Genomic DNA, 72089 nt, shown 5'->3' with positions numbered 1-72089 from the left:
TTCTACTATCTTTGGTGGGAAAATTGTTGTTTTTCAGGTGAAACATGAGTTAAAGATGTTCTTGCTGGAAACAGTCTCTGAAATCTAAACGGACATAAACAAATTTCTAGAACAACACCTACGGGTAAATTTGGGGATTGTAGCAAACAAATCATTGGACTAAAGGGTAACTAAGGAATAATTACAATTTTGTTTACTGTGATAATGGCTTTAAGCTTATGTAAGAGAGTGTTCCCTTTTTTGAGAGGATATTGAATTAGTTAGCTGTGAAATGGTGTGAGAACTGGGATTGCTTTTTTAAAATTCAGCAAAATGAAACTGAATGAAATGTGTTAGCAAAAGGCAATGATTGTTGAAGAGATGATGGCTTCATAGAGGTTCCTTGGACTCTACTTTTGATTATATTTGGAAATTTTCGCTATGAAAAGGTTTTAAAATGCAGTCATTTAAAGTATTTAAAAAATTAACTAATTTTTGCTCAGGTGTTCACAAAGTAATTGTCAGCTACTTTGGTCAGAGAATATTTTAACAGTCTATTTCACTGTTTCCTTAGTTTTTGAGTTTGCAATAAAATGGTGTATATGTGTCTTCCTCCCAAAAGTTCATTACTGCTATTTTCTCCCCTAAAAGGAAGATTGGTGGGTTAGTGGGACTGATGAGAGGAAACCCTTGCTTTAATTGTTAATTAAGGTTGTAATTCACACAGGTTATTTTAGCTTCATATTATCTCCCTTTTAGATAAAGTTGTCGTTCTGGGATAGGTTCCTCTTTTTGTACTTTCTAGATTTTTACAGTAATAGCAATGTTTTCTTGACAGAGCAAGCCCTGTCACTTCTAAACGATGAGCCCCATGAATCTTCACAAGAGATGAATTGATCCAACAAGCCTCGGAACCCGAACAGTCTGCTAAAAGGGGGAGTGTACTCCAAAACAGACACCTGGCATTATTTAATGTTTCTTTTCCAAAATATTCAGAGAACAGACGTTAAAGCCCTATCAATTTACCTTTTACCAAGAGGAGCTAGCTGGACTGCACATTTTAAGAAAACCATTTCTTCAAAGTGAACATCAGTAGAAATGAGCCTCCAAGTTCATTGCTCTCTGCGAAATCTCCCGGTTAGCGGGCAATTTATCAAAAGCACAGATAGGCCAGTGTTGCCTTTAGGATGGAGCCTGAACTCCGACTGAAGCACATCATCTGGCTACTGCCTGCTCTTGGCTTCATTTCTTCCCACTCTCTGCTTGTCAAGTTTCCTTTCTGGTCATAGTTAATTACTTATGGTCCCTCCCAGCCACCTCCCAAAACAGCAGCAGCCACTGCAGCCACCAAACCCCTCCCACCCCTGCCCCAGGCCCCCTTCTGTCCCACGGGGTGGCCCCGCCTTGCAGGGGGGCTGTCCCAGCAATGCTTCTGCCACCTCCCATTCCCATGGGCCTCGACTGGCGAAATTTCCAGAGTCCCCATCATGACAAAACCTAAATAATCCAAACAAAGTTGCTTCTTATTTTTAGAGATAATTTAAAATCCAGTGATATTTCTCATGTCGTGGGATTTCATCATCAAGCCAAAGACACAGTTCTGTTCTCCTTCGTTCTTCACTTCTGAGACACACAATGTCCTTCTGTTCTCTGATGTCACCGGTACCTCAGCACCACGGTGACCTGAGGGTGCAGGTGTGCACTGGAGGGCCAGGCGATGGTGTGAGCTGCAGTGACAAGCCGATTGGCTCGGAACCCCCACAATGGCATGACAGGAATTGCGTTCCAATCCCTCCATCCCCTGGCCGGATTCGGGGGTCTCATGCATCTTTCCAAGACGTTCCTGTGGTCCCTCAGGCCTCGGTCTTGGGTTTGTGGTTTACCCTCCTGCCCTCTCCCTGGGGATGGGAGGCTGGCTCCCTGACAGTTGTTATCAAGATCCGAGGATAAACTCTTCCCATTTCTGACATTTCCCTGGAGGTCACACCAATTTTATTTAACTGGCTTCCGACTTTCTTGAGATTTTGCTAGAAGACCTTGGAACATCCATCCTGCGGCAGCTGGATGTGTCTGTGATACAAACCACCCCACGACACTGGGCTCTAATTTGCGCCTCGCTGCCCACAACCAGGCCAGGGTCGCCGAGCTGACCTTGAGCACTGCATTCTTCAGACCCTGGGTGTAGCCTAAGAGGCCGAGGGCGCTCCCCTCCATCTGCCCCTCCTCCCTCACTGTTGTGTCTCTAGTATTCTCTGTTCCAGAAGTTTTACTGTGTTCTCGTTCAGAGAGGTGTGTACGGTATGCTCCAGTTCCAGCAACAGGGTGGAGTTCTGCCCCCAGCATGGGAACTCAGACACGATAAATTCCAGGTTGCAGAGAACCTGGATCTGCCTCACGACAATGTTGCTCCTACCTAGGCCCATGCCTGGCACTCGATAAATACGTGCCAAGTTGGTGAAGGAAAGGATGGGTGATAGGTGCCCATGGGAAGGTAAAATGAACATCGAGTACTCGCGGCATCCTAACAGAGACAGGCAGCCTCGCGGGGGCAGCGAGGGCGGTGGGCGCCTGAAGCAGGGACGAGGCGGCAGGACTGGGCAGAAATCCTTTCCACCAGGGAGCCAAGCTGTGTGCCAGGAGGGTCGAGAAAGTATCTGTGGAGGAGAGAGCATTCCTGAGAAATTGTTAGACTTTTAGCCATGGAGAACAAATTCGCCAAATAACAGCATCTGTTTGCGTAGGCTTGCGACGTCCCAGGCACTGTTCTGAGCCCCGCGCAGACATTAACTCATTTAATTCCATGATTCTGTTATCCTCATCAGAGAAATGAAATAACCTGCCCTGGGTCACGCAGCAAGTGGTGGGCTGGAATCCGAACCTACGTAAGCCCACGTGCTTACCCAAACTTCAGTGGATTTGAAACCCAGGGCTTATGGTTTTAAAATGCACAGCCTGAACCACGGGGCTGGTGTATGATCCAAATATGTCAGGCAGAGATTTCCTCTGTGCTATAAAAATCTGCTATTAAGGCCATGTGAGATGTGTGTGTGTGTGTAAATATAAATTTTACGTATATTTTTCAGGTCGGATAGAGCCCTATCTGACGTTCTGATTTAACCTCAAATAACCTGTTTTCACACATCTGTGAACTAACAAGGCAACTTTTTTTCCTCTCCAGAACTTGTCTTCAAAAGTAGCCAATGCACCAAACCTGGTAAGAATGGCCTTGAGTCCTCCCTCCTCCTGTCTTTTATAAATCCCACCTCCACTCGCAGACCGACAGCTTCCACCTGTTTCCCGACTTTCAACCCACAAAGCCAGTTTCCCTCAGAGACCACGAGAGGGAGCTGTTGAACTTTAAATTAAATGTATTGGCCCCTCAACAATAAATCTTGGGCTAAACTGTTCAGATAACCTGGCCTGTAATATTTAACTTGCATTGTAATGAGCAGTAGTATAGTTTTTATTTCTATCAAAGCAAAAGTTATGCATGTAAGTAAGAGATACTGTAGTTAAAGCCAATGAATACTTTGAGCGCACTGTATTTACAAGACACTTTATTTTAAAAGGAGGTACAAAGATGAGTAATTCTAGTGGCTCATAAACACGTATGTATGTCTGTGTGTATGCACATTTGCATTACAACGTAGAACATAATCTATAGGAAAGAAAATAGTGGACTTTCCAAAGAGAAAGAGGCATCAGGAAAGTGTGGAGGGGGGAGTTGGCATTTAAGAAGGGCTAGAGGACTTCTCGGTTTGGGAAACCGAGAGAGGGAAACGTTCCAAGTACAGAGAACAGTTAAACAGAGAAACTTTGGAGAACCCTGAATGACCTGGTTTGCTTGAAGCATAGGTTGCACAGAGATGATTAAGACAATATGAGCGCTGGGCGTGGTGGCTCACGCCTGTAATCCTAGCTCTCTGGGAGGCCAAGGCGGGAGGATAGCTCAAGGTCAGGAGTTCGAGACCAGCCTGAGCAAGAGCGAGACCCTGTCTCTACTAAAAATAGAAAGAAATTAGCTGGACAACTAAAAATATATAGAAAAAATTATCCGGGCATTGTGGCGCATGTCTGTAGTCCCAGCTACTTGGGAGGCTGAGGCAGTAGGATTGCTTGAGCCCAGGAGTTTGAGGTTCCTGTGAGCTAGGCTGATGCCACAGCACTCACTCTAGCCTGGGCAACAGAGTGAGACTCTGTCAAAAAAAAAAAAAAAGAAGAAGAAGACAATAAATAGGAGGCAGGAAAGCTGGGTCAGGCTGCATTGTGATAGTGCATACGTGCCCAAGGACTTACTGGTCCCTAATTGTTCTGAATGTCAAAATTTGACCAAATGAACTCTCAAGCAGCACATGCACAAGTGTGAGTGGGAAGCAGGACCTCCACTACCTTTGGTTTCCCCTATTACTTCTGATAGGTTTGGGCCTCGAACCCATAAAACAGCCTAATAGCGTTTGCAGGTCAGTGGCTTTGATTTAGGTAAAATCCCAAAGTGTACTCTGTCCATTGGGCATTATTCACCAAATGTCAATTGAAGTCATACTATGTGTAGGTTCTTAGAAAATCTCAGTATTTTCTAATCACAGTATTCTGAACCTGATAAATCACTGGTAAAATTTTCAAAAATCATTGAAAGCCATCTTTTTTTTTTAGGATAGAAATGATTACTTCTTAGAGTGTTGGAGGTTGCTTTAAAAATTTAAAATAATGTTGTTTGATAAGTACAGATTTTTAGTATTGCAAGACAAAAAATTTCTGCGGGTCCACTGCACAACAATAGAATATACTTAACACTACTGAACTGTAAAATCGAAAATGATTAAGATGGTAAATTTTATGTTATGTGTTTTCCGTTACTATTTTTAAAAGACTAAAATAAGCAGTTTTTTTTTTAGAGCTAGAACAAAAAGAAACTATCTACAGGAAGTGGAATTAGTGTAGCTCTGTGTTTCTGGCAGCCCATGCAAGGAGGGGCGGGTGGGCAGCATTGTGGCCCACGTTGTTCTCATTTGTTGAGTACCTCTGCAGAAACGAGGTTTTCCTGGAACTAGACTCAAGCAAAATTTACAAGGTAGGCTCCTATAGAAAAAGGAACACTAAATAACGTGCTGGACAATAACTTCAATTCCTGATTTTTAAAAACTACTTAGAGGTTGTTCAAATATACTTGAATCCTCTGTAAAGGCTGTAGACATTAAATTAAGGCAAATCTCAGTAAATTCACTTCTCTGGAGTATGGAGATAACATGATTCTGATACTTTCCTTTTTTTTTTTTGGTCTAATTTAAAGAGAAAATTCGGGAATAATGAGGGACATTTCATAGTGCAATAAGCAGAGTAATGGTCCCCCCAAAGATGGCCACATCTTAATCGCTGGAACCTGTTGCTTTAGGTTGAAGTTGGAATTAAGATCATAATCAGCTGACCCTAAAATAAGGCGATGGGCCCAGTGTTATCAGGAGGACCCTTAGCAGTGGAAGAGGGAGGCAGGAGAGGCGCTCTGAGGACTCAGTGTGAGAACCCCATCTGACGTCGCTGGTTTGGAGGGGAGGAAAGAGCCCCCCGCCACGGAGTGTGGAGGCCCCAGGAGCTGGAAAAGCCAGTGAAATGGACCCTCCCGAGGAGAACTCAGCCCTGCCAGCACCTTGATTTGAACCCAGCCAGACCCCTGTGGGACTTCTGACCCCCGGAGCTGTGAGGTACTAATCTGCACTGGTTCAAGCCACCAGGTTTATGGTAATTTGTTACGGCCGCGATAGGAAACCACTCCACACAGACGCTCTCTAATATCACCGTCGGTTCATAATAAAATCCCCTGGTTCCACGTCCGGCAGATAGGCCGTGCTGGTGGCAAACGTGAGCGGTGAGCTTTCTGAGCAGAACTGAGGAGATCAGTTCAGTGTGCTGGAGAAGCTTGTTAGTCCTGTGCCGTGGGAGTTCGTGCGGCAGAGTTCTCATCTGGAGCAATCCAAGTCAACACAGACGGTGGTGGAGGGGCAGCTAAGGGACAGTGATCAGATACACCGTGTCTGTAATTTGCTGGCCCATGGTTACATGTGCCCAGAGAGTCTTCAAACTATAGGACTTTGAATGAAAATACAGTATGGACATGGCCAGGCCTTGGCAGGGACTGAAATATTTATTGAATGGATGGATGGATGGATGAGGAGGATGAAGGGATAAAGATGACTCAGGCTGCTGGCTGAGGAAGAGACACCCTTCATTCTCTGAGGCTGTCTAGTGACAAGTCCGGCCACATGCAAGAGAGTCCTGTCTGGTGAGTGTTAGAGACCCCAAGTCTCTGAGTCCCAAGCCCCTGGAGCCCTCCTGGTGGCCACACAGCACTGTTCCCACAGGGCAGCAGGCTCCGCAACTGTTATTCCTGCTGGGATGCAGCCAGTGCCTCCTAGGTATCACACAGTAAGTTCTTTCTAAACATTTTTCATGCTTTTATAAATATTTGATAACATTAAAAAGTTGTTAACATATATATAGCAAGACCTTCATCACTAAAATAAATAAATAAATAAATAAAAAATAATTGAAATTCAAATACATTTAGCTGGGTGCAGTGGCATGCCCCTGTACTCCCAGCTACTCAGGAAGCTGAGGGGGAAGGATCACTTGAGTCCAGGAGTTTGAGTCCAAACTGGGCAACATAGCAAGATCCTTGCCTTTAAAAGAATTCAAATTCAAATTATATTTATATATGTATAAACACAGGTGAAGCTTAATGATAAGGTGAACATTTCGATCCCCTTCCATACATCTTTAAAAAAGAACATTATGAAATTCTGAAGTTCCCTGCACATTAATGCCATGAGTGCATGGCTCTGTCTTCTCTCCAGAGGTAGCCAATATTCTCAATACTGTGTTTAATTCTCTTGCTTTTCTTTATTTTTTTGCTGCAAATGCTTATGTCCCTAAGAAATATTTTATTTTTGATTGTTTTTAAAAATTTTCACTAAAATGGTATCATAGTGTATGCACTCTCCTTTTGATTGCTTTTTTATTAGTCATACTGATGCTGGAGGTTAGAGTTTATCCATTTCCACTGCTTTGAAGTATTTCATTGCATTTATATACCAAAATATTACATATGTGTGTATATATGTGTATACTCCTATGGATGAACATTCATGTCCAGTTTTTTTTTTTTTTTTTTTTTTTTTGTTGAGACAGAGTCTCACTTTGTTGCCCAGGCTAGAGTGAGTGCCGTGGCGTCAGCTTAGCTCACAGCAACCTCAGACTCCTCAGCTTAAGCGATCCTACTGCCTCAGCCTCCCAAGTAGCTGGGACTACAGGCATGCGCCACTATGCCCGGCTAATTTTTTTATATAGATTTTTAGTTGTCCATATAATGTCTTTCTATTTTTTAGTAGAGATGGGGTCTCGCTCAGGCTGGTCTCGAACTCCTGACCTTGAGTGATCCACCCGCCTCGGCCTCCCAGAGTGCTAGGATTACAGGCGTGAGCCACCGCGCCCGGCCTCATGTCCAGTTTTAACTATTGCAAGAATGCTTTTCAATGAACACTCTACATGTCTCCCAGTACCCGTGTAAAAATTTGTTTAGAGCATATACTTAGGAGTTGCTGGGTCATAGTGTAATTGTATGTTAAGCTTTAAAAAATAATCCCAAACTATTTTCCAAATTGATCGTACCAATTTATACTTAAAACCAGTAGTATGTACAATTTCCCTTTGGTCTAAATTCTTTCCAGAATTTGTTTTCACATTTTTGCCATATAAAATGGTTCTCATTATGGTTTAAATTTCCCTTTTTGTGATTTCTAAAGAAGTTGAGCATCCTTTCATACAATTGCTAGGTATTCACACTTCTATAAAGTACCTGATCATATCTTTTGCCTATTTTTAATTGGGTTGCTAGTTCATGTACTTTGGCTGCTAGTTCTTTGTTGGTTACATGGGTTGAAAATATCTTCCCCTCCATTTGTGACTTGACTTTCTGTGGTACCGTGACGAACAGACGTTTTTATGGTATCGTGATGAACAGACGTTCTTTCCAATTTTTAATATCTGTGTTGCCAAAGTGAGCACCGAAGTTCTTAATGTATTCAATCTTTTTTCTTTTATGATTGCGATATTGTGAAGCACATATATTTGGTCTTCAACTCTGTTTTCTGACATACAATTCCTAAAACCTCATAATCTCCAAAGTGAGTTTTTGTGTACCAGTGATTGACTGGTGGCTGGCAGCCCCAGGGCAGCTTTCAGATGGAGGCTGGTCACGAGAAAGACCAAGGCAGGATTAGAGGGTGGGGACTTCCAGCTCCACCCCTCAACCTGCGGGGAGGCAAGAAGGGCTGAAAGTTAAGGTGATCGCAATGGCCAGTGATTTAATCAATCGTGCCTATGTAATGAAGCTTCCGCAAAAACCCAAAGGGCAGCGTTGGAGAGCTTCCAGACAGTGAGCCCGCGGCGGCTCCGGGGCTGGTGGCCCGGGGCGGGCACGAAAGCTCTGTGCCCCTTACCCCATGCCTCATTCCATGTGTCTCTTCATCTTCATCCTTTGTAATATGCTTTATAATAAACCGGGAAATGTAAGTAAATGTTTCTGTGAGTTCCGTGAGCTGCTCTAGCAAATTAATGGAGCCCAAAAAGGGGTCATGAAAGCCCCAACTTGAAGCCAGTGCATCAGAAGCTGCGGAGGCCCAGACTTGTGACTGGTGTGGGGGGGACAGTCTTGGAGACTGAGCTCTCAACGTGTGGGATCTGAGGCCGTTTGCAGGGTGACAGTGTCAGGATTGGATTGGAGAACACCCACCTGGTGTCCGCAGCAAAATCGATTGCTTGTTTGGTGTGTGGGGAGAAACCCACACACATTTGGTCACGGAAGTCTTCTGTGTTGATGCGGCTTGGTGTGAGAACAGAGGAAAAGCACAGTTTGAGTTGGTTTTTGCACTCAGAACGATTAATGCTTTTTGTGAGTTAAGAAAGCCTTTCCTATCCCAGGGTCACATAGATACCCTCCTATATTTTCTACTCAGAGTTTGAAGTTTTGTGGCCCTCACATTAAGGTCACACGAATTATTATTTATTTTTGGTGTGGGCCAGGGAGAGAAAGGTATGAGGGGAAGCAGAGATCCTCTCCTGTGTTCCAGATCAGTTTCAATATCAATTATTTACTAGCCTCATCGATGGGCAGTGTCTCCTCTTTTACTTGACTGAGTGTGGGTAAGATGGAATTATTTGACCCTTTCATGTTTAGTAGATATTGTTTATAAAACTATGAGTAGAAACTGGATACAAACTACTGTTCCTTTTATAGGAAGATTTTAAATGACTGATTCACTATCTTTAATGGTTGAGAGTATTCTGTTTCTTCTTAAGTCAATTTTCTATTATTTTTTCTAGGAATATGTACATTTTGTGTCTTCAAATATATAGTATATATGTAAAAGATTGATTATCTTACAGTTTTATCTTTGTTATACCACTGTCATATCACCTTTTCATTCCTGATGTTTTTTATTTAGCCTTTCTTTTTCTTTTTTGATAAATCTTGCCAGAGGTTTAGTAATGTCATTAATATTTTCAAAGAATCAACTTTGACTTTTTTCATCCCTGTGTTGTATCCTTGTTTTCTATTTCATTAATTTTGTTACTTTTGTCTACATTCTTGGGTTTATTGGGTTGCTTTTTTCTATCTTTATGTGTTGGTCCTTAGTTCATTAATATTCAGTTCTTCTTTTCTAATATATGCAATTAGGTTTCTTTTCTGGCTGTGTGACTTTGGCCAAGTAACTTACCTTCTCTGTGCCTTAGTTTCACATCCTTGATTTGGGGGTAATACCAGTGTCATAGTGTCGTTGTGAAGATTAAATGAGTTAGTATATGGAAGGGACTTAGAATAACACCTGCTGTACACACTACACAAGTGTTTTTCCTGCCTGATTCTTTATTCTTGTCCTCAAACATCTTCTTAAACATCATTTAGCCATTTAATTCCATAAAAATAATGATAGAAAGTATTTTTGTTATAATTCTGTTTGAATAGTTTCCAATTTCTATGATATCTTTCTTTGATTCATGAATTATTTAGATGTTTTCATGTTTTCCAAATATATGGAAGAGTTTTTTTTTGGTTGTTTTAAAAATTGCTCCATAAAATCAATTGATTTTATAAATTGATTATATTGTGGTCAGAAAACATGCTCTATTTGATATTAATTTTTCAAAATTTATGAGACCTGATTTATGGGCTAATTAATTTTTTTAAATCTTCATAAGTGAGACTATTATTATAATCTGATACTATTAATGTTTGTTTAGATATACACACATTATATAAACCATTTTCTTTGCTCATCATTCCTTTTCATATTGGGGCTAATTTATTTTCTTCTGTAGTAAATTCTCTGAGAAGTCTTTTCCAGAGGATCTCTTGTTGGTTTCCTGCTCCCAATTTACCTGAATGTACCTGTTTATCTGAAAATGTCTATATTTGGCCATCATTCTTGAAATATAGTGTTGCTGGGTACATAATTCTAAATTGATACTTCTGTTTCTCTTAGTACCTTGTAGAAAATATTCTTCCAACTCCTGTGGTTGCAGTTGTGGAGTCAGCTGAGTGTCTAATTAGATACAAGGTCAAATCTTTTTCCTTTGGTTGCTTTTAAATCTTTTCTTTGATTTTGGCATTCTCCAGTTTTTTAGTAGCATGTCTAAGAGTGACGTTGCTCCCTATTCTTCATGCTTCCTCATTCTGAGGATTGATGCCTACTATCAGTTCTGGAACATTCTAGTCACCTCTGCTTTATTCTCTTTACTGTCTCTAGAGCTGTGGTCCCCAACCCTCGGGGCAGAGGACTGGTCCTTCGGTACCTTCGTGTCCTGTTAGGGACCAGGCTGCAGAGCTCCGCGGCTCCCCACCCCCGCCACCCCCGCACCCTGCCCCAGTCTCATGGAAAAATCGTCTTCCCTGAAACCAGTGCCAGATGCCGAAAAGGTTGGGGACCGCTGCTTATAGAATTCCGATTGAATGTTTGTTGGTTCTTACGCTTCAGGCTTCAGTAGCCCTTAAACGTTCCCTCACTTTTTTTGTAATTTTGTTTCTCTGTACTGGATTTTAGCTTCTAGATCACGAATTCTTTTTTCAACTGTGTGTAATCTGCTCTTTAACAGTTGCTTTGAGTTTTTTTGTTTTAATAATTATTATATATTTCTCTATTTTAAAGGTCTGTTTTTTATGTTCTTGGTCATTTTCAAAAATCTCCTTGTTTATGGTTTCAATTTCCTCTATTTCCTTAAGCATGCAAACGTTTTATAATCTATGTCTGTTAATTCTAATATCTAAAGTCCTGGTGAGTCTGGTCCATTATTTATTTATTTATTTATTATGGCTCTTCTGTTTCCTTGTATTTTTTTTTTTTTATTGTAAGCTTATATTTGTTTGAAATCTGTCTGTGGAAATTGCTTAAGTCCTGGGGAAAAGATGCATTTTTACAGGAAGAATTTTTGTTTGTTTTTACCAAGTGATTGGAATAATACAAAGTTGGATCTATTTAATAAAAACATTTTAGTTTATAATTTTTCAGACATACAGTGTGAATTCAGGACTCAAATCCACTGGCTAATGGCCATGGACTCTCAGGAGTAGGGCTGCCATAAAAAATACAGAATGCCCAGTTAAATTTGAATTTGAAATAAGCAATGAATAATTTTTAAAAGCATGTTATTTACATACAATTCAAATTTAACCGGGCCCCTTGTATTTTTTTAATATATAGACTGTATTTTTCAGAGCAGCTTTGGATTCACAGCAAAATTGAGCAGAAAGTAAAGTTTCCATATACCTCCTACCTTCCCCTTACACACACACATACACACACACACAGCCTCCCCTATCACCATCCCTCACAGAGTGGTGCATTTGTTACAACCAGTGGACCTACACTGACACGTCATTATCACCCAGAGTCCAGAGTTGACACCGGGGCTCACTCTTGATGTTGTATGTTCACTGGGATTTGATAAGTGTGTGATGAAATGTATCCAGCATGATATTACAGTATCACACCAGGGAGTTTCACTGCCCTAAAAACCCCTGTACCTGGTATTTTTATTTGCTAAAACTGAAATCCCTACCCAGGGGAGACTTTTTTCCTTCCACTGCGAGTGGAGACCAAGATGTAAGTTTCCATGTCACCCGCTGGGGTAGGGTACTTACGTCCCCGCTGCTTAACGTTTCTCTAAGGGCAAAGCCTTTCGTGTGCCTTGTCTTTCTTGGGTGGTCTCTGGTTCTCCTCCCACCTAGTCTCATGCCCACTCATGTTTCCACTGAGACTAAAGCCCGAGGCCCTCAGAGTCTAGCGCTTAGGATGCCCCCGGCTTCCCTGGAGCTGGACGATGCCCTCAGACTACCTGAATGTTGGATGATCTCTCATTTCCCCAGAGTTACCCTGCATCTTCATTCTTGATTGCAGGAGAATTCTTTCGCTCTCTTGCTACCTCAGCCATACATTTTAAAAACGTATTGAATCTAACATTCTTCGGTACTGTGTAGTGGGGGAGTTTTAGGGTCCCTATTCTGCCGCACGGCAGCGCTGGGGAACAGAGATCTTTATGTAGATCATCTCACCCAATCCTTGCAGCCCCATGATGGATGCCGTGATCTCAATTTCACAGGGAAAACTGAGAGTTAGAAAGGTTAAATAATTTGCTCAAGTCTACAGTGAAACAACCCAAAGTCAGTCCTACTCTTCTGGTCTCCAGAGCCTACATTGTCACCCGGTTTGCCGCATTTCCTCCATTTCTCAATGACTTGTACCCTTCAGAGTAGCAAAGAGTTTGCAAGCTTATGTTTATTCATTTAGTTAGTTGTGATTGATTGGTTGGTTGATGGATTTAGCCCATAATTAGAACTGCCGCCTGTGGGGCAGCCCTTTCGTGGACACTAGTTCTGGGACTGGCCCGCAGCTTAGGCAGGGCCGCGGTCTGTGGCAGTCTCTCGGGGCATTTAGCACAGACCAAGATCTTTCATTAGCATAACTTGTTCAGAAACTCACTTGTATCAGTTTCCTTGGAGTTGCCTGGACCCCAGCATACCATCCATGCTAACGAGTCCTGTAAGCCAGAATTCCAATGTGTTGATTTACAATGAGACATCGTCCTTTTCAGTAACTGTGTCCACGCTCCCGGGTCCCTCCAGATATCAGGACAGTTGGGAAAACACATCCAGACATATGCTTGATAGACTTTGAATCAGAATAAGGAATAAATATTAAGTGACCTAAGAAATTAAATGTCCTTCAAGCTGTGAAAAATCAGATAAAAGAATGTTTCTAATAACTGAGATTTCTACCATAAAGTAGGTCAAAGCGTGAACATACATTGAGCTTCTACTAGTCCTGGTTACCATGTCAGGCACTGTGGATTCAAAAATGGCTAAAACCGTGACCTGCCCTGTGGAGTTTATAATCTTGGACCTTCTCTCCCCCTTAAACAATGCTCCATCAACACTAGAAAATTCTTTCTTATGTCTACATGCAATATTCTTCAGTGCGTTCTAGACTGGTGGACGTTGACTTTGGATACCTGGTTGGCCTCTGGGTTTCTAAGACATTCTCCAAACCATATTCAAAGCTGCGTCATTAGGTGAGTCGCTTCTTTGGGTTACTTTTCCCTCCATTTTCAGATAATTCTTTACCCACAGTTGTCCTCTGTGTTCTGAGTTCTGACAAAGATTCTTTGCTTGGCCCAGCTGTAGTCAGGCTTTCTGAGTCTTCTGCTACACCTATCCGTGTACCGCCTTGTAAAATCCAGTTACAGCGAGAATCCTTCTTAGTCCGTGTAGCAAGAACCCTCCATCCTTGATATCTATCACCCTCCACCGTCCCCCAGGTGATGCCCGACCACCCTGGCCTGTCTTCAGCAAGAATCCTGATAGAGTGGTCCAGCCAGAATCCCCCCGACCCCTGATGTTTCTGCTTAGTGATTTTCTGTCCCCTGACCCCACCCTGCTCCCTGGCTATAAATTCTCACTTGCCTAAGCTGCACTTGGAGTCAAACCCGATCTCTCTCCTCCACTACAAGACGCCATTGCAGCGGTCCCCATGCCCATGACAATGGTCCTAAATAAAGTCTTCCTCACTGTGCTTTAACAAGTGTCACTGGATAATTTCTCTTAACAGTCCACATGGTATTTTTGTGTCCTAACTATCACTCATATGGCACTAGCAGGAAGTGGAAAGCTGTTGGATTCGGTTCAGCTCTGCATCTGCCAGTTTCGCAAGGAGTCATTACAAATATGCTGGGTTTCCTTTTGTGTTTGCTCACAGGGGCGGCTGACTGCAAGGAAAGGTTGTTTGCCTGTTTGCTTTTTATAGTAATGGAGCGTATGGAGACTTCTGGTAGAAAATAGGACATTAGAGTTTCAGGAACATGAGAAAATTCAGTTCACAAGCAGAGAAATTTCAAAATCACTTTATACTTGAGGGCTAAGCTTGCCCTGAAATGGGACCAAACTTTTAAACACGAGTAAACCTAAATGAACTCACTGCCTCAGGGTGGCCCTGCCCAGGTGGCTCGTCCCTGCTCGGGCTCTAGTTCTCACTCTTACAACTCAGTTTAGTTGAGTGAGTATGTCTGAGACTTAATTTTTGTTTTCTAGGTCACCAAAACTGGGAACACTGGGGCGTTTGATAAAGTCCTGGCCGGGAGTGTTTGACTCATTTATTCCTTTCACTCATCTTGGGTAGGTTGGAAAGGTTTGCACAATGTAATACTTTTAATGGGGACAAAAAATTTAATTTTTTTCTAGATCCACAAAACATCAAGTTAATTTTTTAAGGACATTTAACTCAGGGCTTACCCCAAGTTCTCTGAAGTTAGGTAACAGATGGAAATCCCCAGTCCTGTGAGGTTTGACTGTATCATTTGAGAGCAAGACCACTCCATACCTTGTGGGAAGCCACCACATTGGACAAAACCGCTCAGAACATAGAGTTTCCAAAATCTAATAAAAATGAAAACCCAAAGCAGTGAAGTTTTGGGGGAAAAAAAGCCCACAGTCAAGTTGAGAGGCAGCTACTGAGTGGCTCCTTCATATTTGGTTTTTGATAGGGCGAGAAGGGCACCTCGGGTTTCTCTGTGACTGTGGATGGCCAGATCCTCACGGTGTCAGAGACCAGCTCTCCACTCCCCTTACCCGGTACGCTGATTTTATCTGTGTACAGAAGGCTCTCTGGCTCCTTCCCCCACCCAAAATGCTCTGCTAACCTGCTGGTTTCAACTCAGACTGGTAGAGTGCCTACTCCCGTTAACCCTGACGTGCACGAAGGCACTAAGGACAACGTGGGCGCACAGCGGCTGCTTCAGGCTCCCACTCCATGGGGCTCGGGAAGGCTCTGGATGCCTTGCCCCGCCTGCAGGGGGGACCTGGTGGTGTCCGTGTCGGTGCTCTGTGTCGCCCTCTGGTCTCCTGCTGAGCGAAGCAGAAGCTAGTGTGTTGATAAAGTCACCTCTGCCCTGGCTGCCTTTCCATCCCTCACGTGGCAGGTGAGTCCTGCAGTTCAACCGCGTGATAGCCTCTGTAAGGCAGTGCCAGGAGAAATGTGTCAAAGGGGAATCAGGAGACTTAGGTCTCTTAGGTGAGTTCCTGGTTATTAGAGCCACCCAGTCTGCTTTTCTCATTTATCAAGAATAGCCTTTTGAGCCCAGGAGTCCAAGGCTGCAGTGAGCTCTGATTGCCCTACTGCTCTCCAGCCTGGGCGACAGAGGGAGACTCTGTCTCTAAAAAAAAGACAAGGGTGGGAACCAGTGTTTTAAAAGGCTGGGCTCTGTGGCTCACGCCTGTAATCTTAGCACTCTGGGAGGCCAAGGAGAGAGGATCACTTGAGCTCAGGAGCTGGAGACCAGCCTGAGCAAGAGTGAGACCCCATCTCTACTAAAAATAGAAAAAATTAGCTGGATGTGGTGGTGCACGCCTGTAGTCCCAGCTACTCGGGAGGCTGAGGCAGGAGGATCCCCTGAGTCCAGGAGTTGGAGGTTGCATCAGCTATGATGAGGCCACTGCACTCTAGCCTGAGGTGATGGAGTGAGACCCTGTCTCAAACAAACAACAACAACAACAACAAAACACACAAAAAGTCTTTTTACTAAACAGAAAAGAAGAGAGCAATAGGGAGTTTGCTGTAGCAAGTCCTTATTTATGGAAGAGGAGACCCTTTATCTGCACTGCAATTCTGAAGATTCCGCACTGTTCCTTTCATTGCTGTGGGTGCACTTTCAACATCTGATTTCGAGCCATAGGCAGTGGCTTCCCCCACCCACAGAAAAATTCCTCTAAGAAATCATGAGGCCATCAACATTTAGCAGCTGTTTAAAAGACTGTTTAGACTCTTGGAATGATGCTGGGAAATTCTTGGAATTATGGTCTTGGGCAAGAAGGGAACATAGGAGTGGGAAAATCAACAATCTAAATTTCAAACCCAGGGGAACTCCTTTACATAACCTTCTAATCTGTCCCTCTCAACACAGTTATTGTGTAAGTACAATGGAAAAGAAAGTTCACAGTGCCTCGTGCTCTGGATCAAATGCAATGTAGAGACCAATTTCTCCATCAAGTTGGCCGGGTCCAGCCATTCAGTGCTGAATGCTCGCTGCCGGGTCTGGGGCTCGCGCTGTCGGTTCACGTCCACTGGATCCCACAGGTCTTGGTAGATAAGGCGATTTGGAGAGCTGTTCCACCCTTCCATCAATTCAAGTAATCTTTCTTCAAATGATATATATATATATTTATTTTTAACTGATGGCTGCATAACAAACCAGACAGAACTCAATAGTTTAAAGCAACCACTTTATTATTCCCCAGAGTTGTGTGTGTTGACTGTGGTGGCTTGCACAGTTCCAGTCCTGTGATGTCACCTGGGGCCACAGCCATGCGGAGGCTCACGGGGTGAAAACGTCCAGGACAGCTCACTCGCCCGGCTGCCAGAGTGCTGCCTGGGGGCTGGGAGCTCCACTGGGGACTCTGACCACGGCATCTACACGTGGCTCCTCACGTGGCCTGGGACTCTCACGGCACGGCAACAGGGTCTGAGAGCAGAGTACCAACAGTGAGCATTCCAGAGGGCAGAAGCAGAAGCTACCTGTCAGTCCTCTAAAAGGCCAAGCCTACAGCTGGCACAGTGTCACTCATGCTGTAATCTACTGCTTAAGCAGTCACAGGGAAGATAGCCGGAGTCTCCTATCTGCCTTTGCATTTAATGAGTCTGTTGCAATATATTGTCTTGGTTGAAGTATATGAAGAAAATCTGGCCTCATACAGATACAGAAGTGAGAAAAAGAGTATTTAAACAGCCTTTTCAGATAATGGTGGGTTTGAGTTTCTGGACAAGTGTAGTTTCTTACAGCATAGTTGCAATGTAGAATCTGAAACAAACATCTAGGCATTCTTTTAGGTGACCATCCTTTAGGGATGTGTTAGGTGCTCCCTTGCCTGGGACACTCAAGGCTGAGAACTCTCCGAGCCTTGGAGACATTTGTAGCTCAGCCCTCCCTGCTCTTTCTGCTTGTCTAGAACTTGGCTGTTCTTTAAGATCGTAGACAAATCACATTTCTTCTGTGAAGACTGCTCTCCCCTTACTAAACAACAGCAATCTCTTTCTTCAACTCCTATAACATTATTATCTGTACCATCTATTTGGCACTTAGCAAATGCTGTCAATTTTAAATTAATTGCCAAGCAAGTGCTTACTAATTGTTAATTAAGCTAACTGGAAACAGGTTCTTTGACTCATACTTTTTTTTTAGTTTGTTTTTTCCCACAACAAGCAGAAAAATTGATCAAAGTTTCTTAATCTGGGGTTCATGGATTAGCTTGTTCAGGGGCTGATAAACCTCCAGATATTGTCAGTGAAATTGCAGATGTCTGTGTATATGTCATTTTCCAGAACTCTTACTCCCCCTCTCCCCCACCAAAGAAAGGTTAACAACCACTAAGCTAGACTCTCACAAATATAAACTCTGGTTGGTCTTTGGAGGGATTTTGAAACCCAAGATCTGCTATAATGTGATCAGGAAGGGCCACAGGACATTCCACTCTTCAGATCCTCATCTACAAAAGCAAATCCTTCCTCCATTGTGCCAATGGGGTTTTAGTTCCCTCAGTTCCATAACTACATTGGAATTCCAACCATCTGGTCACCTTTGAAATTGCAAGGTGGTCTGGGTTTGGAAGAGAACGCTTGGTCTGCTTCATCCCATGCAAGCATTTGGTTAGTACCAGGGAAGCAGGATGTGTGACTACATCATTTTATCCAGGTGTGTCCCTTAGCACTGGGAAGCAAGACAGCATCTTACTCGGGGGTCAGCAAACTTTGTGAAGTGCAGATAGTAAAGATTTTAAGCTTTGCAGGTCACGTGGTCTCCACTGCAACAACTCCACTCTGCCATTGTTGCATGAATGCAGCCATCACGACAGAGAAATGAGTTGGCATGGCTTGTCCAAGTACAACTCTATTTACAGAAACAGGCGTGGCTGCTTTGGACCATGGGCTGGAGTTTGTTGACCTCTGATCTAAATTCCCAGCTTGCTAGGACCCAGGAATTACTAGTTGTAATCAGGAAGCACAACATTGAAAAATTGAGTAGAATCCTGGGTCCTCTGAAGACCAATAGTATGTAATTCTAATCTTGGCTTAAAACGTGAGCATACGCATCTGAAGAATGCGGCTCATCCCAGGTAATAGCCCACAGAGGCAGCCCAGCGACATGGGCAGGGAAATGAGAGCGATTTGGTTGTCAGGGTTCCAGCTCTCATGCACCCTTTATCAGAGGCAATAAAAAAAGGTTATTGTTTACACCACCACGAACAAGGAGAGGGTAAGCTTCTCCTATGAAATCCAGACTGCTCCCCGATCTGCCTCTCTGTAATTAGTGACCCTTTCTTTCTCTGTCCCAGGCAGACAATGAATAAAAGGTTCATGGTGTATGATGTCACCAGAGTTCTAAAAACAATCTCTTGATTGTTCCACTTTAAATTCTGCCTTTGCACCCGGCTGTGGTTGCAGCTGCTAGTCAGCACCGGCTACTGCCCATTTACCAAACTGGTTTTGACAGCTCCCCTTGCAGACCTCCCCGGCAGGAGAAAAGCTGGTGGGAGCGGACGCCGTAGGTAGAAACCCCACTATTTGGCATCATTCCCAAAGAGTGAAAGCTCATTCACAATTTCTCACAGGTTTAATCATCAGAAGACACAGAAGGGGTTTAGATAGTTCAACTTGCAAATCAGAATTTAAAACTTGGCAAGGCCTTCCACTTGTTTAGGTTCCTTTTATTATCAGGTTTCCTAGAAGGGCACTTTCTTTCTTGTTCTCAATAGGACGTCTTGGGCCTCTAGCACTCAGGTTCTTAGCCGTTCCCCTGCTTATTCTTCCTTGTGTCTCCCGCTGTCCTGTCGACTAGAGGGAGCAGTAAGCTGCACGTTTCTGTCTTTGCCTTTACTAATTCTCCCGATCATGTGTGTGATTAGGACTGGGGCATGTTCTGTAGTTGGCTTTGGTCCTGTGTCTTCTGCACTGGAACTTGGTTTGGGGACAATTATTAATGCTGTCACCTTTGCCCCAGGAAAGTACCCTTTTGGTCACCTCCAGCACTGTCCCCATGGAAGAGAGGCTGAAGCCCATCCTCTCCTTCTTGGGTCACTAGCATGGTGAGGGTTTTCTGATCAGTGGAGCCCAGGCCGTGTGCCACTGCCCTAGAAGCAAGGAAGACTGTAGACCAGACTCTGTTTGGCCAATCACAAGCACTTTTCGGTGCAACTAGCATTTTCAGATGAGCATTTTCAACAGCAATTTCCTAAACTTCCACTAAAACCCATTCAGCGGAAATCCCCCAGACAGATGGAGTGGAGATACTGGGTGGCCAAACCGAATGCCCAGCACTCCGGCCATGCTGCAGAGGGTGCATGCCAGGGCCTGGTCCTGGAGCAGTGGCAGGGGACAGGGAGACAGCCTTTGCCAAGCGCTCACCACTCGGCAAACTCTGAGCAAAGCCCTGTACACCTCACTGGCCTGCCTTTGGCTGAGCCAAGACTTGAAACACATCTGAGTCTGTCTGTCTGTCTGTCCACACTCTTCTAATAGTACGCCAAGCAGGAATTAGAGTGCGGGGCAGAGAAACCAACAGCACCAACAGGAAGAGAAGCCAGGCCTAACTCCACCTTTGTGTCACATGGGCACAAACACAGGGCTGGGGAGAGGTTCCCCCCGCAACACTGCTGACGGAAGCTGAGAGTGGACAGAGGTGTCGAGTCCACGGGCAGACAGAAATCTAGAACACAAAGCCAGCGGGCACCAATCTTGTCAAGCTCAGTTTTAATGCGGGGAAATTACCTGAAGAAAATCCAGGTAGGGTTTCTCTGTTATGGATACAGATTGTACCAGTTGAAAGGTGAAGAGGGGCTTCAAGACACTTCAATTTAAAATCCTTTTGTACTTTGAGTCTCTTCTCTCTGACCTTTGCTAATTTTATAATTCCTTTATAAAATTTTTCCCTGTTGTTTGAGGTTAGAGACTATGGTTGGCCCATTGCGAGAGAGCACAGCTCCGGTTGTGGCCTCTGGGAACCCCAGAGGCAAACCCACCAACTTGGTGGGGAACAAGCAACAGAACTCGGGGTGTGGTGCAGGTGGGTCAGATATTAATAGTAAAGCCCCGTGTAGACACAAGCAACAAAGGCAGTTTTGCTTTGAAACAACGAACATAGCAAAGCACAAATGCCGACCTGTGTGCTTATCTATAGGAACAGCGTAGGATGGGGGTAGGACGCAGCTGAAATGGTTCAAGTTTATCCACTTATCTTGGTTCAACCCACAGCATGCTCAAAAACACACTGGGAAATTCGGAAAGCCTGTTTCTTACAATAAAAGGTGGCATGTTCTCTTTGTCGAATCTCCTAGCAATTTCATTGTTATATAGGTTACTTGGATTTTTAAAATAAAGGGGTTTTCAACCTGAGTTTTGGAGGTAAAGGTTATTTATTCCTCCCCCTTCCCCTATGTTCTCCATTGATACATTTTGACCAGGGTGAGAGTAGCCTAATCTGTGATGGCTACGCCCGAGATAAATGCCTCAGAATCAGAATGTCAGGTGTAAATGAAAATCCCACATGGCGTAAAAGATGCCATCTAGTATATGACGCTAAACAAAAAAGTCAGTGTCAGTTTTGACAAATAGCTTGTAGGTCAAAGGTTTAAAGATGTTGGAAACATAGAATTGGGCTGGAATATAGTAATGTTAAGAAAATGCTTTGTTTTGATTCTTTTTTCTCTTATTTTCATAACTCCAAATTTGGTGGGAAAATGCCTGTCAGAGAGTAGAAAAGAAGGGAGGCGAGGGGGGCCGGGGGGCTGCCGTCAGGGTGGGCGGTGGGCCAGGGTGTCGTTTATTCTCATCAACCGAGGAGAAGGTCACCGTCACGCTGTGCCTAAGGGGGCGGAGGGAAAGCCGTTCTCAGGCGGACACAGGGCAGAGGCTGGGAAGCCACAAGCAGCTCTGCAGAGGCCGGCTGGAGTCAGAACGAGTCAGAAAGGTCAGCCTGAATGGATGTGACATACAGGCTTCACCTTTTCACCGTCCTATTTGGAAAATGTTGCCTCACGGCCTATTTCCAAGATGTAATGGGCAAGTCCTTGCTCTTGGGTGGTGGGTGGGACGCAGAGGCAGCAGGTGTGTCTCAGGTTTGGAGGTGGGTGGGCCGACTCTAGGAACAGGGCACGTCTTCCCTCGGGCATGTCTCCCGGAGAACCGTGGCGTCCTCTGTGCTGCAGGAGGGTAGGCTGCGGTGGACGCCGGTGGGCCGAGAGAGAGGAAGCAGGTTTCAGAGGACAGTTTTGTGACTTCTTTTGTTACTCCTAAGTTTTAGGGACATAGTATTTGCCCTGCAGGCTTATGGGTAAGCTTCATTGCTTTTAGTGGGAATTTTGAACCCTAACTGAATGGGAGATGAAGGAAAAGTAACATAAGATTTAAAGGTTCAAGTGGGAAGGCAATGATGAAGTCCCAGCCATTGTAGAAAGGTCCCTGGGCCACTTTCTTCAACGTTGCATGTTCACGGTGCTTCAGTTCCAAAGCAAACCTGCTGCCAGATGAAACCGTTGGTTCTGATGCTCGCATTCACAGAGAGCAGAGACAAACGCATTTTCAGGCCGTGCCCTGACTCTCGGTCTCCGAGAACTGCTCACACATGGGCGTCTGGTGTGCGGCTCACCAGCGGGTAACTTTAAGGGCGGAACTTCTCAAAATGTAGCACGCACAGATTTAATCCAAAGAGCTTGATGAAAGGGAAATTCCTAAGTGTGAACCCTAGAGGGGCTGCCTCTGTCAGCCAACAGTGGGGCCTGGGAATCTGCATTTAGTCAAGTCCTGCCAGCTGATGCTGTCACGTGTGGTCTGAGAACCCCACATGAGAAACACCACTGGGAACTCACATGTAAAAAGATGATTTTGTGTAGATTGACAGTGGATAGAATGACACAAATGTCGTATGAAAATATCCATGTAAATACATCTTCAACTGGGCTGAGTGGGTAATGAAGCCTCCCAAGATGTGTGTCTCGGTCAGTAACGCCGCTGTCAGCTCGGTGGAATGGAACATACGCAAACTCATTAAATCTCAAGTATCTGTTTTTGGTGCTGGCAGGGTCCTTCCTCCCCTTCAGCTTATGCTACCCAGAGAAAGGTCCCCATGAGCAGAGAGAGCCTGTGTGGACTGTGGACTCTGTCTGCTCCCCCCACCCCCAGTGGCGCCTCACTGCTCTAGCTGCCTGCCCGCCCTTGGCATGTGCCCTGCCAGCCATCAGGGCATGGTGCGGCCCAGAGGGACGGGGAGGCAGGCACAGGAGTGCAGGTGCTGGGGTGGCAAGTGGTGTCTTTTTGTGACCAAACACCCATGGGCTTCTGCTGTCTCAGCAGCAGTGGTCTCTGCAGCTTGAGAGATTCAGGAAATCGTGTTTTGGCAACCACAGAGCCACTCAGGGAAAAGTGCAGCTCCCAGATTCTGGCCCTGACTGTTGGATGATTAAACACACACACACACATATACACATCACACATTCACGTACACACATCACACACACACTACATAGAGTGTCTTGAGTTCACTGGAAATTTCCAGGTTGGAATCTCTATGACTGTCTGCTTAGAGGAAAAGAATACACTTTTCTGAAGGATCAAGTCCTCTGTGAATTTTAAGTGCCCACATTTTATGTCCCTTGTAACTGTAAATGAGGGAATTTTGTTTGTAGCTTTGTGCCACGGGGAAAGGACGAAATGTTGGGCAAGCACAACTCGCTGTGAAAGGTCACATTTTTGTCATTCTGTGCTGATTCATAGGGATTTTCTAATAAATGCCCTTCCTGACTACACTGGAAAGGACAGTAAGTGGAACAAATGAAATCACCCTCAGAATAAGGATTGCCCGGAGAATGGTAAATGGCAGATCGTAACTGCTTCGCAGCCTTGGGAAACACGGTCGGGTTTTGCCCTGTCTGATGGCTCTGCTGGAGCTGAGACGACGGGTTTGCACTGACGGAGCATTTTACGTTTCACAAGCACTGTAGCCATGAGGTGGTCGGGGAAGTACTGTCATTTCCATTTGTTCCCAGATAAGAAAATTAAGGCATGGAATTAGGGGGGGCGGGCAATACCTGGCCCCGACTGCTGAGTGGCCACCTGTGTCTGGGCCTGAGACCGGCCACACCGCCTGGGGGCTGAGGGGGCCTCTGCTGCCTTTGTTTGTTTGTTTGAAGTTTTATTTATGTTTTAATTGACACATATTAATTGTACACATTTATGGGTTACAGTATGATGTTTCAATACATGCATACATTGTGTAATGATCAAATCAGGGTAATTGTCATATCCATCGCCTCAGACACTCATCATTTCTTATGGCAAGAAGGGTCAAAATCCTCTCTTGTAGCAATTTTGACATATATGATACATTATTATTAAACGTAGTCATTTGTGACAACAGGGGTGAACCTAGAGGACACCTGTTATGTGAACTAAGGCAAGCACAGAAGGACAAACACCACATCATCTCACTCATATGTGGAATCCACAAATACCGATCTCATGGAGGCAGAGAATTTAATGGGGGTTTCCAGAGGCTGGGTGGGGAAGGGGGGAGGCCGGTCAATGGTACGACGTTACCATTAGGAGGAATAAGTTCTGTTCCCTTTATAAATTCAAAATCTCTCTTTTCTCCTTTATTCTTTTGTTTTTTTTCCCCTTGAACTCATTCTCTAAAAATAAAACCCAGGGCTGTTGAGTTTGTAAGAGTTTCCTCTTAAGATGACACTTCTGAATATCACTCTGCATGTAATTTAGATCACTCATTGCCAATGCTTTTGACAAAGTTGTATAAGTTTCCTTGGCATGCCACTTGGAAATTTGTATCTGGAAAATTGTCTTCTTTGACTAACTGATCTATTTCCTTTTGTCAGATAAGAAGATCTGTGTCCTTCTTATCTTCCAGAAAGCTTGGAGCTAAATTTAGTATTCAACTGTGGCCTTTGTATCATCCTCAGTGAGTTTCTTCTCCTTCCATGAGATTTTAAGTTGTGTATTTCAGCTTTATTTTATGTGCACCTTTTATTATGAGCCAAAGCTTTTTGGAAACAGGGAATTTTGGATTACCATTTTTTGATCTGAGTTTAATTTGCTATGAAGTAAAAACATCTAATGCCCTAAACAAAGCTGTAAGGTTATTAAATTGAATTGGGTGGATCACATAATACGAGTTGTTTTAATTGCTACAAACACTGTAGAGTAACTGTTGTTATGGAAGAAATTTAATGTATAAAGTGACTTATAAACAATACCAGGTTTATGACAAAGGGCAGTGAAATGAAATCAGTGTGCAAGGGAAGTTGAGAAGTTCAACCAAAGGATGCTAAGGCTTCATTTTAGTTTTGAAGTATCGCTAAGCAATTCCTATAAAATATCATGGGGGAAGGTCACTTCATGGAAAACCAGGCTGAGCGACAGGGTTCCTGTGATGTGTTCTGACTCCAGCCCTCGGCCTCACTGGGCTGCCGGCTCCTCTTAGCACGATCCGGGGGCGCTACAGACCATAGCTCTCGTCAGGGTGATCCGCCACTTAGCGGATGTGTGGTCTCAGACGACCTATTCCATTCTGAGCCTCATTTTCCTAATCTGGAAAATGGGATCATAATATCCACTTCAATGGGCAGCATAAACAATTAAAGAAAGTGATTTATGAGAAGAAATTGGCACAGTGCCTGACACAATTTTGCTTGAAATTTGAATTCTACCTTGTAAAAATTATACAGCATTTTATACCCTGTTTCATAATAAATCCTGTCCACGGCCCTGTGTTAGGTTTTCTTTGAAAACCATTTGCTGGAGTACATCACATACAACAGAAAAGTGCACGCGTCGTGTGCAGCTGCTTGGATTCTCACAGCGAACACTCAGGGACTGGCATCTAGGTTAAGAAACAGCCCCAGAAACCATCCTTGTGTCCCCTCCAAGTCTCACTTCCATCCTAGGAAGGTACCCACTATCCTGACTTGTAACACCGTAGATTGTTTTGCCTATTTTTGTGTTTTATACTGTTAATACATAAAGTCATGCAGTGTGTACTCTCTTGGGTCTGGCTTCTTTCACGCAACATACTGTTTGCAAGGTTCACCCACGATGTGTGGGTAGTGATAGTTTATTCATTCTTATGGCTGTATACACGTCCATTGCGCAGTACCAAGATGTATTTATTAATTGTACTGTTGATGAAAATTTGGGTTTCCTGTTTGAGGACTTTATGAATAAAGCCACTGTGAACATTCTTGTATGTCTTTTGGTAAATGTATATACACATTACTGTTGGATATGGGGACTGGACTCTGACCTTTTTTCTTCTCACTCAAATCCTTTTCTAACAGGCCTGGTGAGTCACACCTACAAAAGATAAAATCTCATTAAATGGGTTTTTATTAACCTGGTATAGTGTGGCTTACTTTCCAAGCTGATTCTGGCATAGCAGCACAGGATAGATAGGAGACCCCCTTATCTTAACTCACACATTCTAGCAGACTCCCTGTCTTAGCTCATGCTCCTTTCTGCTGACTCTGGTCTTTAGACAAAGCTTAACTCTTTCAACCCACTGCTAACTAAAGAATCCCTAAAATCCACCTATGATGTGTAAGCCCCTGGTTCCAGATGTCCCACCTTTTCAGTCCCAGACAATGTATACCTTCCCTGTATTGATTTATGGTTTTAGCTCTAATTCCTGTCTCCATGAATGCATAAAACCAAACTGTAACCTGGCCACCTTGGGCTCATTTTCGCAAGACCTCTTGAGACCATGTTCCCTAGGTTGTGATCACACATGCTTGGCTCAGAATAAACCTCTCTAAATTATTTTACATGGTCTAGGTGTCTTTCTGTTAACAGATATAAACCTAAAGATGTAATTGCTGACTTGAAGGTGTGCATATTTATCAGCTTTAGTATATCCCATCCATTTTCCAAAGTGATTGTGCCAATTTCTACTCCCTCATCAACACTTGCTGTTGGGGTCTCTGAAGAAATAGAACCAATAGAATATATATATGTGTGTGTGTATATATATGTGTGTTTATATATATGTATGTGTGTGTGTGTGTATATCTATATGAAAAGACTTTTTATGAGGGATTGGCTCATGAGCTTGTGGAGGCTAGAAGTCCCAGCACCTGCCGTCTGCAAGCTGGAGGCCCAGGGAAGCCAATCTGGCGTAGTTTCAGTCTGAATCTGAAGGCCTGAGAACCAGGAGACCCAACGGTGTAAGTCCTGGTCCAAGTGCAAAGGCCCAAGAACCAGGAGTACAGACATCCTCAAGGACAGGAGATGCATGTCCTAGCTCAAGAATCAGCCCTTCTTCGGACCCTTTTGCTCTTTTTCCTTTCTTTCTTTCTTTCTTTTTTTTTTTTTTTCTGCCAAGATCACGCTCCCTGAAGCCTTTTTGTCCTATTCCCGCCCTCAGGGGATCGGAAGGTGCCAGCCCACATTGGGGAGGGCAAATCTTCTTTACCTAGTCCATTGGTTCAAATGCTAATCTCTTCCAGAAACACCCTCAACAGACACGCCCATAAATGCTATTTCACCTGCTGTCTGCACATCCCTCAGGCCAGGCAAGCTGACACATAACAGTCACTGTCACACATGCCGTGGGTACTAATATCCCATTTTGCTTTTAATTTTCATTTCCCAGATTAGTAATGGATCTGTTATACTGATAACATTACCTTATACTATTTAGAAAATAAGATACCTGTATACACAGAGCAAAACGGACCTACACATATAAAGCAAAAGCCAAGAGAAATATAAATAGAACTTGATACAGCACAAATATAAGGAATGGTTTTAAATACTCCTATTTAACAATTCAGCAGATCTAGTAAATTTTTAAGTAATCAAGGATAAAGAGGATCTTAACACATTCATAATCTCATGTAATAATACATACAACCTTTGTATCCTACAAATAGAGAATATATAATTTCCCCCTTTTTTGGCCTTTGCTACTTATAAAATTTTTAAAATTCAGTTAGGAACTCGATGCTGAAGGACATTTCAAATAGTTCAGGAAAGCAGTGATTTTAGAGCCATCAGTCTCTGATCAAAATCCAAAAATATTAGATACATTTTATAAAGACCAAAGCGTAAATACTTAGAAATTAGGGCACAGTCTCATAAAATGTCCCAAGAGCAAAGGGTAAGTCAAGGCTGAGATTACAAGTTATTGAGCCGCCATTCAAACCGCAAGAGCTTGTGGCAAACTATGGCATTCAGGAAAAGTTGTGTTCGGGGAAATAGCTTTAAATATGTACCTTCTTTATTATAGAAGAAATTTTAAAAATACAGGTTAGAACTAATTTCAAGAAGCTAGAAGAAAAAAAAAAACAAACTAAAAAGACCTAAGAAAAGGAAATTAATTAAGATAGGAGCTGATATTAATGAAGTAGATACAGGGCTATTAAACCCTTGCTTACGGAAATGCAGGGTTAGGGTTTAAAAAAGTCTGAATTTTGACCCTGGATATGATGAAGGCGCTAAACACTAGTGTATCAATTCTCTGGTCACTTTCCTTTGCTGTAAAATATCAACAGCAGCAGAAATAACAGTAACACAGTCACACACTGCATTGTGTGTTTCGGTCAATGTCAGACCACATATACCACAGTGATCCCATAGGATATAATGCCATATTTTTACTGTACCCCTTCTATGTTTAGGTATGTTTAGATGCACACATACTGTTTATTACAGCTGCCTACAGTATTCAGTATGGTAACATGTTGTACAGGTTTGTAGCCTGGGAGCAATAGGCCATCTCATATATGGCTAATGATGAGTTTCTCAGAACGCATCCCCCCCATTGTTAAGTGACACATGACTGTACCTAAGACAGTGTAAATGGTCATAGTACATTTTTAAAATGTAACATGTTATGCTTTTTTTTTTTTTTGGAGACAGAATCTCACTCTGTCACCTGGGCTAGAGTGCCGTGGCATCAGCCTAGCTCATAGCAACCTCAAACCCCTGGGCTCAAGAGACCCTCCTGCCTCAGCCTCCCGAGTAGCTGGGACTACAGGTGTGCACCACCATGCCTGGGTAATTTTTCTATTTTTAGTAGAGACAGGATCTCACTCTTGTTCAGGCTGGTCTCAAATTCCTGACCTCAAGGGATCTTCCTTCCTCTGCCCCCCCCCCCCCCCAGGGTGCTAGGATTACAGGCGTGAGCCACTGTGCCTAGCTGGTCATGTAATTTAAGCAGTGTGGTACAACATATAAGAAGGCTATTATTTATATATGCTATTATGCTTACTTCAGAATACTAAAAACGTGAAACTGATGGACTGTGAGCGGAGGGTGGACGATCTCTTTATCATCAAGGAGTTTGCACCACATGTTTAAATACTCTGAAGAAAGTACCTAAAGTACCTTTATCATGCAACCAACATACAGTATCTACAAGGAGCCTTTACAAGCCTAGAAGACGTAAATCTGGTTCTTCTTGTTTGCAGACATTTTCAGACTCTTTCTGAACCACTCATAGAAGCTACAGGATTGATGTTAAACATGAATTTATGAGAAACTGTCATAATGCTAAGTATGGTGGATACTAGAAAACAGAAAGTTGATCTTTAGTTGATAACAGAAGACTAACATCTTCAGTGCCCTCTAGTTCCTGCAATCTGATAATGCTGACAGGTCAGTTTCCCAGAGCCAAATCCACCTGCTGGACTAGTCCTCCCAAGAAATCTAACATCCTTGTAATGAAAGGAGAACACCTAAACAAAATGAAACGAAAACCAGCAGAAGCGTTGGGGTGCCTGGTGTTGGATAGGACTCGGGACCCGGGGCCATCACTCGGAGGCCACAGTCCCTGAGTCAGGCAAACAGCCTCCGAGAGGAGGGGGCCCAGGCCAGTGTCCAGCCAGGGCAGCGCCGTGTGCCAGTCGGCCGGGCCTAGACTTGGGCAAGAATCCACAAGCGGTGAAGTCATTTTCTGTGCTATGTCCCAGCCAGAAGCTTAAACGCAGGGGTGCTGATATACTTTCTGAGTGTTACATAAAACTTGCCTTTGTCCAGCTCCAAGTTCAGGAGCCACGCACAGTGTTGAGGTGCGCGGTCTGCGAGTTACGGGCCGTGTCTGCGCTGGTGGGACTCGTGGCCAAGGAGCAGCGGGAGCCCACGTGTGGCCATGGCAGACATTCGTGCGACGTTCAGATACCAAAGTAACGGGGGAGGCCTCCTAAATTCGTGCTGCCTTACTGTCCTGGGAGGCCTAGCCACTTCTCAAAAATGTGCCGTTTGCTGACTTTTGCACTAACACATCTAAGATGTGTTACTTGAGGGTCTTCCCCAGCCTGTTCCCGCAGGCGAGTGCACCGTGAGCTCAGCGGGGTTCCTGCCGGGGACCAGAGGGATTCCCAGCCTTTTATGAAAGGGACCTAAGTGAACGCTGCCAGGGCTAACCTCCTGAGATTCTCAGAGGACCTAGTCCTTGTCGCAGGGCCCCTTGACCTGCCAAGAGGACATGCGCCGCGACAGGAAGCGATTCCCAGTCCTGGTGGACGGGTCGTGCCTGCAGCCGCAGCCCTGCCCTGTCTTGACGCTCCAGGTGAATGACCTCCCCAGGGACTGGCTCCGGGCTCCCCTGCCCGCCTCACTGCAGCCACACCAGGTGCAGCCGCCAGGGTCTTGCCTCAGGTTCCCACACCCCTGGCCTCCTGCCCTGGGGCTCCTGGGTGACGCCTGGGGGTGGCCCTCGAGGCGCGCACATGCGCAGCCTGGAGCTGGGGGGAGAGGTGACTCCCGCGGGGGGCGGTCAGTGGAAGGAAGCGGAGGGGTAAATGCTGCCCGTCTCCCCACTGGCGCAGTGCAGTGGGGCCGCAGAGAGAGGGGCGTCTCTGGAGGGGCGGAGGGGTGGGGTGGGGAAGGGAAGCTGGCAATGTCCCCAGGCAGAGTTTAGTTTTTTACACTGACATCATACTGCGCGCATTCAGGGCTCCCTGCTGGGTCTCTGTCCCGAAGGCAGTCCCAAATGGAAGAATGGATCTCGGGTCCCAGGGGCATGGTTTGATCTTCAGATCTTCACTTCTTGGTTATCATTAAACTCGAGCTTATATTTAAATTTTGAATGACCAGCACTCATATTCAGAGTCCTTACTGTTGAAAACAGGCAGCTAATATATATGTGTATTTTTTCTTTTTAATCCATCCTATGAGATGTACATGTTCCAAGCACATCGCTAGGAGTCCCCACCAGGGCACCCTGCATTCCTGTTGCCAAGTGAAAGCCATCTCCGCGGACACTGCCTGGTGACAAGGAGAGATGGAAAATGTCAAGGATGGGACTTTATAGAACCCTTTGCACACAGTAGAATGTGACTAAGTTTCTCAATAAAAGGCACATTTTACAAACAGAATATAAATATTCAGTGTCTTGGCCTTGGACCCACGGCTGTGTTCCTGTGGCAGGGCAGCCGCAGCCCCGCACTGCCCCACGCAGCCTCTCCCTGCTTCCTCCAAGGCTCCTGGGCTCCAGCCCTGCCCAGCCCATTATTCACAGACGTGTCTCCTGTGGCCATGGAAAATTGTTCCACGGAGCTTCCTGTAGGGATATTTTGGGACTGAGAACCTTGGCTTTTGATTTTTTTTTCCCCTCTACCTTGCATAACCGCTCTGATTCCTAATTCCCTTGGATTCTCTCTCCTCTGCTGCTGTTCTTTGGGCTGAAAAATAGAAAGTCTCTTTTGGCTTCTCATTTGAGCTTATGAGACCTACCAGTACCTACAGCACGGCGTTATTTCCTCGGTGATATTTTTATTTTAGATATAAAACACTGTGTCTGAGTAGCAAGAATACTTTTGTTTCCTTGCATTTTATAATCATGAAATTCAGAAAAGGTCTTAGAGGAGGTAGGTTTGCATAGAGTTTCAGAGCTAGGATACTGCCTCCTGCACTACTCGAGGATCCATATAGGGGTGAATAATAAAACTGGGAAAATCACTGCATTTAGATGCAAATACCCAGTGAGCAATAGTCCCCTGATGTGGCTGCTCCACCACTGAGCGTTGCATGGCTGGTTTGCCTGGAGTTCCCAGGTAGAAATGATCAATGGGAAGTAAATACCAACACCACCTATTAGAGATGTGGGGTTGGACAAGCCATTCTCAGCCTGGATCTCGGCTTTCTTACCTGGAAAGGAGTCTGCTAGCTGTGCACCCTCACAGACTTCCCTCGCTGCTACCTGGAGCCCCCCGTGGGGCGAGTTCAGGAGGCCATTTCTCTCTAGGGCCACTGGATGTCCCAGGAGCTCCTACCTGGGGGACTGAGGTTCCTAAGAGGCCTGGGGCTCCTTCCTATCCTCCCTGGGAGCTGGTGAGACCCACTGGTGTGAGGAAGGCAATGTTTTCCTTTCATGTTTGTATTATTTGGGGGCTGATGACTCAGCTATCGTGACTCACACAAGAATTTTGAGAGACACCAAAACAATCCCTTAGTTTTGATGGCTGTTTGAATCCTAACTGGGAACGTTCACATTTTCAGGAATGGATTCTTGTGTGTGTCATGGAACAGGAATCTACAAGGGATTTTCCAAACATCAATGGACACACAAAGGAAGAGTTACCATGGTTTATTTATATGCTTGAGGCATGGACATCTTTAAAAATGAAACAGTCACGGGCTTGCCTCTGGGTCAGTGGTCTGATGGAGGCTCCTGTGCAGCTTTGCTCGTGCTGGGAAACTGAACAACAGGAACCCTGTGCTCAGGGGCCACTTGAGGTGTGGAGAGGGAAGAAGCCACAAAGCGGGGTCACTTCAAGGACACCACGAAAGATCCCAGAAAGCCCCAGAGTCCCCATCACACCCCATAGCAACAATGCTATGTTAGACCACTGGTTCATTTAACCAGGAAAAGTCTTTTAGGGTGGATTTAAAGAGAACTCCCAATCTACTTGTAGTCATCTTGGATAAATGAATGTCAAGTTTAATAAAATTAGCTCTATCCAAGTGAGGGTTTAAGTAGGAGGTTTCCAAGGAATAATCACTAAGCTACTATTGGAAGTAGCAATGGTGGCATTAGAAATATCAGCACACCCAGAGATAACATTCCAACTCAGTGCAAAGGGAAATTGTATGATAGTGCAAGGATCATAATACTGACAGATCAGGCAATAACAGCGCTAACTTCTTGGGATAATACATCCGCCCCCTGGCACTTAAAGATTAAGTAGGTTTAGCGAGCTAGCTTTCAAAAGGTGGTTATGATACTATGATTTTGTATTCATAATTCAAATTTTTTATGAACAACATAATACCAGTTGCTATAATTCAAAATTTGTATGCCAGGAATGCAAATGTTGTGCCCTATCGTATATTACACAGTCTTTGAGCTATACATCAGCAAACCACCATCTCTAGCAGTCTGAAGGGTGTATGTGTTATATATAAGCTACAGGGTTCCCAGACTGTGGTTTCTGTCGTATGCCTACCTGAAAGTGCTTTAGGACCCACTGAGAGATTCTTTGCAAGTTTGGAAAGGAGCAGGCAGCGAAGCGTACCTATCTGGTTAACCAAATAGATCTGAGTTTGGACTTTTCACATCGTGAGAGAATAAACTTAGCTTTAGATTTGTTCTTCCATGTCCATACAAGACATTTGGTGGGTTAAATCCTCCCCCTACATACTGCCATAGTACTCTGTTCTTCTGTCCTAAGTGTCACTGTTAGTCACCTGTTTAAGTGTTTCTTCTCCTCTATGGTTTAAGCTGTGTTATCTGAACTGCTCACTGCTGTGCCCACAGAGCCCTGCGCAGTGTCTAGCACACGGGAGAGAATATGTATACATGTATATGTCTTGAGCGAATGGGAAAGGATGGCTTCTTTTAACAGACTTGCCTTCTGAAGTGTGAATATGTGGTACTTGAGAGACAGTTCTCCATTTCTATGTTTTGGTTGCTTTGTTTTGGGAGAGAAGTGAAGAAAAGACAAGCAAGTTGCTGTGTGTATCTGACAAGATTCCCAAGCTGGTCTGGTCACAGGTCTAATTCTGTTCCTCAAATTGTTCTGCACATAAAAAAAAGAGTAGCCTCGATTATCTACCAAGGCTCCCAGGGTCCTTGACTTGGGCACATGGGGAGAAGGGGAAATGGAACTTCTTAATCTAGCCCACTTCTCAGCCTTTGGTGCCTTGCAATCCCGCCGTAGCTGTTGGTCCTCTTGACAAAGTCCTGAATTTTCTCTCTCCATCTGCAACAGGTCTGTTCACTTCACTTCTAGTGAGGCAGTTTTCTGTCTGATGCTCTCAAACAGAGATCCTCAGTGCAGCAGTGTTAACTGGGCATTTTCTCAGAGTCCTGTGACTACATCCATATCAGACTGAGTGGTTGGGGATGTTCTGCGTGAATCTCTCATGATTAAAGGCACTGAAAGTTCTGATCCAGGGTAGGGAATTTGTTTACCTTTTGGGGACATAAACTCTACTTCTTTGTTCTCTCCCCACCCTACTCCTATCCCCAACCTCCAACCATCATGTGAAATGTGGCTTCATAAGGATTGGCATCCCTGGACTTTTGAAATTTCCGTAACACATATACGTGTCACTGATGTCATCTCTGAGCACTGTGACCCTAAACCAAGACTGCAGTCAGGTGGGAGAGGAGGCTCAGAGCCCAGCCCTCCTGTTGGGGTCCAGAGAGGACTAAGGAGAGGAAGTCAGACTGAACTGACACCAGATCCCCTTCCTGCTCTCAGCACCCGGTGTAAACATCCCCCCACCAAATTCTAATGCTATTGTACCTTCACTGCACGGATGCTGTGGCAATGGGCCGTAGAATGCAGAAAGGAGATGTGCAAGGCCAAACTCAAATTTGCAAGCTACTGCCAACACAGTGACCTTAGTGCCTCCTAAGCCCAGCCCAAGATGAGCTCGCATCTCTCCGTGCTGTGGCCTCCACACCTGGTGCCACACTGGAGGGTTGTGTCTTTGCATTCCCTTTCTTTACATAATTATGATGCTACTTGAATTTAGTTATTGCTGGCTATGAAACCAAACCCGGAATGCTCACTTAGGATGATGTATTTTAGTCATAAGAGGAAGGCAGGATTTCAATGTGGAAAACTGTCAGCAACTCACTACCTAGTATTGTTTTTTGAGTATCAGATTAGAATAACCATAGTAATGGCAAACTCAGTTTCTATGATCCAGGTACTTTTTAAGCTCCCTTAGTCATATCTACTCATTGAATCCTCACCACAATCCTTTGAGTAGGTAACTCTGATATCTCCATTTTCCAACCGAAAAAATAGAGGCGGAATAGAAAGGCTTTGAACGTCCTGCCTTTGGTGGCCACAGTGTACAGGATGAAGGAACAGCTCATAAGCATAAGGCTCGTCTTTATGTCCTAACGGCTACATATTAATTAAAGAAATAACTGACAACCTGATTAGAGCTTCTAGCAGAGGAATTATTAACGTCATAATTTTCTTGGTCTGAAACTCATGGCTTGGAAAATGCCTACGTAATTATGAAATTCAAATAATTTATTAATTTGCTTATTTTAAAGTTTGATAAAATATGCCAAATTAGTGAGTAATAGCTAATTATTAGGACAATTGTCTAATTGTTCTTTCTAATGATTTATGTTGGGAGGCTATAGTTCACTGGTTAACCTATGAGGTAGCAAAACTTATTTTTAAACAAACTTTCCAGAATGACCCCACACACGTTATTTTTTAACATCATCCTTCTTGGACAACTCTGCATTTGTTTACTCCAAAGATGGTGCTATTGAGGCTTGCGTAGACCTGAGCGCTCCCTGGGTTGAGGGCCACGGTCTGTGTACCGTGTAACCTCACCTCCCAGCACAGCCCGTGGAACATGGGTGTCAGGAAAAGCCTGTCTTTGGTCCCTACGGCAGATCATTCTCATTACTGGCATCGGGGCTGCTCCTTACGTTGTAGACTTGATTGCCAGTCTAATTTATCACACTGGAATCCAAATAGGTTTTGGCTATTTTCAAAAGTGTAATTCATCTTAGAGAGATAATGATTTGGCAACACTAAGTGGTTTAAATGCTTCAGTTTCTCAGGAGAAATCCCTAAAGGAGAAAGACAAAACATTTTTGAGAGTCTGTTATATGCTAAGGACAGATACTTTCATTTCCATTATCTCATTTAATCCTCTCATTATTCCTGTAAAGTATAAGTATGTCCATTTTATAATTGGAGAAGCTGAGGTTCAGAGAGGTTAAGTAACTCACCCAAAGTCACACAGCTAGCTAATATGTTTTAGAACTAAGCTTTAACTTAGGTATCTCTGACTCTAAAGCCTACTTTGCACTGCTGTTGCTATCTCAAAGAGGAGGTGCAGAGATGTTATGAGCAATAGAAACGTCACTGGATGGAGAAATAACCTAACCAAGGGAGTATTTTGGAGACACGCTTATTTTTGTGTGTAAATCCTAACAGGTTTGGTTGCCTCTGAGACTGCTGTACTGTGACCTTCGGCACAGTATGGTGTCAATGCTGATGCTATACCGTGAAGAGTTCTAGGGCTTCTTAGCCCATGACGGCATCTCAAGGTCTGAAAGCTCCATTGATTGAGCACAAAGCCAGATCGTGTGGGTCTGGGTGAGGCTTTGAGGAAAGGCTGAGGAACTGAAACCATAGCCTGGTTGAAGATTCATAGAGGCTAGAAAGACCAGGGGGATCCACCCATCTATCCATCCCTCCATCCACCTATCCACCCATCCATCCATCCCTCCATCCACCTATCCACCTATCCATCCACATATCTATCCATCCATCCACCCACCTATCTATCCATCCATCCACGTATCTATCCATCCATCCACCCACCTATCCATACATCTCTCCATTCACCTATCCACACATCCATCCATGTATCTATCCATCCATCCACTCACCTATCCATCCATCCCTCCATCCATCCATCCCTCCATGCATCTCTCCATTCATCTATCCATCCATCCATGTATCTGTCCATCTATCCACCCACGTATCCATCCATCCCTCCATCCCTCCATCCATACATCCATCCATCCATGCATCTCTCCATCCACCTATCCATCCATCCATGCATCTCTCCATTCACCTATCCATCCATCCATGTATCTATCCATCCATCCACCCACCTATCCATCCATCCATCCATGCATCTCTCCATCCACCAATTCATCCATCCATGCATCTCTCCATCCACCAATCCATCCATCCATGCATCTCTCCATCCATCTATCCATCTACCTATCCAGGCATCTCTCCATCCACCTATCCATCCATCAATCCATTGAACACAGTATACTGACCACCTCCTCCATACCAGGCATGGTGAAATGCTGGGGAGAAAGTGATGAACAAAACATTGTCCTTCCCATCTTGAAGGTTGCAGTCTAGTAGAGAAGACAAACAAAGGCACAGAAGATACTGCCTGATGGGACAGTGTTCTGATGGGGAGCACAAAGAAAGAAAACAGACCCTCAGGCTGACAATACCTAAAAAATAGTCTGCCTTGGGCTCTCATCAGTCCTGCCACAGTAGTACTTACATCTCTCATTTATATTATATAACTTTATAACATTTATATAACTTTTAGTAGCAAAACTCTAGGATGCTGTACCTGTCAGGGGGATGTCTGAAAATGCACATGGAACATAAAATGTATCAATGACAACTGTGCAGGGAAGGAACATTTTTAGGTGACAGTCCAGCAACCAAGAGCTATCTACCTACTCTAAGGTGACATCTAAATGTCCCCTGTGTGCTGAGCTTCAGAGTAGGGGCTTTGGTGTGTTGGGGAGGGTTGTGTTAGGGGTGCCATGTGGGAGGCAGAGTGTGCGTTGGAGGGCTGTGAGCCTCCTTATGTTCCGTCACTGCACAATTCTGTGTAGTAACAGATTCCAGAAAGCAATATGAGAGCTCTGGAAATACAGTCACCTGTAGCCTTACCTCTGAGCAAGTCTTACCTCAGTAACACTGAGAACTCAACTGGCCATTCTAGACAGCATGGAATATAAAAGAGTATTAGCAAGTAACATGGAATTGAACAATGAAAATATAAACTCCTCACGGGACTGGGAGAGACATTCCCTAAGCTGTACCTGGCCAAAAATATCAATGATTTCTTAGTGATAAGGGGATGGAATTGACTCTAGAACCATGTGGTGTGTTTTTTCATACATATTTATGATAAAGCTGATAGTGTGATCAGCCGTACGCAGTTCTTTCAACAGTGCTGTGGGTTCTGTCATTCTCAAATAATTTTTTAAAAACATTTCTAAGTTCTAAAGCATGGGCTCTGGGGTCAAAATGCTTGGGTTCTAATCTGAGCTTTGCCACTTACAACCTGAGTGCCGTGGACCACTTAAGCAATCTGAGCCTAAGTTTAGTCACAGGCAAACCTGAGATTTGGTGTGGTCATCACAGGGTTCTTATAAAGCTTAAACGAGAAGCATTTTGCATTTGTGTTGTTAAAGGCAGGCACCTGGAATGTACCTTTAGGTTACAAGTAGACCCAGGTAATAGTGAGTTGAGTAAGTCAGTCTGTGACCAGATGGGTAGGACCAGGTAAGAAAATCCGTCCTATCCACCCCCAAATGCCCCAGCCCCCCCAGAGGGTGGTGGCTTCAACGGGGTTCATTCGCATCCAGGTGTGTCCCATGTGATCGTGCACGCGTGTTGTTTCATCTGCTCCTCATGGCAACTCTTTGAAACAAGCATCCTTTCCCCAGTTTTGCAGATGAAGAAACTGAGACTCAGAATAAGGGCTTGTGCAAAGTCAGACAGCCAGGAGGTGGGGCTCCCAGAGCTTGATCTCTTTTCCCAATTTCTAGCCTGGGACTCCTACCGAGATAAACCACCTGCCAAACAGGCCACCATTTAGGACCTCCCTGGGACAGAACCGCCTTTCAGCTGCATCAAAGCAGAGGCACTTCTCAAAGGCAGCAGTGCCCCACCCACGGGGGGCTGGGGGACAGCAGGCGCCCACTGTGCTCACAATGGCTCTTTCATCACCAGCCCTGGCCCTGTCTCCACAGACCAGGAGGGGTCCCTCATGCTCCCTCCCGCCCTCCGTTCCCTCCTCGCTCTCTCCAACAGACTCTGTTGCTTCACGCACCACAGCTTAAAACTGGGAGCGGCCCCAGGCTGACAACGCCAACTGCCCAACTGCACCGTCAGCCTCCGAAGTCCAGCAGACACCAACCCTCTGCAGCAGCCAGATGCAGAGACTCAGGCTAGGTCTGGCAGCAGCCATGGAACCCGGGAGGGGACAAACCAAACCCAGAAGAGGCCTGGGGTTGCACTTGCAAGATAACAGCTAAAGCAGCTTCTGCTGACCTCACAGACTTACAGCCCAGTGGGTTTCTCTCCCGCCATCCTGAATAGACCCAGTTCAGGGCTAAATTGGAAGCAGATGAAGTTGGTTGTGCTTCCTCCTGTCCCCTCCCTGCTAGTGTCCAGTCCCCACTGGTTCCATGCTATCCCCACCCCCCACCACGCTGTATAGCCTTCCCAACCCAGGCACTGCCGCCTTCCCAGACCAAACCTCTGAGTATTTACACGTGTTTCATCCCTGATCAGAGTTTAGCCCAGTTATGGCTGTCATGGATAAACACCAGAAGCCAGAGAGCAGATGCCTGGAAGCCCTCCTAATCCTGGATCCCTGCCTCTTGCTGCATGCTTCCTATTCTTAAGCTATACATACAGTCTGTAAGTCAAGAAGGATTATGGTTAGGTTGAATAGGGATTTAGTCATTAAACTTCAGTGCATCAAAACTGAGCCCTTCAATAAAGAGCAAGACATAAAGAACTACTTCTCCATTAAATATCAAGCCTACATCTTTGCATAGGTCAAAAATATAAGTAGATTGAAGAAGGTTATATAAATAAATTCACAGAAGACAGGTCTGTAATAAATATAAAATTTAAAACTAGTCACTATGGGAAGTTAAGGCCAGTATTTCTTTTGAGCATGGAAGGCAACTGCTATGCTCTACCAACTCAGGAACAGAATCCTGGGATAGAATAAGCCGCTAATTTGCCCTAACATGCACTATTTTTGTGGCAACAATTATATCAATTATGCTTGCAAACTATTCTCTATTTAATCATTCATTCTGTTTTTCCTGTTATTACCAGTTCAATTCATTCTTTCTAAAATTTGTTCATGATCTATGACCCAATGACACTGACCATCATGACAGTGAGAAAGTTGAGAAATGAGCAGAGTCGAGGGGCTGACCCCAAAAGTCCTGACCAAAAGTCCAAATCTCAGTGGCCAAAGGAACATTCCAAATGTGAATTCACTCAGGGAAGTATTCCTGTCCACCTGACATTTGGAAAGCAGGGCAGAGGGAATTCTGATGAGTAACTCATGGGCCAAAGGTGAGACTAGGCAGAGGTGACATTTGAGGGACAGCTCTAAAAACATCATTTAGCTGGGACAATGACCCAAATGCTGACTGCATGTATGGGGAACAGAGTGCAGGAGCAGGGGCCAGATGGTTGACAAGAGCGGTTCTAGTGTCAGAGTGGACCAGTTAGACTTCATGTTGCAAGTTACAGAAAACCCAACCAGAGCAGAGCACAGATGACGGGGCTGGCCCAAGTAACTGAAATGTCCCGAGGTCATCAGACTTCGTGTATGGCCTGCTCAGGGCCACAGCCTTTCCTGGGGTTCTCCCTGCCTCCTCCCCTCTCTGTGCACCGACTTCCCTCAGCAGGGGGATGTGTCTCACCGAAAGGAAGAGAGAGAGAGGCTGTCCTTTTCCAGACGTCCGCAGCCCGTGGCTCCTCTGGCTTGTTTTGGTAGCGGTCTGTCGTGTGTCCACTCTGAGCCGGTGGATTTTATTGACTGGCTCAGGCTGAGCCTTGGGACTATATGTTTATTGTGATGGTTAAATTTATTTGTTAACTTGTCTGGGCCACGGGGTGCCCAGATATTGGGTCAAATATTATTCTGTGTGTTTCTGTGAGGATGATTTTGGATGAGACTAACATTTAAATCGGTAGACTGAGTAAAGCAGGCCGGGAGTTGGCCTCATCCAATAGCTGAAGCCCCGAACAGAAGGAAAAGACTGATGCTCTCTGGGGTAATAATTCCTCCTCCCCGGCCACCCTCGAACTGGAACATCAGGTTTTTTCCTGCCTGCAGACTCACACTGAAACATCAGCCGTTCCTGGGTTTCAGAACTGTCGGCCTTCAGCCCCAAACTCCACTGCAGCTATCCTGGCTCTCAGGCCTCTGCGCTCAGACTGGAACCAAACTGTCTGCCTTCCTGGGTTTCCTGCCCGCAGGCTATGCTGCGGGTCTCAGACCTGCCAGCCTCCATCACTGCATACACCAACTCCGAATCTCTGTCTGTGTCTACATACACATCACATTGCTTTTGTTTCTCCGGAGAACTCCAAGGGCTTTAGTACAATTGGGAAACTAAAAGTGCTCAGAAAACTAATGCTTAAGACCCGACATAAACCGCTTGAATATGGAGGTGTGATTCCTTTCTAGAGGGGAAATCTGCGTCTCAGGAGACTCACAGGAGCCCAGAGCTCATACCAGACACACTGGAACGGAGGGCAGCAAGACCAAAGGGTGGGAAGCCAGACACTGTCGGAACCCACACAAGAGCTGTTTGGAGCCCCGGCTGCCCTGCTGAGTTCAGTGGAATGACACCAGCACCGCGACCACTGCTGGTGCGAGGCATAGAGTAGCCCTTATCTGCATCGCTGCGTGTAACCTTCATAGCAACCCTGCGAGCTGGCTCTGGCTGTTTACAGATGCAGAGGCTAAGGCTTGGAAACGTCCTTGTCCTGTATCCTCAACTGCTGCTCTAAGGTGGAGCAAGGGAAAACAGGCACTCGGAGATGTGAGCCTTGGTCTGACTCAGCCCTCCGTGGTTTGGAGCTTGTTCTTAGGGTCTCGACTACACGTGCAAACTGGCCCACCCTGCACTGTGTTGGGTCAGATTTCATACTCCTTGTTGGCATTGTCACTGCCAAAGTTTTCATTGTTCTATATGTAACAGCATTTAGTGAAGAGGAGGTTCTTGGCTTAGTCACTCACTTTGTTATCTTTCTGGATGCCTGGAAGCCCTGTTTTTATGTTAACAAAAGTTTTAGCATTGCATGACTTGAAAGAATTTTTGAGTAAGGGAATTCTCTCCCTGTGCACTTTAAAAACAGCTGAACCTACGTGCTCTAGTAGCTGGAGGACTCCAAGAAATGTGGATTTGCAGCTGGTCATGACAAAGTATTGCTGGTTTTGTTGGCATAAATATGTAGCAAGTACTTGTTACATTAATATTTCAATTCATATGCCCTCTTCTCATTTTTTATAGAAAATAAAAGAAGTGCACATGTCCAATCAAGGATATAAAGGAATTGGAGAAAGCACAAAATTAAACACACAAATATGTAAGAAAAAAAAGTTGTTCTCTGTCACAGGGTAAATGTTTTCTTAAAATCATAGGAAATGGCTTATAACTAACCCTGGAAAAACAAAACAGAAATATCTACAATCACTAATGCAAATTTGTTTTTAAAAGCCCCCAAATCATTGCCAAAACTGTCATCTCTCTTTAAGTACCCATTTGCAGAAGAGAATAGAAACCGTCTTTAAAATCTTCCTGCCAGAATAAACTCAAAGGAGCCTTTGCAGGAAGATAAATGGAAAATCAAGCATCTGTACGAACGGGGCACATAGATGACTAATGTGCAATGGAGCCCTAGGCAGGCTGATCTCCCCCGTGTGAGCTCATGTGCATCCACTTTCCCTTGGAGACGAGCTTCCCGACACCGTTGTGTAGACTCGCTGCCTCTGCTTCGGCCCCTCCAGCTCACACGCTGCTGGGTCCCCTGACTCTAGCTTCCGTTCCCACGGTTCACCTGAAACTATGTTCCGGGCCATCACCAGTGACCTGCTTGCCCAACTAAAGACGATTGTCTTTCTCAATCTCAGCACTTCTCTGCACCTGTGATGCCCTTGGAAACTCTCCACCATCAGCGTTGCTTTTTTCCCTGGTTCTTCTCCTGACTTATGATGGCTCCCCCTGGATATCTGCCAGCCTTTTTCCTTTTAGCAACCCCTTAGGTGTAGCCCAAGGTTGAATCCTTAGTCATCTCATCTAACATTAAACCTAACGTACAAATGACTCCTCACCCCCTGTGTCCAAACCAGATCGACTCTTGAACTCTAGATCTGAGTCTGCCATTAGCACTTCAAGCTGCACCTGTCCAACATGGAACCCGTGAGATCTTGTCTCCTTGAATTTATAGAGTTATTTAAGGATCCCTAGTATTTTGATAACATCAAGTTGTTCTATCCAAGACAATGGTGAGAGCTTTTTGTCAATTTTGTAGATAATGTCATAGTTCCTAGAGTCTTATCTGAGCCACCATAAGACTCACCTTGGCAGCATCTTCATCAACTAGGGCCCAGACAGGTGACTTGCCCACTCCACCTGTCAGGTTTACCTGCGTGAAATTTATATATACATATGTTAGAAATTTAAAACAGGAAGTTCCACATGGAATTTATCCTTGCTGGTGAGAGTGGCAGCTGAGGCCTGCAGCTCTTGGGGTGGCCGTCTGTCCTCACATGTAAGTGACATTGGTGCTGGAGGCTGTAGCAACTGCTGCCACATCTGTGTCAATGTAGCATCTCGGACTTGGTGACATCAATAGCATGGTTTTCTAATCAGGCCATACTGTAGCATGATTTCAGGTCTTTCCTAGAAGTTTGGCCTTAAGCCTACTTCTAATATCCTTTAAATATTCTAATATCCTATATCTAATATCTTTTAAATAAACTTCTACTCTGCCGGTTTCTGTTGCTTGCAACAAGAACCTTGACTAACTCATCGGGGAAGTGTGGGAGGGAGAAATAGTCTCGAGCACCATGCATAACCAGGCTGTGAACGGAACGCCCAGGTGTGCCAATGATGCGGACTAAGGCATGAATGGAAACTCTCCAAGACGTGCAACCTCACATGCCCGATAACCTCTGCTTCTGCGTGGCGGCTACTCCCTGTCTCAACCTTGATCCTTATCTCATTGTATTTTATACTTAGCACTTAAAAAATATGTAGCAAAATACACATAAGATTTACTGTCTTAACCATTTTTAAGCGTACAGTCCAGTAGTGTTAAGTGCATCCACATTGTTCTACCTTCAATCTCCAGGACTTTTTGTATCTTGCAGAACTGAAACCCTGTGCCCATTGGACAACAACCCCTCCCCCCAGCCCCTGGCAGCCACCCTTCTGCTCTCTGTGTCTGTGAGTTTGACTACTCTGGGTACCTCATGTAGGTGGAATCAGACAATATTTGTTCTTTTGCGACTGGCTTATTTCACTTAAAGTTCATCCATGTTGTAGAATGTGCCAGCATTTCCTTCTTTTATTTTTAAGGCTGAAATATCTCATTGTATGTACATACCACATTTTCTTTACCCATTCATCCACGGATGGACACTTGTGTTGCTTCCACCTTTTAGCTATTGTGAATAATGCTACAATAAACATGGGTCTGTATACTTAGTACTTTTAATACTACTAATAATAACAATGACCATCCCTTACATCGCACTTACCATGTGTCAGGCACTGTTCTAACATACACTGACTCCTTTAAACCTTGCACCAGCCCTATGAGTTAGGAACTATTTTTAATCCACATTTTACCAATGAGGGAAAAAGAGTTACAAAACCCTCACAGGAGTTAGGGAACTTGCTCCGGTATCCAGAATCCTGGTGGCAGAACCAGGATTCAGTGACGTAGTCCGGCACGCTCCACTAAGCCGCCTCTGGATATTCTGCCTTTGGATCTCGGTCACTTGCTGTGCGGCTTATACTGACTTTGCTGCTTGGTGTTTACCGTGTGCTCCTGTGATGGGTGGGGCTCCTTCTTGCCGTTTATATCTGCACGGAAATGCTTTTCCCTGGCCAGGCCTTTCCTGGCCACCCCATTGCTCTTCCTCACAGCACCTGTTTTAAATCCGTAGAGAGCCCTTATTACAGGCTAACATTTTAGCATTAATTCACTTTTTGTTCATACCGAGTCATCCAGTAAAACATAAGCTCCATGAAAGCATAGACCTTATACTTACTTTACACTATGATGTTCTCAGAGCCTGGATCTCTGCTTAGCAAACAGTGGGTACTCGGTAAATATTTGTTGGCTGAGACTATGAATAAGCCTGGCAACTTAGTATCTTGCAATAATAAAACCAAAAATAAAGCAAATGTTAATAAGGGGGAAAAAAATCTTTCCATTGAGCCAAGAGTTTAAATAAACTCAAGAGTTAAGTAGAATTTCTAGAATATCCTCTTTTTTTCTAATGACCACGTGATATTCTGTGACCTTCTAGCTGTTGTGTTTGCTGGTGAGATTAGCCATAATGCTGGCATTGTTTCTAGTTTATGAAATTGGAAAAGTTATGACAAAGTTGCTTATCCAGCTTTGTAAAAGGTAAGTATTTAGTTCAAAGAAACATGCAGCTGGTCTGTAATTTCAGCTGGAGTTAACAGGAATGAAAGTTTTGACCTTGACCTCCGACTCAGGAGTGCAAAAGGTGACGTGGACAGGGCGCATCCCTCACTCTGCCGCTGGCCGTGGGGACAGTCCGGGGACAGACGGTGCTGCTTCTGGGTGGGGAGGAGAGTGAGGGCCTCAGAAGCATTTGCTACCTTGCGATCGCCCTTTATTGATATTTCTCTCCCAGTAGATAAAAAATTTCTATAGAAGAAAGAATTTCAGTTGAAGAATTAGGACCCAAAGTAGTCTAGGATAGGGAACAAAAAAATCTAAATCTAGGAAATAATGTGGTAGAAACACTCAATTTTCTATAAGACCTGTTGCTATCAACGTCTTAAAATGTGTGCCCAAACTAAGCTGACCGTTTTCTTTCTCTCTCACACACAAACATGTTTTCCTGCTTGTGAAACAGAGAAAAGGTTGACTCTGAAAGTCATTAAGATTATTAGCACCGCTGCTGTATATTCTTGACTGAAAAGTTCTCGGAGATCTGTGAGTAAAACAACAGAAACAGCATTTTATAGGTTTTCATGATGCCACAAATGCCTTGTGCAACTGCACTGCGTTGCGTGTAAACAGCTGTGGTTGAAACTTAGGATCCTGATGTTAGAATCTGGGGTATTTACTTTGTAACTCAGCCCTAGGAATCCCGTTTGGAGACATTCAATCCAACTCTATCTTCTATCCCTTCTGGAATAGAGAGGTCTATTCTCGTCGTTCTCAAGGAACAGGCCAAGAGCAAGGCTGTCCGCTTGCCAGATGCACAGACGGGGAATCGAATCCACTGAGAAATAATCTCTTTGATTTTCCTCATTAAAGTTGAATGAAATACAATGTCGTGTCTGCACTGATCATCAACTTTGCAGACCCAACTCCTTGTGGGAAATGAGTGGTTCCTCTTTCTGTGCCGGGTTGTAGCCTGTGCCTGGTAGGAGCTCCATCAGTGAGTGACAGACACGTGGGGGACAAAATCAATCCACAGTAAAGCACTTCTGCAACTGGGCAAGGACTGAGGGCAGCAGAAATGAAGATAGATGTTCCAAAGGATGGTCAAATTTATGGACTTTTTTGTTGTTTTGTTTCTCTTTTCTTGTTTTGATATTATTTGGGCAAAAAGTAAAAAACAAGCAAACAAAAAAGCTGTTGGTTAACTGAGAAAAATGAATATAAAGAAACCAGTAGAATCTAAGCTATAAAACCAGGCCATTTAGGTCTTGTGGCTCTGGTTCCCCATGGCCTGGGGCGACACTGTGGTGGACGCACAGTGCAGGAACTGAGGCAATGGGGATGCAAGAGAGAGGGAAGGAGTCTATTCACAACAAGACAAAAAATCTAGAGACCTGAGAGTGTCACACTGTATCAAAAGGAAGGTGCTTCCCCCCAGAAAAGAGGGCAGAAGTTGAGCACAAGGCAGGCCCAGGAAGCAGGTGCAAGATGTCTCTAAGCCTCTTGGATTAGCTGACACCTGTCCTCATGCCAGATTGGCCCTCCTTAACCTTGTGATGTTCTTAAGGATGATGAGCTTTCGGGTGGAAAATGGCAAACTCCTTCTCCTCCATTCATATGTTATTGAGCAGATGCTGGGTTCCTTATGAAACCACAGTTTTCACTAACTTTTGCTATTTTTTGTTAAAATGCTCTCTCCTGTGGATTAAGGGAAAGTGGAAAAATGTTAAGGAAGAGAACCGCATCATCAGAGTTGAACTTAATCATAACAGATGGATTTTTCCACTGTGTAGGCAGTGCCCAACCTATGAATGGGTCCCACTCCAAAAGTCCTCTGGAACTTGGAATGAATTTTCCCACAGGAAATAGAAATAGGAATGAGAATCTCAGTTCCAGTCCGCAACGCTGACTTAATTCACAATAGAGCTCAACTATAGTTACAGGGGTTGTGTTCTTTGAACCCACAACTGGGATCCATGTTTGACAAGTACATGTGCTCTTACCAGAACAAAAGAACGAAATAGAGAGTTGAATCTGTATGGGGAGATTCAGGATGTACCGCAGTACTTCAAACACTACGCCGTAGACCCCAACACCACGTATAACCACATTTCTATGAGAAAATGCATGCTCAGCTTCAATATTGGGTGTCAGATTACACTCTTCCTCCTGCCGTCTCAGCCCTGGCTTAAAAACCTCTCGAGGTGGCCCTTCTGTCAGTCCAGATCCCATTTCCCGGTGTGTTCAGGAAACAGTTGTCACCCTAATCAATTAAGTTGCATTCTTAAATCCATAATCCTGAGATCAATTGCCCATCAGTATCTGGGCAACTTTCTCATGTCAAACCTGAGTCTATCATCCCAACTGCATGATGGGGTTTCAGCCCTGGCTGTCTCATTCATTCATTCATTTACCCATTCAGGCAATTAAACAAATATCTTGGTTACTGTTCTGCGTGCTATGGACACAACAGTTTGCAAGATGGACGTGGCCTCTGTCATCTTGGTAGTTACCGTCCAATAGGAAAACCAGACAACCAAATCATCACCCAATAAACATGAAATTACAACTGGTTAGTGTCCTAAGGGAAGAGGCAGGATGCTGTAAGTCTGTCATTGGATTTGATCTAACTGGAGAACCAGGGAGGACTTCCCAGAGGAAGTGGCATTGACTGGAGTACTGAAGGATGAGGAGGAGGCAATGAAAGGTGATGGGGAGAGCATCCCAGGGGGGTAAGAGCAGCATGGACAAAGGCCCTGAGGTTGAGGGAGCATTGCTTTTCAGCCACAGTGGGGGCTCAGTATACCAAGAACACTGGGAAACTGTCAGAGCTGGAACAGAGGGGAGGCTGGGGAGGGAGTGACATGGTCCAATTCACTCTTTGAGAAGATCACTCTGGCTTCATGAGGCAGAATAGGTCAGAGAGAAGCCGGAGATGACAGAAGTAAGAGGATGCCTGGTCTGGACTTTTCCATTTGAAAATCTCTGGCTGAACTTTCTTTGCTGACCTGGGTGCTGATGGCTCTCAGAGGGCTTTGTCTAGAAGTTTTAGCTGATAATCCTGACTGAGACCAGGTAAGATGTGCAAATGGCTAACGGCTCCTGAAGGCTTAAGGGAGTGGCCCTTCCTGCCAGTCATGTGTCCAGTTCTCTCCTGGGCCTGACTTCTTTTCCAATTACACGTATTTAAGGTGTACAACATGATGTTTGGATATCATTATCTTGATATACATAAACATGGTGAAGTGATTACTATAGTCTAGCAAATTACTATACCCATCATCTCATAGTTACTTTTCTTTCTCCCTTCCTTCCTACCTTCCCTCATTCCTTACCTCCTCTCTTCCTTTCCTCCTTTCTTTTTTTGGTGGTAAGTGTACCTAAAATCTACTCTCTTGCAGATTACCAGTGTTCATACCATATGTTAACCACAGTCCTGTTGCACGTTAGACCTCCACACTCACTCATCCTACTTAACGGCCACTTTGTGCCCTTTGATCCACAGCCCCCCACCCCCCACCCCCCACCCCCCACCCCAGGCCCTACTTCTGACTCTCCTGTGCGTGTGGTGCTCCTTGGGGCTATTCACACGCTGTTCACAGTAAGTCGCAAAGTCAGCCTGTGTCCCCAGCCAGCACTCTCTGAAGATGCTGAGACTTCCCAGGTAAAGTCGAACGGTTTTTCTTGCTTAGAGATGGATTGGTAGTTTTAAACACCAGTGTCTCAAAATCGAAATGCCGACAGAAATGAGAAAGAATTTCATGTCAAGATACTCGCTACCACCCAACTGAGGGAGAAATGAGAAACCGAATTGAGAATTCTGAGAAACTCAGAATGCTCTTGGGTTCAAAAATGCTTCTTGGGTTCCTTATCTAAAACAGGCAAAGCTAAGTCCCAAGACCTTTGACCCCTTTTCATCTTTGCCGGACAATAGTCTGCCTCCTTCCACTCACCGCATGTCAGAACAGAAGTGCCCGGCGTAAGATTCCTGGAACACATCCCTGCAAGTTTTCTAGCTACAAACAAAAGACTCAGGACATCACAGCAAACTGGAAAGTCCCCTGCTATGGAATGAATGGGCTGTGAAGAGATTAAGTAGGTACCAACGACTTACGAGAAATTAAAACAAAGGATTCAACGTGCTGCTGGAGCCGAGTCGCTTGCCACCATCACATGCCTCACTGCTTCAGAATGAATAAAATGCTCAAAAGGCACAGTCTCACCGCATAAACAGAGTGGGCAGGAGGGGACAGCCGGATCGTGGTGCACATGTTTGTCACTGGCAATCTGAGCCCCATGGGGGCGGCCTCTGGAATCCATTAGCTTTGACGTGCCATATGTCATTTAACGAGGTAATTTCCCCTCAAGTTTGCAATTAGGTCTGGGATTTGGCCTGTGACCTTGATGTCACAGAGTATTAATTATTGCATGACATACTGTGTACCCCACCCTGTGAGTGATGGAGCAGAGCCAGACTCATCTTCTGCGTCCTAAGGAGTTCGGAAAGTCCAAAGCACTTGTGCATTCCACACTTTATCACTTGTTTGAGTCTTGTCTCCCTCCAAGGAGATAACCAACCGTCGTGAGGGTCAGAAGACCAGCTCCAACACACCTCGCTCCGTAGAACATACTCGCCTCCTAGCGAGTCCTCCCTGCTTCCTTCTTTCACTCCAAGGCTGCGGGCAGCCTCCTGCAGGCAAAGGAGGAAAGTCCTGTGTGAATATAAACACGTTTTGCTTTATTCATTCATTCCAGCATTTGCTTCCCAACTATTACGTGCTCAGTGACGTGGCTGTAACGATGAGCGAACTTATCAGTCATCATCCTCAGAGAGCTCCATTTTATCCTTGCCATTGGATTGATGAACACAATGATTTGACCCGTTTCAAGTAAATTTTTTCACATCACACAATAGAGATCATTACCTTTTTTTCCTTTTTTGGACATAAAGTGAAGAGTTGAGCTAATCATACAAAATTCACCAATAATCTATACAAGGCTTTTCTCTTGTTTTATTTTAATTTATTCTCTTTCTTTCACTTTTTTACCCCCCCTCCCTCCAACTCCCTCCCCCCACCCTAAGTACTCAGGCCAATACCTGTGGCTCATGTCCCTGGATATATGTGCATCTGTGAAATTATTACGTTGTTCTATGTCTGTAAATATTTTAAATTCACACCAATAGCATGATGCTATAGATCTCATTCTGTTTCTCACTTTTAAAAAATAATCAAGGTGCGTTTTAAAGACCACTGGCTGTGGCTGGGGTTCCTGCAGCTCATTTTTCTGTCCTCATTGCAGTCTCCTATCAGACACAGCCACCGTTTTCCTCGTCCCTTCCCCCGGGTTGGACCCCCGGGTTGCCTTCCACTTTCCACACCCACCAACCGTGCTCTGATAAATCACGGGGCCTTGCTCCTGGTGCTGGTGTCCTCTGGGCGTCTCTTCCGGGGAGTGGGATCGATGGGTCGTGTGTGCACCCGTTGCGCTGAGTGCTGCCTCACGCTCACATCAGCAGCCCTTTCCTTTCCTCATATCTGTCAGGTTGGAACCTGGAATAGTGACAATGACAACGTCCACTGTCACTTATTAAACACCTGTCTGCCAAGGTCTATGCTAGTTGCTTTGTGTACAGGATCCAAAATACTTACATCTTTGCAAGGCTCATAGCAACATCTCTTCGGCAGGTGAGGCTGGTGAGATGCACAAAAAGCCATCCTGGGACAGAGGTAGGATTTGACCTGCCATCAGTCCCTGGTGCTGAGCTCAGTGTGATTTGAAGGGCATGTGTTAGCAAAGGCACTGGGTTCGCGCTACTAAAATACCATAGCCAGCTGTGATGAGTGTGGAGGGAAGGGTAACCCTGGCATGGAGAACTCACCTTGAGAGGATTGAGTAGCCCTTTGGGGAGTTTTGTCTGCCACAGTGAGGTGCTCAGGGAGCCGTGGAAATTTTTATGCTCAACTACAGCTGAAAGCAAAATGAGATCTTCTCATGATTCCTACATACGTACAACAACAAAAACAAAAACTTCTAAGTAATCTCAGCATGGAAGGGCTATCTTCTCTAGAGACTTCTTTATTTTGTAATTTTTTAAATAAGAATAGTATTTTGCTGCAATTTCTTCTCAGGGCTTCAGACTATAAATGTTTAATAGCCCAGGCCTTCTACGGTGGACTAGGAATTATATAATAGTTTCCACTCAAGGGTGAAAATTCATTTGCTTTATAAAAACCTTTGTGTATGAGACTTTCTGTCCAGCCTTGAGGGCTTGCAAGCCAATGCAAATGGCATCAGTAAACAACCTGGGGACACGGAGTAAGCTCTGTGCCAGCAAATGGAGACCTGCAGGGTGACGGAATAGAAACAGCCCCCGCAGCAAATGCAGCCCGTGGGTGACACCAGCTGACAGGGGTACAGGTCCCAGCAGCCTGCCACGCCCAGGGGCCAGCCTCAGCTCTACCCCCCAGGGCAGCTTGAGAAAACCGGGCTCCCCAAGTCACAACAGAGTCCAAGGAGAGTGGCCCAGGCCTGGGCCACAGGGGCTTGAGTCAGACCACAGTGACCAGGAACTTGAGGTGGGCTTCAGGCCGACCTTGGAGGGAGAATGGTTAACTCTCTGTGGAGCTGCAGTGGCTGGAGGTTTGTTAGGTTTCTCGAAATTTCTGAGCCTGTCCTCCTCCATCATCTACTCAGAGAATAATATTACAGGTGTCAGGGGAGCTCGTTTTGTAACATTAATCACAGTGGATTAAAACTTGGCTTCCTTCTCATCTGTCCTGCCAGGGCTGCTTGGAAAATCAAAGGGAGTCACTGGTCACTGTGCAGACAGAAGGACTGCGCTGGCTGCTGTGAATCCCACGTTCAGCCCCCGGGAGCTCACAGTGACTCCCTTCTCTCTTAAGAGAGATAAAGCTTCGACTGCTCATTTCCTGGCCGCTCCTCCCCTTGTCACTGGGCGAACAATCCCAGTCTGAGGAGCAGGTGCTTTTCTGACATTGTCCTTAAAGCAGGACAGGGAGCCCGTGAAGCATTTCTGCAATGTGCAGTGTGCACGAATTTCACTCGCGAGGTTTGCAAGAACCACCACACCACGCCCAGCACCTCCGTTGCCTATTCTGAAAGCGGAAGGTTTTTCTCGATTATAGTTTAACAAGCATTTTCCTCCTGCTCCTCGGAAAGAGAAGGGGGGAGAGAGAGAGAGAGAGAGAGAGCCCCGTGACTGGAATTGTAATGAGCTCCCAAACCTGTTCCTAATTATCTTCTGTAACTTAGCAACATGCTGGATGGGAGAAGAAAAGAGCTGCACGATTTCAATGCACTGGGAAGATGTGGGTGGAAGTAGGCGAGTGGGGCCCACGGGCGCCCCAGGTACAATCCAAGGAGGTGTTTGCTCGGTGGGGAAAAGGGTCTCCTTTGTGCAGTTCTTTCTGCTTCTTTTGAGGAGCAAGAGAGGGAGGAGAGCTGGGCCCACGCAAGACTGAGACGCTGCTTCCAGTGCTCCCTTACGATTGGTAGATGCCCAGGGAGGGACTCCGAATCCTTTCCTGGGTTTCTAAACGTGGTCCAGCACACCGAGCACTTTCTGCACCTGACTCTCGTCCCAGCCCTCTGAGCATTGCCTGGTTTTCCCTTCAAAATGTCAGGGAGACTTTGCTTTCTTGTTTTTCTTAAAGGAAGAAATACACTACATAGTTCTTTAGCTGGAGACGAATTTGTGACGACTGCTCAGGGCCAATCTGGGGGTCTCCAGTGGAATCCATGGGCACACGCACCACATTTAATAGTTGTCAGAGCCAAGTTTCAAATGGCTTTGAATGCTGTCCTAAAATCCACGCAGTGACATGTAAAAGCACTTATTTCCCTTTCAAAAATTCAAGTATAAATTTAGTGGTGAGCACATGTGGTGTTTGTTTTTCCATTCTTGTGATCCTTCACTTAGAAGAATGGGCTCCAGAACCATCCAGGATAATACAAGAGGTATCAATTAGTTCACCATTTTTATGGCTGAGTAGTACTCCATGGTATACATATACATATACTGTAATATTCTGAAATAAAATTTAAAATTAAAAAAATTTTTAATAGACCATGATTAACTATTAGTATAGTTTCCAACAGTAGTTATCTCTGAACAGTGAGAAGTAAAATTTTTCTCACTTTCTGTCTTGCAGTTTTCTGTAATTTCCATCAATGCATCAACACGTATTATAATTATAATGAGAAAATTTAATATATTTTTTATTTGGAAAATAAAAAAAATGAAAACAACAAAAATTCAAGTATAGGTCAGAGGAAACCTAGCTTGACAGCAATTTATAAGGAAAAGATTTGGGGATGGATTTTGTCGCATCACAGACTAATCAGACTCTGCTAGGGGTGATAACACCCAGCTCAGCCCATGTGTGCTCTCTGACCCCCAGGACGGGGCCGGGGCGGCTTGGCCGTGGCGTGGGCGGTGGAGAGCGTGACGGGACCTGCTGGGGCCCAGCTCTGTGCCCGCGATCAATGAGCAACATTGCCCAGCTGAGAGCGTCCAGAGGGGCAGTGCGAGGCTAGAAGCCCTGCCGTGGGGGGTCGGCTGCAGGGACTGGGGGATGCTCAGCCCAAAGAAGGACCCGAGGGAGCCTACACCCCAGAAGGAAGGTGCCCCCCCCCTGCAATCCTGTGCCTTTCATGAAGACTGAATTTGCCTTTACTGGCCTTTTTATTCACTTTCGTGTGGGCCAGCCTCCTTTGTGGGGAGGGGTTTCCTCCTGCGCCGGGCAGTTAGAGGGACGGCTCTGGCCAGCCCTTCTGCAGAAACGCCGGCCTCCCTGCCCCACCGGAGTCCCAGCGGGGACAGAGGGACAGCGCTACACTTCCTGCCCCTTCAGCATTCCGAGCCCCGGGGCGCTGTGCTAATACTGCAAAGCTTCTTAACTGGGTAGGAGCTGCCGTATATTAAGCAAACACCACAGGCCTTTAGGACTCAGAGAAGCCAGTGAAGCTTTCCTGGGAGAGAGGAGCCTAAAGGAGGGTCAGAGTTAAGCAAGCGAAGAGGGGGCGAAGGAAACTCCGGGCTGGAGGTACCGAGAGACAAGTTTGATTGTGAGGAGCGGTGGAGAAGGCTGGAGGGAAGGTCAGAGGGCAGACAGCCACCAAGGCCACCCAGGGGGGTCTGACTTTCCTTATGAAGGGGAGGGGTAGCATTGTCAGATTTGGCAAGTGAAAATCCAGGGTGCCCAGTCAGATAAACAACAAATAACTTTCAGTGTATGTCCTAAATATTGCATGGTACACAGTCATGCTAAAACAATGTATTCGTCGTTTATCTGAAATCCATCTTTAACTGGGTGTCCTGTACTTTATCTGGCAAGGGGAAGTCCTTAAAGTTTTAAGGAACAGGGGAGTCCTCTGTGTCCAGACAACTCATCTGCCTGTTGTGCAGCAGCTCAAGTCCAGGAGAAAGACCCTGGAGTCAGGGCCATGCGTGGGGAGACAATGGCCATGGCCCCGGCCTGACCATGAGGACCTCGGACCGTGTTATGGTAAAAATACGAACGAAGGGATGGATTCAGGGGCAAGTCCGATGTCTCAGTCCGTAGGGCTTGGTGACGGGCTAGAAGGGAGGCCGAGGAGCGTGAAGGTAGCAAGGATGAGTTCAAGGGTTAGGATCCGGGCTGGGCACAATCACGGGAGAAATGGTTCAGAGGCAGAGAGGGAGTAAGAGGAAGAGGGTGGACTTTTGAGTTCTCCTGGAGACACCCAGTGGGGAGGGCCAGCCAGGGGAGACGCAGAACTCAATTCCAGGGAGGGTGGGTTGGGGCTGTGGGTTCGGTGGTGGTGGCAGCTGAAGCAGGCGAGATGCAGACGAGACCTTCAGGGGACAGAGAGAAGCGAAGTCACACAGAGAGGTGGCCCAGGGCGGGAACAAAGCGAAGTCTGCTGTTCGAGAAATAGGTTCGAGTCTCCAGTCTGGGCTGAGAACTGAGGCTGATTTCCCTGTGGCCCAAAGGAATGAAAAACATTTTAGGTTTTCAATCAAGGCAAAAAAGTAAACATGGAGAAACAGCTGTGGTTGCTGTCATAGGGTCCCTCCCACGACCACAGTGGGTTCAAATCTCCTGAATGCCCAGAAAGGCTTTCTCCCAGAGCCTCACACTGATGTCCCCAGAGGTCACAAGGGAAACCTGGCAATGTCAGCCTGGGGTCCGGAGTGAAGAGAAGGGCGGGGCTGCCCAGAGTTGCCCCAATCCCAGCCTGAGTTCCTGACCAGGGTCTGCTCCCCGCCCCGCCCTGCCCCTGCATGCTCTGCAAAGGTCTCAGTCATAGCGAACTGTCCATCAGCCCATGGCCCGCCCTCCCCTCAAAGGGACACACTGTGATGAATCTAGCAATCTGTTTTCTTTTAGTCAAGGACACGGGGAGACAATACATTGTGAACCTTTAGCCCTGAACAGCATCCAGCAACTTAAAAGCAGCTTAATTGTATTGCAATCTTAATAAGATCCTAAAGGTTTCAGGCTCCTATGCAGGTGAAAGTCTTTGGGTTTTAGAAATTCCAACTGAATATTAAGGAGTGATTCCACTGTAAAGTCAGTGAACGGCAGGACAAATGAGGCATTGCAGCAGTGAAGACAGAACTGCTGAAACACCCTCCACGTCACTTTCCTTCCCCTCTACACCCCCCCCCCACTTCTCTAGGTCACAGGGAGGTATGGGGAGGCCCCTGGCACCCCGGGAAGCTCTTTGATCTACCACTTGGCAGTTTCCCACGGAGCCTGGCATTCTGGGAGGCCACCACTCCTCCCCTTCCCAGGAGCCGCTGCCGGTGACACAGCTGAGGTGGGGGCTGCCTGAGAAGGACCCTCAGTGCTGGTGGTGGCGTCCCTGGGCTCCTGGCCGGTGGCCATGCCCTTGCTGACTGGTCGCTGCCCCTCCAGGCTCGGGCCTTCCTCCAGCCTCTCCTCAGGCTGCCTTTGTCCAACCAAATTTAGCAACAATTTTATCATGTCTCGACAGCTGTGTTTCACCCCCAAATTTGTGAATTAGCCAAATGCCCTAGCTGAGATCAAAGTACTGGGATCACATATTTCTGGCCTGGCCATCTTAATTCATTAAATGACGACAGATTGTCATACAAAAGCTTAGGCTGAGACACGGTTGTGGCAGACAAGGAGCTGCCATGTGTTAAGTGCCACCTTTGTGGCACTGGATCCCCAGTGCCCCAAACAATTGGTTTGTTTGTTTGTTTGTTTGTTTGTTTTGAGACAGGGTCTCCCTGCAGATCCTTCACTTCTCAAACCCACCTGCTCTCCTCCAGCTCCACCAGCACGACCCTCTACCCTGCCGTGTCCCTGTCACCTCTCTCCCCTGGAGTCCTGAGGGATCTCCCAGTGCCCGGCCACCGTCCCGCTGGGCTCCTCCTCTGACCACGACATGACACGTAGGGTGAAACCTGCTCCCCGCACATCTGCACCTTTCCGTTGACCAAGGGCTCTCTGCCCTCCCTACCCCAGCTTCACCACTGCTCACGTCTGTGCCCTCTGCCTGGAACTGCCACGTGACTGGCTCCTTCCTCCTTTGGGTCTCACCTGACAGGTGCCCTTCGCCGCCCCATCTATAGTAACGACCCCGTCCTTCCCAGGGAGGCACCTTGTCCACTTCCCTTCATGATGCAACTTATGATGGTGTTACATCCCAGTGAGCCCGTCGTACCTGGGGTCAGGTAAAAGCATCAGATACGTACGTGACTTATTTTTCACACCCCCAGTAGGCTTTTATTACCTCCTCGCTCTTGCATAGTTCTTGGATGACTGCAATTGCTATTACCTGAATGGTAAGAAGAGATAATGGTTTACATTTTAGAAGTAGAAGAGTCAACGGGAGGCAGAATTTTTAAAACAGTGGTGATAATGAAATAACATGGAAAGCAATTAAGAGCAAGAGTTTATGAGAAGAATAATTGAAACCTATGATTACCTGAAGGTAATTAGAAAGCCCATGTCAGGGTCTGTTAGAGACGGCATGTACGTAGCAGTATGTAGAGCTCTACGGGAGGCGATATTTTCTGCCGGCCTCTGCTTCTTGAAACATAGTATTCTATTGCTATACTGTTTATTCCCTATCAAACTGCCACACGTGTGGCAGCTTAATATTTCCACATGCTTTAAAGTTGTAGCTTAGAAAGAAGGTGGACATTTTTAGTAATCCTATTTGGGCATCTTTATGTGAAGCTTCTATACTCCATGAACTCCACCGTGTGGACATACTGAAAAAGCTGGTCGTGACTACAAGATGGCTTAAGTAAGCCCGAAACACTAACATTAAGTTGACTTTCTCAGTGTTTGGCATTTGCTCACTAACAATGCAGATGACCATCTCCTTACAAACAGATCTGAGAGCACCATAGCAGGCTGGAATAATTAATCTCGTTTTCCAGAGCACCTTGGTGAAACAGTGAGAGTGATCACATTTCGTTAGTAAGGTTACATTTTACTTGAAATATTTTCCAAAACAATGAACAGTCCCCCCGTTTTCCCACTTGCCCCTGATAAACAGGCCCCCTATTTCGTGTGGGTAGAAGGCCAGCAGCCTCACCGAGAATCATCAGTGGGATCTGCTGTGTTCCTTCGTGCCTGGTTTCAAGCATGTTTTGTAAAGGGTGAAAACAAATATCTTTGGGTTCACTCAAGCTGTTTATCCTTCCTGAATAGAATAAAAGTCAGAAAACACTGAAATTCATTTTCCTGTCCCCAATATTCCATTGCTCTATGCCACTAGGGATGCAAATACTCTACAGCCATTTGCTGATTTTATAAGAGACCTTACAGTTAGTGATCTAGGCTTTCTTAAGGTAAAATGACTTTCTGGAAATTGAGATGAGCCTTAAATAGAACTGGTCTGCTAACTGGTTCCACAGATGCAAGGTGCAGGTATATTTCAGGTATAACCCCCAAAGAACAGCTAGAAAGATCTGACCCAAGTGCTCCATTGAAATCGGATTGACTTGTTTCTTCTCTGCTAATGGGAGCAGAGAAGTAGGGAGAGGTAATGTCACATAGAAGAAAGAGAAGCTTTGGCTTGGTGACTCTCAGGAAACTGCTAGACAGATATATTTTAAATATTTTCTATTTATTTTAATGTAACAATATTTTCTTTTAAAAAAGACAGGAACTTGCCCTGTCTCCCAGGCTGGAGTGCAGTGAAGTGATCATAGATCACTGTAGCCTTGAACTCCTGAGCTCAAGCCATCCTCCTGCCTTAGCCTCCCAAGTAGCTGGGACTACAGGCACATGCCATCATGCCTGGCTAATTTTTTAACATTTTGTAGAGACAGGGTCTTGCTATGTTACCCAGGCTGGTCTCACGCTACTGACCTTAAGTGATCCTCCCGCCTTGGCCTCCCAAAGTGCTGGGATTACAGGCATGAGCCGCCATGCCTGACCTGATGTTATGATTTTAAGAAAAGCCTGGCTGCTTTAAGAACCAAAGGTGATTCTAGCATTAAAACACAGGACAGATGCATGGGAGAAGAGCCAGGCTGTGGCCATACTATTCAGAGCACTGTTTCTCAAAACATGGCTCAGGGAACAGTAAGAATCACCTGGGATGCTTGTTGAAAGTGCAGCTTCCTGGGTCTTTCCCTGCCCTAACATATTGAATCTGGGCTTTGGGTTTTGGCTTTTAATAATCTCCCTCCCAGAATTTTATGCTCTTTTATCTAAAACTTGAGGACCACCAATTAAGAATGTCATGGAACGCCTATTTTCCACTTATAAGCAACATCTTATTCCAATTAACACAGAAGTTAAAAACAAAATTAGCTGCTAACACAAACTAAATAATAAATACCCATCTCATTTCTTCACTGTTACAAACTCTGCTTGCCTGGATGGTTTCTTTTATGTTGTTCTAATTCTCTTCCTTCTGCGCTTGGGCTCCTCTAAACTATTTGCATAACTCTTGGCTGGTCTTCCCTATGAAAATGTTAACTTCTGTGTAATTTTTTGAGCACTTTAACAAAAATTGTCTTCCTAGACTAGAAAAATCTATTTTTTGCTATACTTGTGTTATGGCAAAAGTTAAGGGCAATTCTAGAATCACCTAGAATGAAAGGTGGAGCTGTTCTGTCTATACTGATATTAAAAAGGACGGGTGAATCAGCACAGATCCCCAGGTCTCCCAATTATCCACACAGGAACGCAGCCCAGTCACCGCGTCTACACCGGTGTCATCTTCAGTCCAAAGCAGCCACCCTAAATATAGAGAGCCACGTGGAAGTGGTCTCAGAAACATTGATGGGCACAGAAATCACGTAAGGATTTTGTTAAAAATGCATGTTCCTGGGCTCCAACCACAGAGCTTCTGATCAGTGAATCTGGAATTGGACCCAACAATCTGTCTTTTTTAAAATTTAGGAAAGACCAATCTGCTTTTCTCTATGCTCACACTCCACTCTGCATAGAATACTTCATCCCTGGTCACGAAAATTCATGGTTTTTTTCCCCCAAACCCGAAGCAATTTTCTTCCCCACCAGACACCAACTGAGTGTCCTATAACTCAGCCTGACTCTGCACTATCCACCTGGAGATAGTGTCAGATCCCACTGGTCAAGGGCTCATTCCCACAAGACTCCCCCAGTTCAGATGCCAATCACAAGTAGTAGGTCGTCATCTACACTTCTGACCAACTGGCTGTGAATCAGGGCATGCACAACCCTTTCTTGGGTTCTATCGATTTGTTAGGACAGCTCAGAGAAACATTTACTTATTATAAAGGATGTTACAAAGATATAGACGGATAGCTGGATAAAGGGATGGACCGGACGAGGTATGGCTGGGGGAACCACAGCTCCGATGCCCTCTCTAAGGTCACACCATCCTCCTAGCACCTCCGTGTGTTCAGCAACTCTGAAGCTCTCCAAACCCCGTTCTTTTGGATTTTTATAGTGGCTCCATTCCACAGGCATGATCGGTTACATCGCTGGCCATGGCGATCAACTCAATCTTCAGCCCCTCTCCCCTCCCTAGAGGCTGGGGGATGCGAGGGCAAGTCCCAACCTTTTAATCATGTCCTTCCTGTGACCGGCCCCAATCCGAAGCTGCTTAGGGGCCCCCAGCCACCAGTGATCTCATTAGCATGCAAAAGACACTCCTCACTCTGGAGATTCCCAGGGTTTGAGGAGCTGTGTGCCAGTTACAAAGCACAGAGACCAAATATAAAAAATTTCTTATTATGTCACAGTATCACACCTCTCATTCCAGGTGATTCTGGGGTCTTGGGCCAAGTTTTGAGAAAACGTTCATAGAGAAATATAATTCCTGTATCTAGGGAAAGCTTTGCAGTTCCTACAGAGCTTAGCCTTGGAAAATTGCGGCGGTAAAAGAAGAATCTCCATCACACAGCCAGCAGCCATCAAAGCACATGCCCAGGAGAACTAACTTCCCTGAAGCACAACACAGGGAGCTCCTGTCGAGCCGGGCTTGCATGAGTTTGAACGGGAATTAGCAAAGCCCGTAGCTCATTATTTGTTGGTGATTAGTATGTATGCCGATGAAAGATGTTCATTATTTGATAATTTGTTAGTATATTAATGGAAATTTGTGCTTAATATTGTTTTAGAGTTTTGGCACCAGGCCCCTCCCCCCTTTCTCCTCCCCCATCCCCCTTTCCCTGTCCCTGGCTCCCTACCCTCTCCACCCCCCTTTCCCAGACACACTGTCACTGGGGATACCTACACATGTGCTTTGGTGTTGTGACAGTTCTAGATTTAAGGTGAAAGGCTTTGTTAAGGGCTCTGAATTAAGCATATGGACGTGGTTTTGCAGTAAGTGTTTCTAATGCTTCGAAGACAGTGACAGGTCAGGATGCATAATCGTTTACATTGCAACAACACAGTTCATCCTTAAACGTTGGCTTTTAAGTAAAATGCCAGAAAATTGGCAGATGTATTGTCTCCACTGAGACTTTAATAGAAGTGTTTTTTAAAAAAGTGGTTCCATCCTTTCCTTTGAGGGATTTGGTAAGAAGCACTGCGTTGCTGTCTTAGCAGATCCGTGGTCCCCACACATCCAGGGTCCTCCAGAATCCGGCCTCCTCTGGGGGTGTCCTCACTTCCTCGTCTGTTCTCCTAGGCCCGGGGGTCCTGCGCTGTGTGCTGTATGTGTCTGTCTGGCGCTCACAGTGTTTGGGAGTCCTCCCTCTGGATGACGTACGTAGGCCAGCCTTGGGGGAGGTGGGGGGACCTGATGTGGTCCCCACTGAAGTCAGATTCTGCACTTCAGGCCTCTCCCCATCGCAGAGGTTAGTTAGATGTCACCATGTGGTGACGTGGTCCAGGTCAGCGTGGGACAGAGCCTAGGTGCCGCCTTCTGTGTACTAGAATGTCCGAACAGAACAGAATGTCCTGCTCTGGAGCAGACCTGGGGTGTAGGATTTGGGGGAAGAGCATGAACAGGTTGGATGAGGACACCTTTTGGGTGTCAGACCATTATTTCAACCTATCCCAAAGCACTATTTGGTGCAGCGTTGCAGGCACAGAAATGTCTGTGAGCCTCTAGGCACGTGATCAGGAGGCCTTTCAGGAGAGCATTGTGGTCTAGCAGGGGATACTCAGGGGTTAGCATAGAAATTCCAGGTTTTGACCATGGTTTCCCACTGGGACATTCAGTGATTCTGAATAAATATTTCTGCTTGCTCAGAGAAACGTGAAAAACACATGAACATTTTGGGGGAGAATTAGATAACTTTAAAAGGTTCCCATTACAAGATATCTCAGAATGCCAGTACCGAGCACCATGGAAGAATTAGTATTTTTAACCTGTGACTGTTGTGTGTGTAATATGAGATCAAGTAAATGAGTAATGATAGGCTATTCTAATTTTATCATCTCCTCCACTCTTAAAAACCAGCATAATTGGTGTAGAGAAAAGGAATTACAAATGTAGTAGAAGAGATTAAGTCCAAAAAACAAAACAAAACAAACTACATAATCCTGAATTTGAATCGGAAAGAGTATAAGCTCATGAGATGTCTCATCTTTTAAAAAAGTAAAATGTTTTCTAATTCTGTTGATTAATGTGGTCTAGAAATAATGACCAACCCATTAGCAATGATTGTCTTCAGGACCCATATTGTGATCTTGAAATATCTTTTTCCCTCTAAAAGAAATCAGAGGTTCTTGGACCAATGTCTGGTTCCAGGGCTGGGGTAAGAAATATAAACAAGGAGCATCATTTCATCCCAGGAGCTTCCAACGTCAGAGGACTCGGGAGCCAGCGTGAGGAGGCTCCTTCCAGACAGAGACAGGATGATTTGGGTTTTACGGTGAACATGAACTGCAATTGATTGAAACTCATCAAATGTATTTAAATCCATGAATTTTTTTAAAACATAATATTTTAAAAAATATTTTTAAATTAATTATATTTTTTGAAATATTTTTAAATTAAGTAAGACATTTTTTTAAACTAGGTGATTGCCTTCAGAGAATGATAGGGAACCCATTCATTTTCTTAAAATTCTATGAATAGTGGAGGAAAAAAACATGCATTTATTCTACTTTATTTCTACATAAGATACCAGTTGGTACAATAAATGAGAGTAAGTATCTCCTTACAAAATCACCCTAATTAATAAATGGACAAGGAAAGATGGAATTAAAATATCACCATTTTGCAAATCCCGATGAAATCGAAGTATCCCGTGCTGTCCAACGGGGCAGTCACTAGCTGTATGTGGACATTTAAGCCTAAATTTTAACTAAGTAAAATTAAATAAAAACTTCAGTTCTTCAGTCACAATGGCCACATTTCAAGTCTTCAACGGCCACATGTGCTAGTGGCTACCCTATCGGGCAGTGCAGATATGGACATTTCCTTTTTGCAGAAAGTTCTATCAGAAAGCACTGTGCAGACATCGCCCTGCGGGGTGGAAAACGGAGGAGTGTCTGAGGCGGGACCACGACACGGTGACAGTCTGGCCAAAGAGTCCCACCATGAGTTGGGTCAAGCCTCTGGATCCAGCTGTCGACTTGCAGGAAGCACAGAGGACGAAGATGCGCTGAACAGGATGATGAATACGCAATCAGAAAAACCCAGATTCTAGGGAATTCTATTGATCAAATGGCCCACTTTTTTTTTAACAGATAAATTATGAGAAAAAGAAAGGGATAAGGAGGAACCTGCAGATTCAAAGGGACTTAGAAACTTTAAACTGTCACATGTCTGTGAATAGACACTCGGATGAAAAAGCTGCAGAGAAATGCAAAGACGTGATTACCCTAAAGGTCGGGGCGACGGCTCCCAGTGGGGAAGGGCTGTCACTGGTGCAGGGGCTTGGAGGGCTTCTGGGGTGGGCAGGAAAGTTCTCTCTGTGGACCTGGGTGCTGGCGACAGAAGTGTTCACCTGGTATCAATAATAATTCATTAAGCTGTATTTTTCTTTTTCATGGCTTTCTCTATCAATGTTTTATAATTTTTAAAAAGGTTGAAAAAAAAAGAAAGAAAAAAACCAGGAGTACCTTATCAGGGTATTGTGCCTCTGACAAGCTCATTTCTATGATTTATGATCTTTAAATTTCCTTACCGAACCTTTGTACTAAGTGGCATCTATATTCCCACTGCATTCACATTTAAGAAGATTACACTCTGCTCGTTCAGAGGTACCGCCTCGCTCTCTAAAGGAGGGAAAAAGAGCTTTTCATTTTCTCCTGCTGTCAGCTTATGCATTTAGTTTTCAGACGAATTTACTTTTCAATAGCTCACGTGTCTTTAATGTGCTCGTGAAGACTTTGTTCTCTCTCTCTCTTCCTTTCGCTCTCACTCTCGCCCTGTCGACATTTGCAACAGAACATGTAACCTTTAACCTTCGTCTTGTAACGTAGAATGTTCTGCTGGCAGACACAGGACGATGACTGATTCGAGTCCGTTCCCTTTAATACTCACGCACCAGGACTGAGGTCCGTAGAAGGATGAACCATTTTCCAAAAGTCGCAGAACTAATTCGAGCCAAGTTGGGGCTGCAGTTTTGATCTTCTAATTCCCCAGTTCTGCTTCTCTCCAAAAGCCTGTATGGGAGACTCAGGCAGGTTTGCTCTCACCCGAGCTCCTCATTCCCACGCTGCCCACCATTGACACCTTTGTTACAAGATTCATCTCCTTGCACATCTTCATCCAAGCTTCCCTCCCTCCTTCTGGTGGACTTTCTTGCCTTTGCGTAAGTGTTTTGACAGTAATTGCAATGGTGCGCTCATGAATTCTGATATAAATGTTCACTGGATCTTATAGCTTTGAAAATGGGGAAAAACCCATCTATTTCATGTGACTGACAGTATCAAGCATTATTAGTGGGAATTATGAGCACCCTAAGAGTACAAGCGCAACACATAGGTAACAACAACCCGACAGATGCTTTTGAATGGAAACTCACATACACTTGGGGATGCAGGTGAAACTGTGCCATAGGTCAAGTGACTTTTGCTGCCTCTGCTCCTCTCAGTGGCCTTGGCCTCTGTGGCTCCTCCGCCTCACGCGTGGGTCCTGGGCTGCCGGAGCCCATACCCTGCTCCAGTGGACCAGCTCCCCACAGAGACGGGGACGTCACATCCTGGTGTTTCCTTCTTTTCTCCAAAGTGTTCATCTGATGCAATTTTTAATTTATTTTTTTATTTTTTATTTACTTTTTTTTTTTTTGAGACAGAGTCTCACTCTGTTGCCCAGGCTAGAGTGAGTGCCGTGGCGTCAGCCTAGCTCACAGCAACCTCAAACTCCTGAGCTCAAGCGATCCTCCTGTCTCAGCCTCCCGAGTAGCTGGGACTACAGGCATGCACCGCCATGCCCGGCTAATTTTTTCTATATATATATTTTTAGCTGTCCATATAATTTCTTTCTATTTTTAGTAGAGATGGGGTCTCGCTCTTGCTCAGGCTGGTCTCGAACTCCTGAGCTCAAACGATCCGCCCACCTCGGCCTCCCAGAGTGCTAGGATTACAGGCGTGAGCCACCGCGCCCGGCCCAATTTTTAATTTAAAATCCCTTTTTTTCTGATTATCAAATTACATGCCTATTGTAACATTTTGAGAAATCCTCTAAAAAAATACAAAGAAAAAACTGCCTGCTATTAATATCTTCCAACACTGTTTTGATTATTGATACCTGCTCTTGCTTTCTTCTACACTCTGCCCTTCTCCTCTCTTCTCTCCCCTCCTCTCCTCATCTGTTCCCGTCTTCCTCCCCCCTCGTCCTCTCTCTCTACACACACTCACACACATGTAGTTTCCAAGACCCTCCTACAGTTTACATACCATTTCATCATGCACATGTGCCATGAACATTCTCTATGTTTGGTTAAGTAGTTTTTCTCACAGTGTCAATTTGATGACACGGTGACCACTGACTGCTACGCTTGTTTTTTTTGTATTTTAATGCCAACCCACGGTTTGCTTATTATTTGTCATCAAACTTAGATTTTTTTTTTCCTGTAAGCCTGTTTATTCAGCTGAACTATTTTTTATTATGGTAAAAAAAAAAAGCCACATAACATAGAACTTATTATCTTAACCATTTTTAAATGTGCAGGACAGCAGTGTTAATAATATGCACATTGTTACACAACAGATCTCCGAACTTTTTCATCTTGCAAAACTGAAATTCTGTACCCATCAAATGACTCCCCACTTCCCCCTCCCATCAACCCCTGTTAACCACATTATATTTTCTGTCTCTATGAATTTATATAAGTGGAATCATGCAGTATTTATCTTCTTTGTAACTGGCTCATTCCTCTTAGCATAATGTCTTCAAGTTTCATCCATGTTGTAGTGTATGGCAAGATTTCCTTCTGTTGTAGAGCTGAGTCCTATTCCATTGTGTGTGTTCCACATTTTCTTTACCCATTCATCCAGCACTGGACACTTGGGCTGCTTCCATCTTTGTGCTATTGTGAATAATACTGCAATGAACATGAGTGTGCAAATATCTCAAGACCCCGCTTTTAATTCTTTTGGCTACATACCCAGAAGTGGGATTGCTGGATCATATGATGATTTCATTCTTAGTGTTTTGAGGAATCTCTGTACTGTTTTCCATAGAGGCTGCACCATTTTACATTCCCACCAACAGTGCACAAGGGTTCTAATTTCTTCACAACCTCACCAGCACCTATTATTTTCTGTTTTGTTTTGGTTTTTTTGATAGTAGCCATTCTAACAGTGTGAGTGATAACCCATTGTGGTTTTCATTTGTATTTTGCTGCCGTATAATGATGTTGAACAGCTTTTCATGTACGTATGGGCTATTTTCATATCTTCTTTGGAGAAATGCCTTTGCAAGTCCTTTGCATATTTTTAATCGGTTATTTGGTTTTTTGTTGTTGGGTTGTAGGAGTTCTATATATATGCTAGATATTAACCCTTTATCAGTTACATGGCTTGCAAATATTTTCTCCCATTTCATAAGTTGCCTTTTCATGTTAATTTTTTCCTTTGCTGCACAGAAGTTTTGTAAGTTTATATAGTCCCATTTGTCTATTTTTGCTTTTGTTGCCTGTGCTTTTGGTGTCATATAAAAGAAATCATTGCTGAGCTTTTCCCCTATGTTTTCTTTTAAGAGTTCGGGTCTTACATTTATGTCTCTAATCCATTTTGAGTTGATTTTTGTATATGGTGTAAGGTAAAAAAACCCAACTTAATTCTTTTGCATGTGGATTGCCAGTTTTCCCAGCACTATTTGTTGAAGAAATGAGTTAAACTGTTTTTAATGAGGTAAAATGGAAAATACCAAATCACATATGGTAAATCATTTTGGGTGTCATTGTAAGGCACAGTGAGGACAGGAGAATCTCATGAACTTCATTTTAAAGTAATTCTGAATATGTCAAAATGGGAAATGAACAAATACAGAGTAGTTATCGACTTCTCCACATACTTCATAGATGCTAGACCATGTTAGCATCACTTTGTTTTGTCTACGTCTAGTCTTGACACTTATTATTTGAAAATGCCAATAGTGTTGCTATTTATTCTATCACATAGAGTACAAAACAGCCAACCAGAGCACCAAAATATTATTTAAACTTATGGTCTATAAATGTATAACTATGCATCAATATATATAATTACGTACAGATACACATATAGATACACTACATGTATCTCTATATATATACCTATATTCTGCCAACAAAATTGGCAGAAGCTGCTATTTTCCAGTGGCAGGGAAGGAAATGGGAAGGAGCAGAGGGGAAATGAGATAAGGTTTACCTGCAGAGAAGCCCACACTTGAGCATCTACGTCCCTTTATAGAGAATTTTCATCCTTTCTCAGAGTTGCAGGGCAGTTTCCTTATTCCAGTGAGGAAACATAACAAAGGAGAGACCTTCCACCCACACTGCTGCAGGTCGGAGGTGGCACTTCCCGGGTTATTAGCTGAGTAGGAGCAACCCTAAGTAGGGCTGATTCCAGCACTTTCCAGTGATTACTTACTTTCTCCTTCAGCCTTTCTAATTTCGCTGGCCTTAAGCAATGCTGCTATATTAAAAACACACCGGCAGTGACCTCCCTCCCAGCTGGCTTCTGCATCAGCGAGGCCACCACCCGCCACTGCTGTTTTCGTTCTGCGATGGCAGCTCGCCCCTTTCTTACCTCAGTCCCAACCCGTCATTTTAACAAAGAGTCTTTGTTCCACAGTCTAACTTCACTGGATGGAATCAAAATTGGTCAATCCAACTAATGTCCAGTTTTCCCCTAAAAGAGCATACACTTAAGCAATGTTTACTCTATTGAATATTAAAAGTAAAGACATTAAAAAAAATCTCAAGACAGTTTTTCGGAGCTAGTTTTATTACTATGTTTGCAGTGTAAACAAGCGCAAGGCTAATAACAGTGACGGTGTGGCGGGTGGGCACCCTGAGACCTCCCAGGCCACCCCCGCACATGCAGGGAGGGCGTCTCTCCTGTGTCGTGGGTCCTGTCAAAGTGCAGCCCACGTGGGCCTCGCAGGCAGCTTGTTGTCTGAAATGCATGATCTCCTATAAAGGATCTCATGCAAATTAAGTCACTTTGGGTAAATGGAATTGAAACAGAAATTATAATAGCTACTGACATCTGCATTAACTGTGACCTGATTAGTCAAGAACTTTTGTGACATAATTGCATCTCAGTGACACACAGTATTGCTGATCAAATCTGATACACCCCCCCCATCCCTGTCTTTACCCCCAGAAGCTCTTGCTCTTATGTCAATTTTCACCAAGATTTTAATGGCATTTCCACGAGGCAATGTAGTCGGACAGCCAGGCTCATTCCGTGACGGAAGCATCCCCAGTCCAGAGCTGGGGACAGGGCTGTACCACAAAAATGTGCTCTGTGGTTGTTAGAGTTTTGTCTATACCTTCATTTAAAAATTTTTTACTATGTATTTTATTTACTTTTTGGTGGAGTATTTTAAAGCAGACACCTTACCATTTCACTCGAAATACTTTATTGTACAGCTCTAAGAGGCAAGGATTTTTTTTTTTTTTTTTAGATATATAACCCCAATGTTATTTTATTCTAAATAAATGAACAGTGAAAAGAATGTGTCTTTTTTACTTTGTGTCACTTATACCTCACTTTATAAGGAGAGAGAGAAAGACAGAGGCCAACTGGGGCTGCGGGCTGGGTGGGGAGGGCGGGTGGAGGACGGCCTGGAGCTGGAAGAGGGTCCACCCCTGGGCTCTGCCTGCCCCACTGTGTGGCCACCTGGCTCGGGCTCACCCTGCCGTCTGTAAAGGGAGACGCGTTCCTACTGCGCAGGCCTGTTGCGGAGGGGAAGGGGCCGTGCAATGACGCGCTTGGCCCAGTCCCTGCCGTGTATTAAGGGCTCAATACGTGGTCGCTATTATCCGTATTAACTATGATTTATCCTTCATAGTTTTAGAAAATTTTAAAACTTATTCATACCCACCATTCGCAATCTATATTCTCTTTGAGGCATATTTATAAAAACTAAAGCCTTCAGCGATTCGTCTGCTATGCGCTGGGAGAGGAAAGCCGGACGCGGTGCAGTCGTCTAATCCTCCCCTCCCTCCTGCCCCCCACACGGGCCACTGGGCCCGGACAGCTGTGCGCGGCCCAGGAACCCAGCCCGCCCCTGTCCTGGGCCAGCACTGTGCTGCCTTCTTGCCTTGTCGCAGCAAGAGCCCCACAACGGGCTGAGGGAAGGATCTGGCTGTCACCAGCTCGTGGGCTCAGATGACGTGTGCTAATGTACGGACACTTACGGAGCTCTGTTCACTAGTGTAACAGTGACAAAGATCGGGGACCCTCCAGCCAGGGAGCCCAGGCTCAAAGCCCACCCACAGATCATGGCTCCCTGGGTGAGTTACTTGACCCCCTTGTCCCTCAGTTTCGCATAGTTAAATAAAGATAATAATGGTACCCACTTCAGATTATCATAAGAACTAAACGAGCTAATTATGCACAAAGCTCTGGGCACCGCAGACTGTTTGCCATTGCTATTTTGGTATGCCAAGCACCGTGGGTGATGGGGAGACAGGATTGTTGTGTTTTTAATGATTTTACAAATGAAATAACTTCTGTGAAACTGTTAGAGATTAATAGATAACAAGTTTTAGAATGGCCGTGACGGGCTGTCCACCACATACGCACACGCTGAGAAAATTCCAGCAAGGAAAGGTCACGGCAGGGTGAACAGTTCCGCTTAGCTAGATGATGTAAAGACAGGATGGATCTATTTAAGGGAAGAGTGGTGTGTGACAAAAGGATCAGCTGATTTCTCCTCATCTTCATTTAAAAGGACCCTGGTTCCATCAGTCTGTAAAATGAAGAAGCAATTTAGCCCACCCAGTTTTTAAATAGGTTTGAGTTAAAACTTTTCAAATCAGGCATAAAGCTACCAGTCCTTAAAACACTTTCCCTTAAATATACCTGTAAGGGAAAGCGTTTTATAAACACACACAGATGCAAGTATCTTCATCTTCATGGACAGATACACCTTGGAGACAATAGATCCTTAGAAAGAAGAGGATTCCTTTTCATTTGCTCATTCACTTACAGTGACAATGACAGGGGCATATGCAATGCACATAAAGTAACAGGTAAAGGTCCTACCTTGGATGAGCTGAGTCTAATTAACAAGGCAAAATTAATTGAGCATATATCTAAATTATATAAGAACAATGCTTTGCACATAGTAGGTGCACATCGATTTGAATATACTAGCGTGTTAGCTGGTTCATGTTTTACAGCACCACTTGGCTTGCCCGGGATAAAGTCCTGATCTCCTCGCCTGGCTGCAGCCTCTCTCTGCAGCTTGCTCCACTCGCTCCCCCGGCTCACGGCCAAAGGCCGTGCCATGGCCTTTCCCACTCTGCTCTTTGTACATTCTTGTTCCTCTTTTCTAGAATGAGGCTATGTCCATTCTCTCTGCTTGACGAGCTCATGTCTATTATTTTAAGAGCTTCTTAATGGTCATCTTCTCCTCTCAGGCCTGTTTGCTCCCGTGCAGGAGTCACTTGGTTTTGAACTGCACTCATACTCCACAGTCCTGTTGGCTTCTTACGACTGTTTCACGTGTCAGTTTCTGCCCAGTGGCCAGAGTCACCTGGGACCTCCAGCACCAAGCACAGGGCGAGAGAGCCTTGTGGAAACCCAATAGATGTCGAAGGTGTGGAAAAAGAAAAGGGTGGTATGTGAAATAGCTAAAATAAGCCCACGGAGAACGTATTGTAGATGGATAAAAATGGAAAAAAAGATAGAAATGTAAAGAATGTGAAAGCTATCTGTTATGGGCTGAATTGTGTTCCCCTAAAATTCATATGTCAAAGCCCTAACCCCCCACCCCGTCCCTCAGAATGTGACTGTGTTTGGAGACAGGGCCTTTAGAGAGGTGATGAAGTTAAAATGAGGCTGGCAGGGTGGGCCCCAGCCAATACAGCTGGTGTCCCTGTAAGAGACCAGGACGCAGACTTGTGCAGAGGGAAGACCCCCTGCAGACCCAGGTTGAAGGCAGCCACCTACAAGCCATGGAGAGAGGCCTCAGAAGAAACCAGGCCCGCTGACACCTTGATCTTGGACTTCCAGCCTCCAGAACTGTGAGAAATAAGTTTCTGTTGTTTAAGCCACCCAATCGGTGGTACTTTATCAGGGCAGCCCGAGGAATATTTCTAATTAATAGAAATCTCCATCTTTCATCTCTCATCTGTTGGAAACCAAAAGTTATTTTTCAGCTCAACTTTTCCTGGTATATGAAGGTGTAAACTATCCCACCATCGAAGTTGGTGGGGCTCAATGAGAGATTTTTTTTTTGGTTTCCTGTCTTTCCTCTCACTTCAGCTGAGCGATTTGCAGCAGGGACCGAGCCTATTGGTGCATGGCTTAGCAGTGGGCCAGCCTGTGGCATGCACAGAACAACTCTTGCATTGTGTTTCCCTGGGTCTAAGTACCAACAATTCAGAGATTGTTTGTTTCCAGTACAGAATTCCCGGGTGCCGGGGCCGACAGAGTTGGCTCTCGGTCCAGAGCAAACTTAACAAACAAGTTCAAGGTGAGGGCCATGTCCACTTACAGAGATCCCACATTGCAGCTATAAAACCAAGAAGCTGCTAAAAGAAATGAGGATAATAGGTAATCTTGTAGAAAAAGAGACAACAAAAGAAAAATCGTGTTCCTAAATTCATTAAAGATTCCAGATCAAGAAGATCAGGTGTGTTTCAACGAATGCAGGGTCACGAATTCAAAAGGTAACCACGTATTGAAGTCTGTGGACCCTTCTGAACACTTAGGGAATTGACTGATAGGATTTTAGTTACATTTCCTCTCTGAAAACTATATTTCTGGGAACCTTCAGATTAAGCACAAACATGAAAGGATGATAAGGGCAGAGGGAAGAAAAGGAAGAAATTTCTGCTTGCCAGAGTAGTGGAGGGAATAAATAAAGCTTTTACAACGGTATCAGGGGAAGGAAACACTAGAAATTAGAGTAGATATATTCAGTCTAGGAAGAGGGTGAAATTCAAGATGATTACAAAATGGCCAGGTACTCAGGTGCCCTTTTGAAGTCTTTTAACAGCAAGAAAAAATAG

Source organism: Eulemur rufifrons, chromosome 4 (assembly GCF_041146395.1).
Source record: "Eulemur rufifrons isolate Redbay chromosome 4, OSU_ERuf_1, whole genome shotgun sequence".
In the NCBI taxonomy this organism is placed as follows: Eukaryota; Metazoa; Chordata; class Mammalia; order Primates; family Lemuridae; genus Eulemur; species Eulemur rufifrons.
The sequence above is the reverse complement of the archived record's forward strand: the minus strand, read 5'-3'. Positions refer to the sequence as shown.